Source organism: Rhinopithecus roxellana, chromosome 9, assembly GCF_007565055.1.
Source record: "Rhinopithecus roxellana isolate Shanxi Qingling chromosome 9, ASM756505v1, whole genome shotgun sequence".
Lineage (NCBI taxonomy): Eukaryota > Metazoa > Chordata > Mammalia > Primates > Cercopithecidae > Rhinopithecus > Rhinopithecus roxellana.
In genome coordinates, this window is record NC_044557.1 from 66,839,611 (window position 1) to 66,911,699 (window position 72,089).

Consider the following 72,089-nt stretch of genomic DNA (forward strand, 5'->3'; position numbering starts at 1 on the left):
AGTGGCCTGAGTGGCAGAGACAGCAGTTGAAACTACTGATATAGTCCAGGCAGGACGTGGGAGGGTGGAGCTTGCCAGGCTCTAGAAGCAGGCATGGGCTCTGCCCACCTTAGGTACAGACTCTGGCCAGGCCATTTGTGCTTTGTCATCAGACTGAGGCTGAGAGAGGGGAAGGCGAGAACTGGGTGATGGGCCTCTGGTTGTTGTTTTCGGGCTGAGTTACGGGAGAAAGAAATTAAGATGTTGAGGAAAAAAGGGTCATTCTAATTAAAGAAATCTCATGCCTTCAGGCCCTTGGCTGGGCCGGAAGCCTGGACCCTGGGCTCACCTTCTGCTAGAGGAGAGGCCGCTGGAGGGTTGCAAAACAGCCACATCCCTTTGGAAGGGCCAGGCTCCTAAGTCATGGTGCAGCTGTCCCCAAGGGCTTACCTGAGGGCGAAGTGACTTCAGAGGCCAGGAAGACACCTGGCTCCCGCAATATCTGAAGGCTACAGGCTATATTATTAGAAAGGGAAAGGCGTAAAAGAATTGTAAGTGCGGAGGAAAAATGCTGGCAGTCAGCATTAACAATAAACTCAGGCTTTTTGGCTGGGCACTGGCTTACGCCTGTAATCCCAGTACTTTGGGAGGCTAAGGCGGGTGGATCACCTGAGGTCAGGAGTTCAAGAGCAGCCTGGCCAACATGGCAAAAACCCCATCGCTACTAAAAATATGAGAATTAGCTGGATGTGGTGGTAGGTGACTGTAATCTCAGCTACTAAGGAGGCTGAGGCAGGAGAATCGCTTGAACCTGGCAGGTGGAGTTTGCAGTGAGCAGAGATCATGCCACAGCACTCCAGTCTGGGCAACACAGTAAGACTCTGTCTCAAAAAAATAATAAAATAAACTCAGACTTTTCCTGGTTTGGGGAGAGGAGAAAAGGGGGCTGCAATGACAATAAAAATAGGGAGGTGTCTAGAAGGCAGTGCCACACAATATTAAGGCAGGAGTCTGTTAGAAAGCTGTCAGGGGATTTTTTAAAATAGCTTTTATATACTTTTCTCTATTGCTGGAATTTTGATCATTTAAAAGATTTTATAATGGGAAAAAACAATGATCTAACTTTATAGGGAAAAAAGGAAGACAAAAGAGAGCAGGAACACAATGGGAGCTTGAAAATGAGAGGAGAGTTCGAGACCAGCCTGGGAAACATAGCAAGACCCCATCTCTACAGAAAAAAAAAAGTTTTTAAATTGGCCAGGTGTGGTTCTGCACACCTATGGTCCTAGCTACTCAGGAGGCTGAGGTGGGAAGATTGCTTAAACATGGGAGGTCGATACTGCAGTGAGCTGTGATTATGCCACTATCCTCCAGCCTGGGTGACAGAGCAAGACTCCATCTCAAAAAGAAAGGAAGGAAGGGAGGGAGGGAGGGAGTGGAAGGGAAAGGAACAGTGACTGAGAAGGACGAGGAGTGGACGTGCAGGGGCTAGTTAGGGGTCAGGGGTCAAGGGTCAATACAGTGCTCCTGTTCCAAATGACCAAACACACTTGTTATGGGCTGTGTCCCCATCAAAATTCATACACTGAAATCGCAACCACCAGTACATCAGAATATGAACTTATTTGGAAATAGGGTCATTGAGATGTAATTAGTTCGATTAACATGAGATCATTAAGATGAGACCAAGTCCAGTATAACCAGTGTCATAAAAAGGGAAAATTTGGAGAGACTCATATACAGTGTGCAGGGAGAAAAGCATGTGAACATGAAGATGGCCACCTACAATCCAAGGAGGCCAGGAACGGAGGCTTCCCTCAAAGCCCTAGAGAGAAGCAACCCTGCTGACCATTTGGACTTCTGGTCTCCAGAGCTGTGAGACATATTTCTGATGTTTAAGCCACCCACTTTATAGTTTGTGTATTGTTTGGGCAGCCCTAACAAGCTAGTACATACGTCAGCAGAAACTGTGGTTCTGACCTTCTTAAGCAGACAACATGGCATAGGCTTTTCAAAATTTTTACCTTTTTTTCGAGACAGGTCTTCCTCTGTAGCCCAGGTTGTAGTGCAGTGGTGCCATCATAGCTCACTGCAGCCTTGAACTCCTGGGCTCACGTGTTCCTCCCACCTCAGCCTCTAAAAGTGCTAGGATTATGGGCACCCGGCCCCCTAGCTTTTTTAATGATTGGAAAATGGCACCAGTTGCCTGTGCAGGGCCTATGTACCCATTCCCCTGCTACCAGCACTGTCAGCTGCTGTGGACTCGCAGTTGTAGCTCATGGCTGCATTCTTCACTGGAAATCAGCACATAACTGTGTCCATCACTGGGAACTAGACTCTGCCACAGGGACGGCTTGCCCAAGGTTATGCCTCCTTGAAAGGAGTGGCCTGTAGCCAATGACTGGCTAATGCTGGGATAAAGTCCCAGCTGTCCTGTCTCAGTTTGGCTCAACTCCAGCTCCAGGACTCCCATACAAACCCTCGATGGTGCCAATAGTTCTTGCGGAAGTGGTAAAAATGACAGCTTCAGTAGTTACACGTACAATACTACATGATTAATGATAACTCTGGAGTTGATCACTCTTTTCAGGTTTGTAGGATTTTTAAATTTGAAAATAACAGTGAACAAAAATTTTAAAAATACTAAAGAAACACAGCTTCACAGAATGTTTTGTGTTTGGCTTTTCTATCTGAATGGAACTTCCTGTAGGCAATTCAAAATGTGGGTGAAATCTGAGTGACGTACTGTAGGATCATCGGAAAGAGACCAGATCCAGAGCCAGCCTGCTGGGCTACAATCCTAACTCTATGACTTATTCCTGGCTATCTATATGAACTTCTTTAAAAAACAATTTTAAATTTCATTTTAAAATATTTTAGGCCAGGCATGGTGGCTCATACCTGTAATCCCAGCATTTTGGAAGGCCGAGGCGGGTGGATCACCTGAGGTCAGGAATTCGAGACCAGCCTGGCCAATATGGTGAAATCTCGTCTCTACTAAAAATACAAACATTAGCCGGACGTGGTGGTGGCACACACCTGTAATCCCAGCTACTCGGGAGGCTGAGGCAAGAGAGCAGCTTGAATCCGGGAGGCAGAGGTTGCAGTGAACTGAGAGCACATCATTGCACCCCAGCCTGGGCAACAAGAGTGAAACTCCATCTCCAGAAACAAAAATCAAAACAATATATTAAATATTTTTATTTAACATAGAGATGGGTTTCACTATGTTGCCTAGGCTGCCTCAAATTCCTGGACTCAAGTGACCTGCCCACCTCGGCCTCCCAAAGTGCTGGGATTATAAGTTGTGAACCACCCCACCTGGCCTATATGACCTTCTTAAGGTCTGTAAAATGGGGCCATGAGTCTCTATCTCATAGGATGGCTCTGAAGATTGAGTTCATTTAGAAGACTAAATGGGTTACTATCCAAAGTCCTTGAATAGTGCCAGAAATAGTGTTGCAATGGCTGCATGATCCTGCGGTCCCCTAGCTGGGCAAGGGAACTTCCTTGCTGCTATTATTATACAATTTCAGGAATGTTGGTCTTCTCATTGGTGCCACAGTACAGCACAGGGCTTACAAGGAAATAGGAGTCCTCTGCTTTTTAAAGAGGTCAACATTGGTTCAGTTTTCTTATCACCCATTACTCATCCTGGGCCTATGGCCATAAGTGTAAGAACATAAAGATTTAAGGTCAAACCTTGATATATCTAAAAGATTTGGGTCATATAGATAAGGCATATCAAGAGATAATTATTATTTGACTCCCTGAAAGACTTGACATTGGTAACTTTGCCACACCTACTTTCTCACTCCTGTAATACCTTACCTTCAAGAAGGATCCTTGCTGCTTTTTCCTAAAAGATCTCTTCACTCTCAACTTAAAAGATGTATAGAAAGACCTGCTTTTTCCATGTCTTAGCTTGAGGTTATATACACAAGAAAATCCAACGATTAGTTTCTACCTTGAACGAATAAAGGCCTAGAACAGAGAGATTCAAAGCAAGGATTTTACTGAACAAGCACCAGCAACCCTATTCCCCTTATGAAATTTATAGGCGGAACTAAAGGTCAGAACTAAGTTATCAGTAGTATAACCCATTGTTACTCTGGGAAACTTAATCCCCAATGCAACAGTGTTGAGAGGTGGGCTCATTAAGGGGTGATTAGGTCATGAGGGCTCAGCCTCCTCAGATTAATGTCATTATCTCAGGAGTGGGTCAGTTATTGTGCGAGTGGGGTTGGTCCCTATCTTGCTCTCTTGCCCTTCTGCCTTCCACCATGGGATGACACAAGAGGGTCCTCACCAGATGTGGGTGGGCCCATCAGCCTCGGACTTCTCAGCCTCCAGAACTGTAAGAAATAAGTTCCTTTATATACATTACCCAGTCTGTGGTATTGTGTTATAGCAACACAAAATGAACAAAGACACCCTACCGTCTGACAATTCACAAGCTGCAACCCTTCCACTTCCTCAAACTGTGGGTCTTCTTCAAGGTAAAGTGCTACATTGATTGTAATATTTGTGTATTTCTTTACCATTTAACGTGTGCAAACTGTACTCCATTTTTAATTAGTTTCTATCAGTTTTGTAATGTTGCACTGACAAAGTTTGAGTGCTGTGCCTGAACCCCATTTTTTCTGCTGTACAATTTCACATAGTGATTTTTAGGAAAGCATATGTCAAGTTATAGCAATACATAAAGGGAGGGAGTGGTAGCATCATGCCAATTGGAAAGGAGAGCACCATTTTCCTCCTCAATGTGAACTTCTCATAAGCTCTGCACTACTGTTCCTTACCTCCTATACATTGGTCCCAAATCCTCAGTCATTTGGGGCAATATGCAGCTAATGTTACCTAAACCCTTTTTTAACATTTAAAAATGTTGTCTGCTGGGTGCAGTGGCTCACGCCTGTAATCCCAGCACTTTGGGAGGCCAAGGCGGGCAGATCACCTGAGGTCAGGAGTTCGAGACCAGCCTGACCAATACGGAGAAACCCTGTCTCTACTAAAAACACATTAGTCGGGCATGGTGGCACATGCCTGTAATCCCACCTACTTGGGAGGCTGAGGCAAGAGAATTACTTGAACCTGGCAGGCGGAGGTTACAGTGAGCTGAGATCACTCCATTGCACTCCAGCCTGGGCAACAAGAGCAAAACTCCATCTCTAAATAAATAAATACACATATACATACAGTCTTTCTTTGGGGATCACTGAAGTTCTCTTCCCTCCTCTAGCAAGCTTTTAAAGTGTTTACATTCTTGCCTCCAGCAGAATCATAGAATTAGGAAAAGAGAAAACCAAACTTTGAAAATGCTCTCACTTCATTTCTGTTGAGAATCTAACAATATGGAAGGTTAGGTTTAAATCATGAAGTAATTAAATCTGAAAGGCATTACTGGGCACTAAAACAGAGAAAATGCCTTGAGTGTATTTTCAACAAACCTGTCTCAAGGTATGTTGTGACATAAAAACACCACAGAGTATGCTGGGCACGGTGGCTTACGCTTGTAATCACTTGAGGCCAGGAGCTCAAGATCAGCCTGGCCAAACATGGCAAAACTGCTTCTCTACTAAAAAAAAAAAAAAAAAAAAAAAAAAAAAAAAAAAATAGAAAAATTAGCTGGGCATGGTGGCGCACCCCTGTAATTCCAGCTATTCAGGAGGCTGAGACAGGAGAATTGCTTGAACCCAGGAGGCAAATGTTGCAGTGAACAGAGATGGTGCCACTGCCCCCCAGCCTAGTGATAGAAACTGTTTAAATAAAAATAAAAATTAAAAAAGCACAGAGTATATATGTTTCAAAGACTATTACCTAAGTTACAAGTTAAAAGCATCCCAACTCATTAAGTTTAAAAAACAACTTAAGATAGGCTGGGCGCCGTGGCTCACACCTATAATCACAGCACTTTGGGAGGCCGAGGTGGGCGGATCACGAGGTCAGGAGATTGAGACCATCCTGGCTAATACAGTGAAACCACATCTCTACAAAAAATACAAAAAATTAGCCAGGCGTGGTGGCGGGCGCCTGTGGTACCAGCTACTCGGGAGGCTGAGGCAGGAGAATGGTGTGAACCCAGGAGGCAGAGCTTGCAGTGAGCCAAGATCGCGCCACTGCACTCCAGCCTGGGCGACAGAGCAAGACTCCGTCTCACAAAAAAAAAAAAACCCAAAAACCAAAAAAACCAAAACCACGTAAATGAGCAAGACTCCGTCTCACAAAAAAAAAAAAAAAAAAAAAAAAAACCCAAAAAACAAAAAAACTAAAACCACGTAAATGCAGAAATTAAAACTCTATTTCTGCATATCACTGTGGTAAAGGGTTGTTGGTTCCCCGTACCATCAATCCACAAAAGGTATAAAACTTCATGTATTATTATTGTAACCTTGTGCGGATACCAGAGTACCTTTAAAATTCCTCCCAAATTTAGTTCCAAGAGGCAGATGGAGAGTTTGGACTGTCACCCAAAATCTAAAAGGGCCCTTGTTTTGACAATTAGGTTTACGCATGTGGTACATATTGAGGGGCACATAATCACTGGTAGATTGGAAATGCATACCTATCCTTGTTCCTTCCCTAACTAAAAAAGCATTTAAAAGGAGTGAAACTCACCAGGATGGAGAAATCGAGATTAAAAAAAAAATGAAAGCTGGAAAATGGACAGATTAGTTTATAATTTAGCAGCTTCAGGAAATGGAATCCCAAGGCCAACAGAACGGACAACAAAAAACTCAGAAATTCAAAAAACAAAACAAAAAAGCAGGAGTTGGCAGCAGTCCAAATCCCTGGAGGTGGGGGCAAAATAAGGATTGTTTAACCACTCAAATCCCAGATCCTTTTCTCAACACTGCACAGTTGGGCAAGAGTCCGCTCTCATTTGTTCATTCTCTAGAAAAGGTAGCCCAGTCTCTGGGATGGCAGGGGTGTGTTACACTGAAAGCAGAGGCCCAACCCTTACCCTGCTGGGTTCTAGAATGCTGGTAGACAGTCTATCATCCTTCAGGCACGAGATACAAATTGACTGAGAATCAGCTAAGACTTTGACATAATGGCATAAGAAGTTCCCTAACTAATCAGCTGGGACAGATCATTTTTTCAGTCGACAAACTGCACTCATGCACTTGGAGCTGCCTAGTGGCTGTTTAGTCCCCATCCAGATACAGGGAATGCTTGGAATCTTAAGAGTTACAGATTATAAAACAAGACAATTTAGGCAGGGCACAGTGGCTCACGTCTGTAATCTCAGCACTTTCAGAGGGCGAGGCAGGCGGATCATCTGAGGTCAGGAGTTTGAGACCAGCCTGGTCAACATGGTGAAACCCTGTTTCTAATAAAAACACAAAAATCAGACGGGCATAGTGGTGGTGCACTTGTAATCCCAGCTACTCCGGAGGCTGAGGCACGAGAATCGCTTGAACCTGAGAGGCCTCCAGAGGTTACACTGAGCCGAGAGTGACACCCTGTCTCGAAACAAAAACAAAAACCAGACAATTTAGAATGTCCAGAGCTGGAGGAAAGAGGACCGAGGTGATGAGGGAAAAAGTAACATTCTTAGTGAGAAAACATTGCTGCAACCTTAGCTCGGAAGTTTAAAATTGCCTAAGTGGAAGACAGAAGGCTTAGAATAGGGCTGAGAACCCTCCACCCCGCCATAGCTGCTGAAAGTAGAGCAATTTGAGAAACATAAAATAGAAAATAGATGGGAGAAAACCAATAAACTCACATAACTAAAATTCTTTTTTTTTTTTTTTTTTTTGAGACGGATTCTCGCTCTGTCGTCCAGGCTGGAGCGCAGTGGCGCGATATCAGCTCACTGCAAGCTCCGCCTCCCGGGTTCACGCCATTCTCCTGCCTCAGCCTCCCGAGTAGCTGGGACTACAGGCGCCCGCCACCACGCCCGGCTAATTTTTTTATATTTTTAGTAGAGACGGGGTTTCACTGTGTTAGCCGGGATGGTCTCGATTTCCTGACCTCGTGATCCGCCCATCTCTGCCTCCCAAAGTGCTGGGATTACAGGCATGAGCCACCATGCCTGGCCTAGAAGTAAAATTCTTAAAACTTCAGCCAAGCGTCCCCTCCTCTGCATACTGCTGCTAAAAACAATGGGGACAAAGTTGTAGGCACAGGTGCACACCAGATGAAGTTGGGCACCATTATTTACAAATAAAGGTTAGCTGGACTCTGGGGTTAAAAGTAATCTAAATAAGATATTGCGATATCTTTAAAGTATCTACACAACCCTATTTAACTCTTTAATTGCTCATACCTGATCCAGTGCTAATCTTCTCAGGCCATCGACAAATCAACTGCAAAGGGTTGACAGACGTAAGCAGTATCATCATAGAATCAGGGTTTGAAAGATCACTTAACAATGGAATTGCTTTTAAAGCTGATGACAATTGCATATATAGGTTAAAGAATTCAAGGGTATGCAAGATGTTCTTTTTCTCTCCATTTAGTACCCCAAGACCACAACATGGAGCATGTTGTATAGATTAAGCTTTCTACAAATTGCCATTTAAAAAAAACTTTTTATAGTCTATTTCCAATAAATAAAACAAAATCTTCAGTTGTGTAACACTAAAGTCACATTGCCTTCTGAATCTAGGTGGTTTGTGTTCCTGTATCTATACTCCTTTCTGGGTGAAGACATGCACTATGATTTAAAAGATACGTGTAGTACAGGCCATCTGTATGCAAAGAGAAGTTTCTCGGGATGTCTGAGTAGGAACTGAGACTTTTCAGGTTAGCTTCAACTTAATGCAAATACTGAAGTATCTAGAAAAGGTTGTCCTGGAAACAAAGAACTAGTTCGTTTGTTGTTCCTAGGGCAGGTTTATCCTCATTATGAAAGCCTACTTCTGTAATTACTTGCACCACACCTTTTTCCTCTCAGGATGGATGTGATTCACAGGATTTACTCACAACTCAAATGTAGAAGACTAATTTTTGTTTTATATTTTGATTCCTGCCAATTTAAGTTTCTACTATTATGGTTTTTTTTTTTTTTTGAGATGGAGTCTCGGTCTGTCACCCAGGCTGGAGTGCAGTGGTGCAATCTCCACTCGCTACAACTTCTGCCTCCCAGGTTCAAGCAATTCTCCTGCCTCAGCCTCGAGTAGCTAGCACAGGTACGCGCCACCATGACTGGCTATTTTTTGTATTTTTAGTAGAGATGGCGTTTCACCATGTTGGTCAGGCTGGTCTCGAACTCCTGACCTCAGGTGATCCACCTGCCTCAGCCTCCCGAAGTGTTGGGATTACAGGTGTGAGCCATTGTGCCGGCCTGTGCTTTTAGATAATACTATAAGGTTACATTAAAATTAAATGAACTAAGTAACAGGCAGCAATACAAAACCTTCCTCTGACGCCCAACCAAAAGTCCAGCTTATAAAGACAAAGGAGAATGGTCAAGTATGTGCTAAAGAGATCTTAATACCAAGCTATCAACCACTGGCACTATCTGCCATTTGCATCCATGTGCCAGGCACTTTTTTTTTTTTTTGAGACGGAGTCTCGCTCTGTCGCCCAGGCTGGAGTGGAGTGCAGTGGCCGGATCTCAGCTCACTGCAAGCTCCGCCTCCCGGGTTCACACCATTCTCCTGCCTCAGCCTCCCGAGTAGCTGGGACTACAGGCGCCTGCCACCTCGCCTGGCTAGTTTTTTGTATTTTTTAGTAGAGACGGGGTTTCACCGTGTTAGCCAGGATGGTCTCGATCTCCTGACCTCGTGATCCGCCCGTCTCGGCCTCCCAAAGTGCTCGGATTACAGGCTTGAGCCACCGCGCCCGGCCGCCAGGCACTTTTAAGGCCTGGTAAGGTTAAGTTCTAGTGTCTTCATCCTACAGTCAGGAAACCAAGGCCCAGAGCAACTTGTCCAAATCAGTATCTAACAGGTAATAAGGGTTGTTTATTGAGCTCTGTGTGCCAGCCAGTTCTAAACACCTTACAACTGTTACATCCTTATAACCTTATGAAGCTGCTATTTTTATTACCATCCTTTTTTTTCTTTTCTTATTAGAGATAGGGTCTTACTTTGTTGCCCAGACTGGAGTGCAGTGGTGCGATCATGGCTCACTGCAGCCTCCACCTCCTGGGCCCAAGCAATCCTCCCACCTTGGCCTTTTGAGTAGCTGGGACTACAGGCACTTATCACACCCAGCTAATTAAAAATTTTTTGGGGGAGAGACAGGGGTCTCCCTACGTTGCCCAGGCTGGTCTCGAACTCCTGAGCTCAAGTAATCCTCTCACCTCGACCTTCCAAAGTGCTGGGATTTACAAGCATAAACCACTGTGCCTGGCCTTACCATGATTTTCCATCTGGAAAAACTGAAGTACAAAAGGGTTAAGTGACTAGCCTTTGTCCATACAGACAGTAAACGGCAGAGGCAGGATTTGAGTCAAGTAGACTGGGGCAATGTCTACACTTCTAACTACCACCCTATACTAGTGTATTGCCTGAATAATGAAGTAAATCTTTAAAGTTACTCCCCAAAATATTAAGTCACCCAGTTAACTAAAGTGTTCAAAGAACAAAGAGATGCTTGTCATTTCAGCAGAGTTCAGAAGACTTCTTAAGGCCAAGACAGGTTAGCACACTAAAATATATACTCTAAAAACAAGAAAAAAGGAATTAAGCAATGTGTGGCTTCTCTAACCCAGTATTTCCATTTAATGGTATTAATACCCATGTTTACTTGGGATAAATCTAGCTTAATTTGTCAATCTATTCATTTAGTCCAAGTTTAAAATTGTTAAGAGGCTAGTGAACTGAAGTATCTAGAAAAGGTTGTCCTGGAAACAGTGCTCACATATATACTGGACTTTGTCAAAATTTCATTGTTCTATATATAACTCCCAGCATTTTTTAGCAGAATCAATTTACTTTCTAATAAAGCAAGATTATTAATATACATAAAGCTAACATGTAAAATTTTACCTCTATTTCAGATAGAAGCCAAAGCAAAACATGAGGAATAAAAACATTTATCTATGTATTCAGAATCACACACAAGTTACCTTTACAGTTCAATTTACTATATAGAAATCATTGGGTTTTATATTTTCAGTTAACTTTTGAACTGAGATTACAATATTATAACAAAAAAATTTACATTAATTCAGAACTTTTTAGCATACCAAATTGAAATACATAGGTTCAAATTTCAGATTTATGGCAAACAGTCTTCAAATACAATACAGACATTTCTTAAAAGTTACCGTATCATTCACATGTGATATTTGCAACTCTGAACTGTTTCATATAGAACAGCTCTCCTGCAGATATGGCAAAGTTGATATGCCATGAAGTTCAAGGCCTGTATAGTCAAGCCAAGGACTCAAAGTTGCACCATCTTTAAAAGGTTTGGCATTTCTGGACCACAACAATGCACAACATGTAAAGAAGGTAGGAAGCAGTTCCCCCTCCTTGTTAAACGGTTAAAAAAAAGTTACATGGTAGCTTGGAATTTTGCATAAAACCCCATAATATACTTTGGAAAAGTCCAAGGGCAATTGGATGGCAATGGATTGGGGTCCTATATATATATATATTTTTAATAGAACCCATGAGAGTCAAATGGGCATTAATCAAATCAAAAAAAATATTAAGCACCTACTGGTTTAAGAGATTTAAATTTATTAGAGATTCATGATCAATTTCTTTCCACCTCGAAATCAAGGTGTAAAAACCAGCTATTAAGTGCATTCCAAACTTCTCCTATGTAGCACAGGTAGAATATTCTGTCCATTGGCACCAAAGTGAAGTCACATTTCCTCTTGGGAGACAGAAATTCCACACCTGAACATAGAGTAAGTTAGGAAAAAATGACCCCTGTTGTTTATTACTATTGTGATTCTGAGATCTAGGATTTCTAATATACTAGCAGTAAACAAAGCAAATTCCTGGCAACAACTGTCAGGTTAGTGATGCTAACTCCCTTCGCCCAACCACCATAAAGTTTTAGTAAGAAAAGAATTAAAAGTAATGACTAAGCAGAACAAATTGGAAATAACAAGAAACTAAGGGGAAAGTTCAAACCAACAACAAAAAATCCTAAATTTGAAATAACTGCAACTGAAGATAGTAAGTGTGCTTCACCCCAACCCCCACCCCAACTCTGAATTTAAACATTCCGTGCAAAAGAGCATCAGGTTTCTGGATAAAGATGTAGCCCTTCTTAAGTTTTAGTGCTCTGCAGTTTTCTGCAATTTTATTTCCCTCCCCCCAAGTTTATTCAAAGTATTTAACAGAATCTTCCATTTCAGCCAAAAGATTGTGATTCAAAGATTTACTAAGGTACTCTACGCATTCTATCTATACAGAAACACCTATTTATTATTACAATTGATTTATGCAGGATTAACATTTTTGGTGTTAAAATTGTTAAACATCATGCTTACTGCACATCAACTCTCCATAATGAATCTGAACTTCACAATGATTTACCAAACACTTTACTTAAATTACTAATTAAATAACTGAAAAATGCACTGAGCCAAACAAAACTTAACTGGGCTATAAAGAAAAAAACCCTTCAAAACAGTCCATATACACATCTATTTCAAAACTACCTTTGCTAGCTAGCCCCCTTCCCAAAGTTTTAGCCTGAAAAAACAGTAAAATCTACACAAAATTTTATTGCAATCATACAAGGGTTACATTAGGTCAACAAATACTATGATGCAATTTTACATTTATTAAACTACAGTTCAAAGCACAAATTTACACATTCTAAATACACTAAACGTTATCTAATGAAGTCACACTGGTCTTCCGCTAACATTTGATATATCTGGGTGAAAGACACGAACTTTACAAGACTTTAAACACAAATCCTTAGTATAAAAACTGTGTTCTTGTATGTAAACGATTTAATGGGGAACCCAATTAATGGGCTTCCATCTCCACTAAGTCATCCATTTTGTTGCATATTTTATTTTAAACGCTTAAGGGGTAGGACAAACTGGTAGGTTTAAATCTGGACACATTATCTAAATCTCCCATTATCCCCAATGAATTATAGATGAAAGCTGTTTTTGTCTGGTCCCAAATAGCTATTACTAATAGTTTTTGTTGCCAAAAGAATTAAGAGAATAAGATTGTTTAAATTATTTTTCCACACTGGAATGTTGACCAGACAAGCTTAACCTGCAACTTCAGATCTAAAGAAGCGTTAATGCCTGTTTAAGCTTCAGCGGAAAAGCTATCTTCTTGGCTCAGCTGAATGCAAGAAGGCACAAAGAAGAAGTTCTTCATCATTGAGTCTGAAGTAATTCCAGCATCTTGCATCTCATACCTAAATAGAAAAAATTCCGTTAAATTCTGAATTTAAGCCCAAAGACGATGTAATCACCTAACAAATGGATAATAAAATAGGACTATAACTAGTCTTCCAAATACCTTCAAAAGATCATCATTTTTTCTATTATAGCCATGCACTGCAGAGTGATGTTTTGGTCAGACTACACATATGACTGTGGTATACCCGTAAGATTACAGTGAAGTTTAAAAATTCCTATCACCTTGTTACATTGCAACAATCATGTCATAGCACAATACAATGTATTATCCTTTCTGTGTTTTAAGTATCTTAAGATACACAAATGCCACTGCATTACAACTGCCAACAGTATTAAACAGAGTAACATGCTGTATAGGTTTGTAGCCTAGGAGCAATATACCACATAGCCTAGATTATGTAGTAGACTATGCCATCATAAAATCACCTAATGTTCCATTTGTCAGAACAAATTCCCATCATTAAGCAACTACACTGTACAGGCAATACATGACTGTACTTCTAAGTTTAGCATTCATCACAGAATTAAAACTTATTAGCAAGTCTACAAGGACAGTTCAAATATCCCACCTGCCTTAAAATAAAATCACCTTACCAATCACTGAATGACATCATGTAATAAATGGCTGGCCTCTGAAAATCATTAAAAGCAGAAGGTTCATGGAAAGAATCTGCTCCCATGTTATCAAAGATAAGCCAATCTCCCACATTCAGCTCAGGAAGAAGACAGCTTTCCACAATTTGATCAAGCTCATCACAGGATGGACCCCAAAGGCTGCTTGTAAACAGAGGCTCATCTTCCTTGTATTTCTGTAGGAAAAGTTTTACAATTTTTACTCATACTTATGTAGGTATTGAATTTGTAAGAAGATAAGTATTTTTCACTGTCTCAGATCCAATGTGTTCATGGAAAAAAGGCCTAGAGCCAAGGGCAGGGTGCTCCTTAAGCCTCAATGGTACCATTAACTCCACTTAAAGGCAACAAACTAAAAAAGGGACTCCACCAGAAGAATGCAAATCCTCAAAAGGGTCATTTTTCCCCATTCTAAAATGTTTTTCAAAAGATTGGGAAGCATCTTAAAAATAACAGCTCAGTTTATAAAATGCCAAATAGGTTTTAATATTTCTGATAAAACTTGCCTTGTGAACCTCTGGAATGGTATTTAAGTCCTCAGACAGTTTACTTGCAAAAGAACCATAAACACCATCATTCATATAATACATGAAGGCTGGTTCATCACTTCCGGTTTTTTCTACTGGAATAACACAGGAAAGGGGAAAATGAATTTTTATTAAAATGGCTCATATAAAACAAATAAATGTAATTTTCACATTTCTCAAACTATTTAAACTTAAAAAGACACAGAGTACTCATTTCACAAAGGAAGATAACCAATGAGCACAAGAAAAAAGTGCTCTAGGGCTGGATGCGACGGCTCATGCCTGTAAAATTCTAGCATTTTGTGAGGCTGAGGTGGGCAGATCAATTGAGGTCAGGAGTTCAAGATCAGCCTGAACCATCTTACTAAAAATAGAAAAATTAGCCAGGTGTGGTGGTGCATGCCTGTAATCACAGCTACTGGGGAGGCTGGGGCACTAGAATCCCTTGAATCCAGGAGGCAGAGGTTACAGTGAGACAGTGAGCCAAGACTGCGCTACTGCACTCCAGCCTGGGTGACTGAATGAGACCCTGTCTCAAAAAAAAAAAAAGTATTAAGATTCTTGAAGCCTTTCTGATAGTTGCTGTTTCAAAAAAAGAGGAAAAAGATCAAGCAGCAAGGAAAAACACCTTTTAGTTTCTTTTCAAATCAGCAAGAGGAAGACAATATATGCACAAGTAATTAAATATGTGTTTGAATGTGGAATTAAAAATAAAAGTTGAGATTGTGCCACTCACTCCAGCCTGGATGACAGGGCAAAAACCCTGTCTCAAAAAAAAAAAAAAAAAAGAAAGAAAAAGAAAAAGAAAACAGTGCTCTATATCATTAGTCATCAGGTAAATGCAAATTAAAACCACAATGGGATACCATTACCACCAACCTACTGACTGGATCAACTTCACCAACCTACTGACTGGATCAACTTAAAGACTGACAATACAAAATATCAAAGAGCATGAGGAGCAACCAGAGTTCACACGTATACACTGCTAGTGGGAATCTCTGTGTGTGTGTGTGTGTGTATTGAGACAGGGTCTCACTGTTACTCAGGCTAGAGTGCAGTGGTGTGATCACAGCTCACCGCAGGTTTGAGCTTCAGGATCAATAGATCCTCTCACCTCACTCTGAAACCTTTGAAAACGCCCATTCTACTCACAGCTACTCTACTCTTAGCACAACCAATACTCATTTTCAGCTTTATCACTCGCCACAAAAAACAAACCAAGGCTCCTTAGAGAAACAACTGATTACAGGACTGAGGCAGAAAAAGGTTAAAATGAGCCCGGAACATCTTGATATACCAAAAAAGAAGTGCTCAGAGAATAACGGAGACATGTCAAGGGAAAAATGAGAGTAATAGATTATATAAACCTATTGAATAAAGATCTATCAGTCTAAACTCAAACAGGAGGGAAGGAAAAGATATTAAGTAAAGGCTAATATAAACAATAATGAAGTTAGAAATTCATCAATAGATGCTAAAACTAATGGGGTGAAAATCTGGTTAGAAACAGGCAATTTATTTACAGTCTCTAATTAACTTGCCACTTCACAATGGAGAGAAACCTAACTGACACAACCTTAAATAAGTGCTCAAAACTAGCATTTAAATTAAAAAAAAAAAAAAAAAACAGCTGGGCGTGGTGGCATGCGCCTGTAATCCCAACTACTCGGGAGGCTGAGGCAGGAGAATCACTTGAGAAAGGCAGGAGGAGGTGGAGGTTGCAGTGAGCCAAGATCATGCCACTGCATTCCAGCCTGGGCAACAAGAGCAAAACTCTCTCTCAAAAAAAAAAAAAAAAAAATCACCACAAGGCCAGGTGTATTGACTCAAGCTTGTAATCTCAGCAATTTGGGAGGTTGAGACAGGTGGATCACTTGAGTTCAGGGGTTTGAGACCAGCCTGGGAAACACGACGAAACCCTCTACAAAATAAAAATAGAAAAAAACCTAGCCAGGCATGGTGGCATAGGCCTGTAGTCCCAGCTATGCAACAGGCTGAAGGTGGGAGGACTGCTTAAGCCAGGAGGTTGAGACTGCAATGAGCCCTGATGGAGCCACTGTACTCCAGCCTGGGCGACAAAACAAGAAAAAACACCTAGCATTATCAATATTAGAACAGACCACTATCATGTGCCTCCTAACATGATGAAGTGAGAATAATAGACCAACACTTCAGTGGACTTCATGCCCCAAATGTATAGCCTAAAAAATATAATCACGGCTGGGCGCGGTGGCTCACGCCTGTAATCCCAGCACTTTGGGAGACCGAGGCGGGTGGATCACGAAGTCAGGAGATCGAGACCATACTGGCTAACGGTAAAACCCTGTCTCTACTAAAAATACAAAAAAATTAGCCAGGGATGGTGGCAGGTGCCTGTAGTCCCAGCCACTCGGGAGACTGAGGCAGGAGAATGGCGTGAACCCAGGAGGCGGAGCTTGCAATGAGCCGAGATCGTGCCACTGCACTCCAGCCTGGGACACAGAGCGAGACTCCATCTCAAAAAAAAAAATATATATATATATATATAATCATGAAGAATCATCAAACAAACCCAAACTAAGGATCAGCTATGAAATTTCTACTCTTCGAAAATGTCAAAGTTAAAAAATACAAAGTAATGAGCTGAGAAGCTATCCAGATTCAAGGAGAAATGACAAATTCAATGTGGTCCTGGACTGGATTCTAAACAAGGAAAAACAAAGCTGTAAAATAAGATAATATTGGGGAAATGGACAATTTTCCTATGGGATGTGGATTAGTCCACAGAAAAAAAAAAAAAAAAAAAAAAAAGGCTTGTTAATGTAAAACAGTATTTCCTACAATAATATTTATTAGCCAATGAGATGGGACTGTCTAGTGCCTTTTTGTTGGTTTGACTTGAGTTAGATTATAAGGACGCTTTGTGGCCCTTAAGTAAGAAAGTACGAAAACAGAGCCTCCCTGTGATCCATGTGAGAAAAGGAGAACAGAAGAGAATAATGGATGAGAATTAATCATCTGGTAGACATTTATAAAAAACACACATATCTAAACATCAGTACCAAGAAAGTTGGATTTGGAAGTCTTATGGAATGGGACCTTGGCTTTAAGATTTTTTTTTTTTTTTTTTTTTTTTTGAGACAGTCTCTCGCTCTTGTCGCCCAGGCTGGAGTCCAGTGGTATGATCTTGGGTGACTGCAACCTCCGCCTCCCGGATTCAAGTGATTCTTCTGCCTCAGCCTCCTGAGTAGCCGGGATTACAGGTGTGCGCCACCACGCCCAGCTAAGTTTTGTATCTTTAGTAGAGACGGGGTTTCCACCATACTGGCCAGGCTGGTCTCGAACTTCTGACCTCGTGATCCACACGGCTCGGCCTCCCAAAGTGCTGGGATTATAGACATGAGCCACCATGCCCGGCCAGCTTTAAGATTTTTAAAAGCTGAAAACCACCTACAACTTCATGACCATCTGTTCATTTCCAGACTAACTGCAATTATCTACCAACAAAAATAAAACCATAAACTTCATAACTTACCTCCAGAGGGAAATTTATCATTTTCAACAACTTTCTTTGCTATGATATTAACTGCAAGTGTAAATGCAGAAGACACATAGTAGCTTCCGGGTTCTGAAATTATCTTAACACCAGATCCTTCAGGAAAGTAGATATCCAACAGAGGGCTGATAACATGATTTACCTGTGGATTTTAAATGCCACATTATGATTTCAATATTGGATCAGATAATTCGTAACATTCAGAAACTGATATTAACAAAATCTTCTAGGAAAATGGAGCAGTTCCAATCACAGACTATGAACCTTAGCAACTTCGTAATTATCTCCAAGCAATTAATTAGGCATGCTTTCAAGTCAGTTTATTTTGTAACTATCAGAATGGCATTAATTTTAAAAACAGATAGTTCTAATAACAAATACTTACTGGTATTTGTTTTTGTTTTTTAAGTCATTTTTCTATACCTGATCACTAAAAACAGAAGCAAAATTTTCAAATCATAGTTTCTAGATATTAAAGAAGGAAGGAAGGAGGGCAGAGCAGGAAGGTGAGAAAACAGGTGTGACGTGCATCTGGCCTAAGTGCTAAAGTTGGCTGGGAGTGGTGGCTCATGCCTGTAACCCCAAAACTTTGGGAGGCTGGGGCAAGAGGATCACTTGAGGCCAGGAGTTCCAAGACCAGCTTGGACAATACAGAAAGACTTTTTTTTTTTTTTTTTTTTTTTAAGTCCCAGCTGCTTGGGAGGCTGAGGCGGGAGGATCACTTGAGCCCAGGAGTTGGAGGCTGCAGTGAGCTATAATTGTACAACTCCATTCCAGCGTGGGCAACACAGGAAGACCCTTTTTAAAACAAAACAAAAAAGGTAGTAGTGAAGTTTTCTAAGTATTAAATCATTTGTGCCATTAAGTATAGAAACACAACTGAAATAGAAAATGTTCCATGATAATGTTCAAAGAATTCTATCAAACTTTTCAAAGTTAGCTAGGTCTACTAACTACCATTAAGTATCCATATTTTCTAAGAATAAAATTTTAAAGAGACGTTACAGGGTTTACTTTCTGCCATTGTAAAAATCCTGCTCTACACATCCACCACTTAAGTAGCAAAGAAAGCAATTATTCTGTTATGTCATCTACTGAAAAGTTTACCTCTTCCAATTGAAATTCAGTTCCTGTGAATCCTCCACCAATGTCTAACATGTTCATCGTAAAGCCAATTTCTCCCTACAGATGGAAAAAAAATTATTTAAATGCTTTTCCAAATTGTAATGGATATGAGAACATTTTAAAAACCCCCCTAAGTATCTGTTCTGATCTTTAGTACAGCAAGTTCTTGGTTTTTTACTGATAGAAACAGATTGATTCAATGTTAGGTATGCTCTTTGATTTTATTTGTACTCTCTTCTAGACTTATGCAAGTTAATTACTATTTCACTCCTTTACCCGCTTAAAAGGTGTGACTGTATAGAGCTCTGAATGCTTATGTAATAAAAATGAGGTGTGTGACGTTGAATGTAGTCAGAGTAATTCACACAGGCAGAAAACAATACTTAGTCTTTAAGTTAACATCCTGGCTAAAATATCAAAATAATTTAAAGAAAGCACTTACAGCCATGTCAAACACACATCGAGCATCAGATAGAGCATGTACGTATACTTGAGATTCTTTGCAAGCACTCGAAACATGAAATCTGAAACACACAGAATAATAACCTTAAAGGAGCAGAAAGTTTTAGAGACATCTCCTGTAATTCCTTTCAACTGTCATTCATCATATTCATACCATTAAGTATCCACATTAACTTTACCAAATACTTAAACCATTAGAAGCATCAGCCTCTAATTAACCAAAGTTACAGTACCAGCTTTTTAGAAAAGGCAATGCCAAGATAAAACTGTAATTCTATAAACAAAAATTCTTAACAATAAGTCAATTATCAGTACTGTTGTAGTTATACAATAAGGTGTGCTTTTATGTATATGTGGTGCTTTTATGTTTATATAGTGAAGTAACAAGCGTACAAAATCGTATCACGTTCAGTTGAGCATAAAATTGAACATTCAGTTTTACCCAACCAAATACAAAAATGTGTCTGTTGTGAAACAAATATAAATGAACATTAATCAAGCTGAGTAACAGTATTACTATTATTCACTACTATTACTAGTGATAAAGTTTCGGAATAGAATACTTCCTGATTGTGGCAGTGGTTACACAAGTACTAAAATCCATAGAACTGTACACCATAAAGCCAATTTTTCTTTTCCCTTTATCTACTCGAGATAGTACTTCATTAATTTTTATGTCAACTTAAATTAAAACTTAGTTGAAATATGAACAAAACTCTCAAATGTGTCAATATTGTCACCTAAGCAGAATTCAAACTAGACTGACGTGGAATGTTATCTATTGTGTAGGGCACAGCACGATCCAATTCTTCGTTTAAAAGACTACCACCTATTTATGTACAAAGTAGAATAGAAAGATACACAGTAAGGTCAGGCACAGAGGCTCACACCTGTAATCCCAGCATTTTGGGAGGCCAAGGCGGGAAGACTGCTTGAGCCAGGAGTTTGAGGTTGCAGTGAGCCGTGATCATGCCACTGAACTCCAGCATGGGAGATAGAATGAGATACTATCTCAAAAACTAAATAATAAAATTAAAGATACACAATAAACTATTAACAGTGGGGACTCTACACATCTTTGTGAGTGTTTGAAAAAGCAAGACCTGGCCGGGCGCGGTGGCTCAAGCCTGTAATCCCAGCACTTTGGGAGGCCGAGACGGGCGGATCACGAGGTCAGGAGATCAAGACCATCCTGGCTAACATGGTGAAACCCCGTCTCTACTAAAAATACAAAAAACTAGCCGGGCGACCTGGCGGGCGCCTGTAATCCCAGCTACTAGGGAGGCTGAGGCAGGAGAATGGCGTGAACCCGGGAGGCGGAGCTTGCAGTGAGCTGAGATCCGGCCACTGCACTCCAGCCTGGGTGACAGAGCGAGACTCCGTCTCAAAAAAACAAAACAAAACAAAACAAAACAAAAAAAAAAAAAAGCAAGACCTTTTTACTTTAGTAAGAATAGCAATGGACTGGCAAACAACATCTAGGGCTTAGTGTTACTATGCCTGTAATTAGTTCTGAGGATATAATCAAGTCTTTGAACCTCTTGGAGTCTTGGTTTCCTCACATATAAAATTAAAAGGCTAAAAAAGCAAAGTCTAATTTATTGAAATTCCCCAGAGGAATTAAAAGGAGGAAAAGGCCTGACACTTTTATTTTCCTTAAGAATTCTAGCAAATCCCCTCCCATCCAATTTAAAAGGTGGCGATTTAAGTTACTCTGCACTAACCCGAATCAAAATATTATTTGCTATTCTTTTTATTGTGGGGAAGAAGATACAGTTGCAAAACAGTATGAAAAGGGACAAGGCATACTTGTTTTGCCTAAACTAAGAAGAAAACACATACATACGTTAAAAGACTAGAAAAAAATTGCGTCTTAGATTTCATGCAAATAAAGTCTTAAATCAATAACCAGAAAGACAGGCTATCACCGTAAAATGTTCACAGTTTTAAAAGTTTAAAACAAATACTCACTTAACCCCAATTATTTGGACATCAAGTTCCTTAGCACATTCCAAGAGATGCCTACAGTTCTTCAGGGTAGTGCCAAACTTCATGTTACCCTCTTCACCTCCAATATTATCTTCTGTTGCAATATGTAGTAAGACCCTAAGAGAAGGGGAGATGATTGGGGCAGAGTTGGTTTACATCATCATCAGCACATGTGAAGCCTGAAGATTGTAGGAAGTGTGTTGATTATGTTGCCAGTGCTCCCAAATCCAGCGACGGATGAATCAAGTGAACCTAATGAAAAACAATCCTGTATAGAGAAAAAACTAGCAATTAGGGCCTAAAGCATGAAGCTTACAAGGATGGGATTTTGGAAAATGCAGCAAGTTAAGACTCTGTTGTAGCATCAATAGTTGGTTGGGCTCTGTAATGAAAGACGACATTACTTTCAAATGAAGTCCATCAGTCCATAAATCCACCTAGGAAGACTAAATTGAATAGCAATGCCATCATTGTCTTTCAATAAAAATATCAGGGCTTTAAATGGCTTCAAATTTCTTTGATTGTGCTAACTAGCTAAACCTCCCTGCTTACTGCAAACATTCTTCCTACTAACATAGTTACATGCCAGCAGGTTTCTAACTGGAAAAAAATTGGTGTCTTTTTTGTCTGAGATGGAGTCTCACTCTGTCGCCCAGGCTGGAGTGCAGTGGTGCAATTTTGGCTCACTGCAACCTCTGCCTCGTGAGAGTGCCTCCTGAGTTCAAGCAATTCTCCTGCCTCAGCCTCCCAAAGTAGCTGGAAATACAAGAGTGCACCACCACGCCCAGCTAATTTTTTTTTACTTTTAGTGGAGACGGGGTTTCACCATGTTGACCAGGCTGGTCTCCTGACTTCAAGTGATCCACCCGCCTCGGCCTCCCAAAGTGCTGGGATTACAGGCATGAGCCACTGCGCCCAACCTAGAAAGCTTTTTAAAAAAATTATTTTATGTATTTAAACAGCAGCCTTCTAGTCTACTGATTCAAATCTATTTGGTATTTTCTTCCAAACCATGACAATCAAGACAGTATGACCAAGACTGATTACATTTCTTTAATTTCAGGAGCTGAGTAATGACAAACTGCTAGAAGTTGCAAATATACAAATTCTTTTTGTATAACTCTTTTCCTATGGATGTATTAATTACATAAACTAAGAAGGTTAATAATGTGGCCATGAAAATATAGCTATGGCTCTCATCTGGTAATTAGAGGACAAGACTGATAAAAGCAAAAATTATTCTAAGGTTAGAATTAGCTCCATCAAGAAGGTGCCAGTCCACAATCTAACATACATCACAAATCACAGCTTGTCTTCACAGGATCACAGAACAAGATTTTTCAGAAAAACAAGTGGTTCCCTAAAATTTTCCCAACAAGGTTTTCATCCACACAAAGATTTATCAGAGTAATCAATGCTGTCAGGATATCTTAAGTACACCATTAAAGTCAGTATGAAAATTATGTACATACAAAGAAAACACAGATACAGTACATTTTCAGAAACATACGTAACTCATTAAAAAAGTAAGCCAACAACTGCATAATTCAATATGCTTTTAGTATATTCTTAAGCCCTCTTGATATACCAGTTTGTGAAAACCTAAATATTTGCCTTAAATCTTTTTGCTTTTGGCCGGGCGCGGTGGCTCAAGCCTGTAATCCCAGCACTTTGGGAGGCCGAGACGGGCGGATCACGAGGTCAGGAGATCGAGACCATCCTGGCTAACACGGTGAAACTCCGTCTCTACTAAAAAAAAATACAAAAAAACTAGCCGAGCGATGTGGCGGGCGCCTGTAGCCCCAGTTACTTGGGAGGCTGAGGCAGGAGAATGGCGTAAACCTGGGAGGCAGAGCTTGCAGTGAGCCGGGATCGCGCCACTGTACTCCAGCCTGGGCGACAGGACGAGACTCCGTCTCAAAAAAAAAAAAAAAAACTTTTTGCTTTTAAAAAGGCAAACCTTATCAGGGAGTCTTGCTCTGTTGCCCAGGCTGGAGTGCAGTGGCACAATCTTGACTTACTGCAGCCTCCGGCTCCTGGGTTCAAGGGATTCTCTTGCCTCAGCTTCCCAAGTAGCTCGGATTACAGGCGCAGGCCACCCTGACCTTAAATGATCCACTGGCCTCGGCCTCCTAAAGTGCTGAAATTACAGGTGTGAGCCACTGCGCCCAGCCTTAAAAAAGGTAAACTTTCTAATAAAAAAAAAAAAAAAAGAATTCCTCTGGATGCATGAAGGTGCAAGTAAAAAATTTAAACTTCATGTTCAAAAAGAAAAGTATTAGCCTTAAAAACAAAACTCCCCAAATCTACGGACTAGGCTTCGAAGACACTGTCAGTAAAGACCATTTAAGAACTATGGCCTGGGGTAGATTAAACCCTCAGCTAAACAGGAAGCTGACCACAGTATATCCTGTTCCTAACATTACAAAACTCAGTTACAGAAATAATGAAAATATAGCCATGGCCCTAATTTGATTATCACACCAACTATCAAGGATTCCTTGAAGATTACAAAATTATATCCCCAAACTGCCCTTAATTTTTTTAATCCCAATTCCACACGAAGGATCAAAGGTAGAGAGCCAATAAAATGCTACTAGTGTTTCCCATAGAGGACCTTTAAATAAGTTGTAATTATGATACACATCATTGCCCTACCACAAATGCTCCTTCTTCCCAGCTAAAAGACAAACCCAACCCTCTAAGTGGTAAGTAATATTTTCAAGTACTTAGTTTTTATACTTACTTGGCATTTGGGTGATTACGCGCAATTTTCTTCAATTCAATTTCATTGTCACATGTCATGATATTTACTCCAACTTTTGCTGCATACTTTATCTGAGACACTTGCTTGCAAGGACTTATGTAAATAATGTTTTCTGGAGATACACCCAACTCTTGCACTAAAGCCATTTCATTCTGTGAAAATGAGGTTAAATTAAGAACACATAATGTCACAGTTCATATTCTGATAATGCTTCCTCTACTACTATTACCCCCACCCCTTTTAAAACCAGGGTCTTACTCTTTGTATTCCAGGCTCAAGTGCAGTGGCACAATCATAGCTCAATGCAGCCTCCATCTCTGGGGCTGCTCAAGTGATCCTGCTGCCTCAGCCTCCTAAAGTGCTACGAGTACAGGTGTGAGTAACTGTGCCTAGTCAAACCAGTATTTTTATTTAAAAACATAAATAAATAAAAAGTGAGATGAGGTCTCACTATGTTGCCCAGGCTGGTCCTAAACTCCTGGCTCAAGCAACTCTTGCCTCAGCCTCTCAAAGTGGTGGGATTACAGGTGTTAGCCATTGCTCCTGGCCTAAACATTGTTAAAAAGAAGCACCAGGCCGGGCGCGGTGGCTCAAGCCTGTAATCCCAGCACTTTGGGAGGCCGAGACGGGCGGATCACGAGGTCAGGAGATCGAGACCATCCTGGCTAACACGGTGAAACCCCATCTCTACCAAAAATACAAAAACTAGCCGGGCGAGGTGGCGGGCGCCTGTAGTCCCAGCTACTCGGGAGGCTGAGGCAGGAGAATGGCGTAAACCCAGGAGGCGGAGCTTGTAGTGAGCTGAGATCTGGCCACTGCACTCCAGTCCGGGCGACAGAGCGAGACTCCGCCTCAAAAAAAAAAAAAAAAAAAGAAGCACCAAAGAAATCTCAGACCTTAGATATGTGCTATAGTTTGGCCTAGAAGTAGCTCTAGCCTAAGAATGAGGAACAAATTAAAGTTTTCAATTAATAAAGATAAAACGTTTCAAAGGCTCATCACACTGAAAACTTCCCTTTCATTGGTGCACTTTAAAAGCTTGTAATTTTCTGGCCGGGCGCGGTGGCTCACGCCTATAATCCCAGCACTTTGGGAGGCCAAGGCAGGTGGATCCTGAGGTCAGGAGATCGAGACATCCTGGCTAATACAGTGAAAACCCGTCTCTACTAAAAATACAAAAAATTAGCTGGGTGTGATGGCGGGCGCCTGTAGTCCCAGCTACCCAGGAGGCTGAGGCAGGAGAAGGGTGTGAACCCAGGAGACGGAGGTTGCAGTGAGCCGAGATCATGCCACTGCACTCCAGCCTGGGCGACAGAGCGAGACTCCATCTCAAAAAAATAAAAGAAAAGCAAAGCTTGTAATTTTCCAACATAGGGCTGCAGATTTAAACAATTATTTCAAAACTCCATCCAAAAATCTAGCTTCCTTGCATCTGTTCTCTAACCACTGTAACTACATTAAGTTAAATTATTAAATGGTTCAGTTTAGTTAAAAGATGAAAAATACTTACTTTACTGGAACAAGCAAATCCAGTTCCAAGAGCTGCCAAAATCTCAAGTACAGCTGGAGCAGAGTTGCACTTCACTGTGTAGAATGGCTTTATCTGAGCCACTACATTCTGCCATTGACTGTGTTTCTTCACAATCTTTCCAAGATCTCCCACAAAAAATGCATTTTTCCCTGTCTATCATGGTTATGAAAAAAAGACAAATATGAACAAAAAACCATTAAAAATCAAGTATCAAAATAGGAAGAACATCTTTCCTCCACAAATATATGGGCCAAGACATATATTTACATACAGTAGTACATTTAAAGCTTGTTAACTGATTAAGTAAACATTTAAAAAGACTGAATACATTTGTTCTTTCTTCCATTTATTTTGCTGTGCTGTATACATAAGCATATAAAATATTTTCCCCTTTGAGATTAAAAAAAACTATTTTCAATTACAGTGACAAAAGTCAAAATGAAACTCCCTTGATTTTACTTTTTGGCAGTTGAAGAAAGGAAACCTATTTTCTCCCATGCTTCCCCCACTGTTTAAAATACTTTGGCAGCTCAGGATATAATTTCCTAATACAGTAAGAAGAAATGCTAAACAAAAGCTATATATCAACATTAAAAGTGCACCTTAAGATAACATGGTAAAATAAGAGACCATCTTCACTGGGAAACCTCTTATTTTATTACTTTTTTCAGAGTTGAGGTCTTGCTCTGTAGCAGACTGGACGGCAGTGGTGCAATCATAGCTTACTACAGCCTCCAACTCCTGGAGCTCAAGAGATCCTCCCATTAGGCCTCCCAAAGTGCTGGGATTACAGGTATGAGCCACCGTGCCCGACCAGGAAACCATTTTAAAAAAGACAAGGTTGTTAGTCTGCACATGGAGACGTCAAAATTAGATTTTAAAAGTACGTAAGTCTACCAAATATCAGATAAGCCTGAATAAGAATAATCTTCCTTAAAGTTGTGGCTATTCTAGAACTAGAAAGATGACTTATGCTTGTTGGACAGAACATATATTCCTCAATGTTAGATAGCAGGCAAAAAAATCTTATTTAGGACGTACAACATCCAAATACTGTTTGAGAATCCATGAAGACAATGTTACTGTTTTGACCTCTTTAATTCACAGTATTTGAAAATGTCCATTAGAATATAGTGCCCAACTGATATAAATGCAAAATGCACATTATATGCAGCAGAATTTTAACAGTTGTATTAAGTTATCCATCCTCCCAAGTTATGGAATCTATAGTATTCTGGAGACAAAAAGTTTATATTTAATTTGATTGGGAAAAAATAAGATATTTATGGGTACCACCAAGAGAAATGGGATGAAACAACAAGGTATTCAGCTTCCTTCCTTATCTTAGGCATGATGTGAGTCTAGAAAATTCTCAGTAGGCAACGAAACACAAATTTAGGGAGCAGGGAAGCCTTGTATTTAATGAATATTCAACAAAATTAAGCAGGCTTAGGCAAACAATAGGAAAATGAAAAGTGAGATAAGTTAGAAAGTCACTATAATGACATGTGCAAAGACGAATAGATAGTGGGAATGGAGGAGGAGATGAATACAAAGATGTGATGGAGGCAAGACCAAGGTTAAAAGCACAAACAACAGGTGGACTGAATGACTCAGAGAACACAGAAGTGTCACCCCAGAACCAGCAGAGAACAGGGTTGAGGACTAATCCTCATTGAATGCTACTAAATGTGGGATAATTTAGATGTGGGATGAAAGGAATATTTCAAAGATTATATCTGACCCCCAAAAAATGTTGCAAAAAGAAGAATAAAGTTAAGTGATTAAGAACGATCATCAAAATTTGACTAGGAGCTAGTGGCAACTGACTGAAGGATGACTTGGCAGAAATTGGTTGACCAATATGACAAGTTTCATGACCAATATGTCAAGTTTTCAGCAGTTGAATGGCAGAGGAAGACAAAGCGATTTTTGCTAGGATGAAGGGAAGATGAACACGTCTGTAGACTTAAGGTCAAGAGAAGGAGAGAATTTTGGATATTCGATTACTGAACACCAGTAACATGAAAAACAATTCTCTAACAAGTTTGGTGGAATATAGGAAATTTTCTCCAATAAAGAAAGATTGTATCATTTAAGTCTAATATGAAAAAAAATTCAGTTCAACTCATCAGATCTCTTTCACACCATATAGCAGAGACTCAAAAGTTGAGGATGTTTTTATTTTTACCAAGTTTACCAGGCTGGGTGCAGTGGCTCACACCTATAATCCCAGCACTTTGAGAGGCCGAGGTGGGTGGATCACCTGAAGTCAGGAGTTTGAGACCAGACTGTCAACATGGTGAAACTCTGTCTCTACTACAAATATAAAAATCAGCTGGGCCTGGTGCTGGGCGCCTGTAATCCCAGCTACTTGGGAGGCTAAGGCAGGAGAATCGCTTGAACCAGGGAGGCCAAGGTTGCAGTGAGCTGAGATCGCACCACTGCGCTCCGGTCTGGGCAACAAGAGCGAAACTTCATCTCAAAGAGAAAAAAAAAAAAAAAAATCACCTTAAGTAGCAGTGAGTATATGATTCTGTAGAAGTTGACTCCTGGAGCAGTAGAGAGTAAGCATTCAGGATAAATTATCAAATTCTCAATGAACATACACAACCAAGATTATCTGAAAGTAAATTAATATCCACTGAAGAATACAACTGAGACCAGGCGCGGTGGCTCACACTTGTAATCCCAACACTCTGGGAGGCCCAGGCAGGCAGATCACATGTTGGTCAGGCGTTCAAGACCAGCCTGGCCAACATGACGAAACCCCATCTACTAAAAATACAAAAACTGAGGCCGGGCGCAGTGGCTCATGCCTGTAATCCCAGCACTTTGGGAGGCCGAGGCGGGTGGATCACCTGAGGTCAGGAGTTCGAGACCAGCCTGTCCAACATGGTGAAACCCCATCTCTACTAAAAATACAAAAAATTAGCTGGGCATGGTGGCGGGCACCTGTAATCCCAGCTACTCGGGAGGCCGAGGCTGGAGAATTGCTTGAACCTGGGAGGCCGAGGTTGCAGTGAGCTGAGATCGTGCCACTGCACTCCAGCCTGGGCTACAAAGGGAGACTCCATCAAAAAAAAAAAAACTTAGCTGGGCATGGTGGCACACATCTGTAATCACAGCTACTCAGGAGGCTGAGGCATAAGGATCCTATATCAATTGCTTGAACCCAGGAGGCAGAAGTCACAGTGAGCCGAGATCATGCCACTCAACTCCAGCCTGGGCAACAGTGTAAGAATCCATCTCGCCGGGCGCGGTGGCTCAAGCCTGTAATCCCAGCACTTTGGGAGGCCGAGACGGGCGGATCACGAGGTCAGGAGATCGAGACCATCCTGGCTAACACGGTGAAACCCTGTCTCTACTAAAAAATACAAAAAACTAGCCGGGCGAGGTGTTGGCGCCTGTAGTCCCAGCTACCCGGGAGGCTGAGGCAGGAGAATGGCGTGAACCCGGGAGGCGGAGCTTGCAGTGAGCTGAGATCCGGCCACAGCACTCCAGCCTGGGTGACAGAGCAAGACTCTGTCTCAAAAAAAAAAAGAATCCATCTCAAACAAACAAGCAAAAAAAAAAAAAAAAAAAAAAAAAAAAAAAGAACTGAGGCCAGGCACGGTAGCTCGTGCCTATAATCCCAGCACTTTGGGAGGCTGAGGTAGGTAGATCACCTGAGGTCAGGAGTTCAAGACCAGCACGGCTGACACAGTGAAACCTCGTCTCTACTAAAATACAAAAATTAGCCAGGCGTGGTGGTGTGCGCCTGTAATTCTAGCTACTTCAGGAGGCTGAGGGAGGAGAAATGCTTGAGCCCAGGAGGCGAGGGCTGCACATGAGCCAAGATCGCACCACTGCACTCCAGTCTGGGTGACAGAGTGACACTCGTCTCCAAAAAAAAAGAAAAAAGAAAAAAAGAAAATTGAGAAAAATGAGTAAGAAGCCATGTACTGATTAGAAGGTTGGCTGGCATCACATCAACAGAATAAACAGAACATAACTGGGTGCCAGATGCTAAAAGGCATAGCAGGGTAGCAGGGAAAAGGGGGCATAGGGAGGATTTTTAAATAATGTGGATGGGAAAAAAAAAAATGGATCACTACTCAAAGGAAATGGGTGTGGGGGGTGAAGGTCAAGTTAAATCAGATAACATCTGAACCAAGTACTTTTAATCAGATTACCATCTTGGAAATTAAAAAGCATTCATGTTTCAGAGCTTGGAAAATGACAAACACTGTATTTGAGAAGTGGCACTTACCAGGGTATGTTCATAAACATAGTTATCAATAACATTTCCAAGGTTTGTTCCTTCATCCAAAAGGCCAACGGAGTAGTTTGCATCATCAATAAATCCTTTCATCTCAGCCGTATTCCACAAAGCCGAAAGTCATAAACCAGGAAAGACAAGAGACGGGCCACCAAGCCTATGTCTGGGTCCTTAGAATATGCAACAAACTGTCAAAATATAAGTTATATAAGTCTGTATTATTCCTATAGACATAATGTACGAGTCAATGAAAGTGTGCTAAGTGCCTAATTTAGTGAGGAATGTATGCAATCATTTTACAATTTCAGAAACATCAGATTATTAATTTCCTTTAACGCCTATTTAAAAAAGCAAATACATGAATTAAAATACATTTACCCAAAAAGGTCAATATAATTTGAAGAGGTAACTCACATACATACACAATATATTACAAGCCTATATGGTCCCCTTATTTACAGAGTTGAAGACCCAATCTGTATTATTATCTTGTTTTGTGCGCCTGTAACACACTTAATTTTACCCATTTTAAGAGTAAAGAAACCTAGTAAAGTAAGTATCTGCAGCCAAGAAATCAAAATACCAGTCTCAACTTCCAATATACTGTCAGCCACATAATAATACTGCCAGGTAATTGCAGATAAATGTCTCATAAATAAATAAAAGTCCTGGCCAGGCATGGTGGCCCAGCACTTTGGGAAATTTTTAATTTTCTTTAATTTCTTTAATTTCTTTGGGAAAATTTTAGTTTTCCCAGCACTTTGGGAGGCCCAGGCCGGTGGACTGCTTGAGCCTAGGAGTTTGAGACCAGCCTGGACAACATAGCAAGACTCCGTCTCTCCTAAAAAAAAAAAAAAAAATTCCCAAGTAGGTGAAAGTAATAAAAATGGGTGAGGGTGGACGGTGGCTTGAGGGAACAATCTGAAGCTTTGATACAGACTGCCTAGGCCTTATCTCAAGCTAAAACAGTACTAGCTACATCAAGTTAGCAATGTTATGAGGTGAGTTGCTTTGGTGAAATCACTGGACTAGGAGTCAGAAGACCTGGTCCTGGTTGTATCATTTAGGAGAATCTACATCAATTTCTCTAAACCTCAGTTAACTATCTTAGTTATTTATTCAATAGGTTGTTTAAAAAAAAAATCATAAAGCATACAAATTAAAAACATCTGTTTCAGTGCTGGCTAGACTAGAGCTAGATTGTCAATTACCAGAAATGCAAAAACAACATAATTAGAAACTACATTTGTAAGTTAGGTATCTGTACATCCTGAACCAGTTACTAAGAAATCTGATTTTTAAAATGGCTTTAGGCTAAATCCTACCCCTCTCCAATCAAATCAATAAAATAAACCTGCCCACTCCACCCGAGCACTCATTGTCCTGAGGCAGCACATACTGACATATAGGTTTATCTTCTTTGTTGAACTTCACTGGTCCTTAGGTTACTTTAGGAAATAACTTCAACATAAATGAGATAAAACAGGTCCACCAGACAGGATACTACTTAATAGCTGGTACTAATTTCTGGCTGCCACATTAATAATGGCACTGACCAGCTGTCTTGTAGACTATTTTAAAACCTGCACAGCCTTTCCTGTGTCCTTGATTCCTCCCGCCACCCTCCCCAGTGCCCCAAACTAGAGTTCACCCTTGGGTGATGGCCACTCTCCTGAAAGTGTAATCCATTCCAATGGTTCTTAAAAGTGTCAGCATTTTGGCTTCACCAAAACAGTCCTTAATAAGCTGTATTAGTCAAATTTCATGAAATACAAATACTCAGTTTTAATTTTTAAAACACTAACAGCTTCATTTCCAAGAAGCTAACTACATTCAATGCAACTCATCAGATCTCTTTCATGCCATATAGCACAGACTGAAAAGTTGATGTTTTTATTTTACCAGGTTAACTGAGGCCTGTCTGAATAGACCTAATACTTATGCAGTGAAGTTAAATCACAGCCTGCACATTCTCTAAAGGTTGTTATAATAGGACTGCTGTAAATCTGTGCCCAGAAAATAGGGATTTTAGGCTAAGAATACATGTTTATTTTACGCAATTTAAAGCACCAATTTTGGGGGGATATTCAACTGAGTACTAAGAACAATTAAAAAATAAAGGTCACGGCCGGGCGCGGTGGCTCAAGCCTGTAATCCCAGCACTTTGGGAGGCCGAGACGGGTGGATCACGAGGTCAGGAGATCGAGACCATCCTGGCTAACACGGTGAAACCCCGTCTCTACTTAAAAAAAAGAAAAAATACAAAAACTAGCTGGGCGAGGTGGTGGGCGCCTGTAGTCCCAGCTCCTCGGGAGGCTGAGGCAGGAGAATGGCGTAAACCCGGGAGGTGGAGCTTGCAGTGAGCTGAGATCCGGCCACTGCACTCCAGTCCGGGCGACAGAGTGAGACTCCGCCTCAAAAAAAATAAATAAATAAAATAAAAAAATAAAAAAATAAATAAAGGTCACTCATTTAAAAAGATCAATACAAGAAAATAAGGTAAAAACTTCCTGTTAAGTTTAGCATCACTAACCTTTTTGGCATAGCAGCCAGTTTTCATTTATCCTACTATTAATAAATGAAAAAATACGTAATCAAGACTTTTGGCCTAAATAAAATACTTTGAAATGAAAATACATAAATAAATAAATAGTGTCCTCACTTTATGTCAACAGCTTCTTGCAAACTGCATCTTTTAAGTAAAAGCGGTAAAACGAAACCATTTTTTTCTTACCATTATAATGAAATGTTATTTGAGGGCTTGCTGTACGTCTTTTTACTTAAATTCGCAGTTTCCAAGATCCTACTGATGATGTTCAGTGAGGACTTAATTGTATCTCAGTTGCTAAGTCTCTGATCATAGTCTAATACATACGTAGTATTTAGTATTTACTTGAAAACCTTTGGTTATTGATTATAGACCACAACACGCAACTGCTGCCAAATACAGAAGGCCTAGCTTTTAAGTCAGGATAAGATAAACCTCGATTTCCTACAACCATAGTATTCTTAGGAAGGGTAATTTTCCTTTAACAGTCAGGATCCTCAGTACTTATAAAAACATCAGGTCCACTGGATAAAGTCTTACTCACTGACTCCCTACATTCTTCAGAGCTTCTGCTAGAGTAGTATGATGATATGGATAAAGATATTTTTTCCCAAATATTTTCAAACCATGCAATTTCATAGGTTCAACTCTGACTGCCTGCTAAGCTAGCTTAAAGCTAACAGTAAACATGTTTATAGCAGTCTCCCAGCCTAAGTATTTCATCTATTCAATATTAATTCTCCTAACACTTAAAACCACGATGATGGTATTATCTCCATTTATATACTGAGGAATGGAATAATTAAGTAGGTTAGCTCTAGAGCTACTAATGATCAAACAATGTCAAAACATTTAAAACAATATGAAAACCCTGCTTCCCCAACACCCCATCTCTATAAAACACAGGACTTCTTTTTTTGGGGAAATCCAACACAGTTCTCTGTCTCTTTAAAAGAACTTTAACATATCCACATAATCAACTAACCCCTTTCAGACATATAAACACCCATACTTGTTGAAAAATGCTAAGTTTATTCACACTGGTATAAAAACATTATCACGCCTACTCGTAGCCTTTCTTCACATGATGTCCCTTTTGCAGCAAATCCCCAACTCCACCCCAGGCAACCACTGACCAACTTCTTGTCACTATAAATCAGACTTTTATAGAAGCTAAATAATTTTAAACATCAACTGAAGGCTAAACCAAAACAGCTGACATATAGTGGCATTATCAATATAAATAAAAATAGTGAAAAACATGACCTCCTCTAAAAGAAAGATAAAATGTTTGTGGAGTTCGCTATTCATCTTTGAAATGGAACTGTCACTTCAGAAGTAACAGCAGAGTTGTTAACCAAGTCCCAGCTGAGTGACAAAGTCATTCTGTTGGAAAAACGAAATAAAATTCATTTGCTATACTGGCAGTACTTGACAAAATGAATTAAGGATCACCTGAATCCACATACGCAGTACATTAACATTTGTTTTCTTTCGTTACACAGAGAACTACAATAAAGTAGTTGATTGAACCCAGTACTTTGGGAAGCTGAGGCAGGATTTTGTGAGGCCAGAAGTTTGAGATCAGCCTGAGCAACATAGGGGAGACCTCATCTCTTAAAAACAAACAAACAAACAAAAAAACCCAATAAAGCTCTAATGGAGGTTTATTTTCCTTGATGCTCTCTTGAAGGCTTTGAGATTGCTGTAAATTCCTAGCCCAGAGTAGGTACTCAGAAACAAATGGACAAAAGACTTCACAACAAAGAGTGAGGAGTTCTTAAACTTAGGGGTGGTGGTAATGAACCCCTGGAAGTGTATTGAAAAAGTAAGTACATTTTTCCTTTTTTTTTTTTTTTTTTGAGAAAAGGTCTCACTCTTGTCACCCAGACTGGAGTGCAGTGGCATGATCAAAGCTCACTGAAGCCTCAACCACTCAGGCGATCCTCCTACCGCAGCCTTCAATCCCACCTCCACTCAGTCAGTCCCTGTAGCTGGGACTACAGAACATGCCACCATGTCCAGCTAATTTTTTTTATTTTTTGTAGAGAACTCTTTGTTCATAGTGTCTCATTATGTTGCCCCAGACTGGTCTCAAGCTCCTGGTCTCAAGCAATCCTCCCTCCGTAGTCTCCCTAAGTGTTGTAATTACTGGCTTGAGTCACTCTGTCCAGCTCTTTCACATTCTTAAAAGAAGCCCATAACTTTGATATGCAAGCAATCCAGATATACAGTCATGCGTTGCATATGCATAACGTTTTTGACAAGGACAGATCAAATACATGAAGGTGGTCTCATAATACCACATTTTTACTATACCTTTTCTGTGTTTAGATACACAGATACTTACCACTGTGTTAAACTGTCAACAGTATCCAGTACCAATACACAGGATGGTAGCCTAGGAGCAGTAAGCTACACCATACAGCTTGGGTGTGTCGTAGGCTGTACTATCTAGGTTTCTATACGTACACTATGATGTTCAAACAACTTATGAAATGTCACCTAAAGACACATTTCTCAGAATGTATCTCTGTCATTAAGCTACCCATGCCTGTGAATGCAAAGCTCAACTATCAGCTACTGTTAAAGACCAAAAGGCCAAAAAAAAGCCAGTTCCTCAAAAGAATTTGTAAAACACAAACACCTCCAGCAACAAGTTTTCTTTTTTTGTTTGTCCTCTTTATGGTGAATGGGGTCTTACTACATTGGCCAGGCTAGTCTCTAATTCTTGGGCTCAAGCTATCCTCCCGTCTCTGCCTCTCTTAAGTGCTGATATTACCAGTGTGAGCCACTATGACTAGTCAAATTTTCTAATACATCTCGAGGCAACAAACAAAGTCTTTGTTCAAATGAAATGCCACTTGGAAACCCAATATTTCCAGCTGAAAAGGGATAAGCAGGTGGGTAAGGTAGGCTGCTTAAGTCTTCCCTATGTTGTGCCCCAATCTCACTGAAAGTCCTAAAAAAGCAGCTCAAATCATACCTCTGGGATCACTGCTTGCAGTTTTCTTAATACATTAGCAAAAATAGTTTACAGTTCCATTGTTACAAAAAGAAAGGTTTATGTTCTTACATTTATACCTTACTGAAAGCACTAAGAAATATTCTGCCAAAACATTTTCAGGAGGTATTAAAGTTAATTGGTGACAATGTTAAACCAAAAATCTTAGACACTGCATGTTCTAGGGAGCAAGCATGAAAATAAGTGTGCATGTGTTGGGGGTGAGCAATTTATACCTTATGCCAGGTTCACTAAGTTAATCTACCTCAAAACACCACAGGGGGCTGGGAGCAGAGTAATCCCAACACTTTGGGAGGCCAAGGCAGGCAGATCACGAGGTCCAGAGATCGAGACCATCCTGGCCAACATGGTGAAACCCATCTCTACTAAAAATATAAAAATTAGCTAGGCATGGTGGCACACACCTGTAGTCCCAGCTACTCGGGAGGATAAGGCAGGAGAATCGCTTGAACCCAGGAGGTGGAGGTTACAGTGAGCCGAGATTGTGCCAAGGCACTCCAGCCTAGCGACAGAGCGAGACTCCTTCTCAAAACAAAAACAAAAACACCCCCACAGGGACTCTTTCCAGGATGTCTCCATACTCTCCACTAAGAATGCAGACTCAAACCAAGGTGATACATCAAAGATCTCCCTGCAGTTCTGAGTGGAAATAATTCTCAAAAGAAACTGTACCACTTCTTCTGGCTTACATATCAGAAACAGGACTGATATTATCAATAGACACTAGAAAGTATTCTCTACTCACAAGCACTTTTAAGCTATTTTCAACCACCTTATTAACATAAGGTTGAGAAAGCTCAGGTTATTTTACACTAATACAGTAGCGTATAACCATAATACTACTTTTATTAATAATTTCCTCTTAGACTCATAACTGAGAAGAAAAAATATGTAACATTCCTTATTCACACCTTCATATTGGTGTTTTCTGTTAATACATTTTTCCATGAAGAGCTGCCAAAAGAAACAAAAGGCTCCAAAGAACCACACTGCTCCCTGGAGCCTTTCATGAGGCCGCTGAGTCCTCATGTTCATCGACAGGGTAGCTCCAAGAGTAGCGGCTGCAGCAGCTGGGCACTTGCCTTGTTACACACCTGCTACAAAGGCTTCTACAGTTGATTGTACTTCAGAAGAAACTGATACATCTCTCAAATAATCACAAGATAATTCTGGCAGCAACAGCCCACTTGACACCAAGCTGGATGAATATGAGTCTTGGATTTCTGAAGTGAAGACCTCCCTGGAAGTAGAACAGGGAGAGCTGAAAGGTTGAGAATACTGTTTCAGAGATACCTAAGCAGGAAACCCAACCTTAATACATCAACCATTTTTCTAAAAGGATTTTTACTCATTAAAAATGAGAAAAGATATTCTGAAATTTATACTATTACTGTTACTCTGAAGATGTCTAAGTGCATTTCTACTTTTATTTTTACATAGGCATTTGATGACTTAGCACCCAGCTCACAGCTTTAAAAATATACAATGTTGCTTAAGTCCCCTCTGCATTCTACCTACAACAAAAAATGTTACTTACCACATAGAATACCTTTAAAAGTAATTGACCAGAAGAGCACTAGAAGCTTCTAAAGAATGACTCTGGTACTATAGATGTGAGACCTCGAGTAGGTCTGAATCACTACAAAAGAATTCCAGGAAGCTACATACTGAAACTGGTAGGAAATCCTATAAACTGAGGGATCATAAGATCAGGTAAACTTCTGCCACCCTGGACCCCAAAATAAGTGATAGACAATAACAGCCTACATTGAGTACTCAGGATAAATCAGGACAAGGCTTGCTTCAATAAGAAAGCCAGTAATCACAATGCATACCCCTAAAAAATTATTTTTCAGGTGATGAGGTTGAAAAAAACCGAGTAACCCTAGAGAAAGAAAACTAAAGGTGACAAATAATTCTTTTAAAAGAGAGGAACAAGAATGAACTGGAAATAATCAAGGGGGCAAAAAATCCTAAAGGTTATAAGCCCAACAGGCTAAGTTTGAAGTGCCTGTATAAAGACTGCCCAATGAACTGCCTCACCATAAATATTAAAATGTAGCTTAATGAGAAAACGAAATACACAATTCTCACAGCAATATTATTTTTGCTTGTGGAATTAACACAATTAGACTCCCTTAAAAATGATGTCTTGACTATTCAATGTGAAGACTAAATTTGTTTTTCTGGAGAAAATGTGTGTTTACTAAAGTGTGTGTGTACCTGCACACGAGTGAAGTATTTACAACCCTTTGGGCAACTAAGATGTGATAACATTAAAGATGACTATTACAATACGACATGAAGTACACAATCATTTAATTTCAAGTTTTCTAGCTTTCCTGATTACAATTAAGCATAGGAAATAATCCTTTAAAGAGACACACTATTTTGGTAACCTTAAGGCAGAGCTCATTGCCGGCCTGTCCCCTACTCACCAAAGGAAAACATACAGAATACATGTGCAATACTGTAATTGTAACCAAGACCAAGTTAAGCAGGTTATTAAGAAATAAGATGCTGGCTGGGCATGGTGTCTCATGCCCATAATCCCAGCACTTACGGAGGCTGAGGCGGGTGGATCATGAGGTCAGGAGTTCGAGACCAGCCTGGCCAAGATGGTGAAACCCCATCTCTACTAAAAATACAAAAATTATTTGTAATTTTTGTATTTTGTAATTATTACAGGCGCAGTGGTGGGCACCTGTAATCCCTGATTCACCTGAGGCAGGAGAATCGCTTGAACCAGGGAGGCAGAGGTTGCAGTGAGCCAAGATTACACCACCACACTCTAGCCTGGATGACAGAGCAAGACTGTCTCAAAAAAAAAGAAGAAAAGCAAGAAATAAGATGCAATACTTCAGAGGCCCCTGTATATCTCCCCCAAGTGGTGGTGGGTACATCTCCCTTAGAATTTGTTTAGACCTTCTCTAACCATCATTCCTTTGTTACTTAATAGTTTTATTCTTCTATGCGACCCTAAAACAGTGTTGGGCAGTATGCTACTTTACATTCTGGTACTAGAGTCCTTATTCCACTGACTGGCAGTTTAAGTAGCACTGATCCAGGGACTACAGTCTATACCTGGGACTGGAACTGCTAAATTGTTAGTGGCAAACAGCTTTCAAGTCTTTTGCTCATTTTCTTGTTTTTGTCTTTTATTTATCCGAAGCAGCTCTTCATGAATTAAGGATAGCAAACCTCTCATTAGGAGGATTATTTTGAGGAGGACTGTTTTGTCGGAATTTCCATGTTGAACCTACCAGGATAACCCCATCCTACCTTTGGTCATGCCAAATATAACATGTTCATGCTGAACCTACATGCGCTAAGAAGATACCAAACTTGTTTGGGAGATCTTTGCAAACTGGGCATCAGAGGATCCATGCAGTAAAGAGCAAGAAGCAGATAAAAAGTGATCTGAAGTCAACATAAAGCTCATACTGCCAACCACAGTGGCTAACACCTGTAATCTCAGCACTTTGGGAGGCCGAGGAGGGCAGATCACCTGAGGTCAGGAGTTCGAGACCAGCCTGACCAACATGGAGAAACCTCGTCTCTACTAAAAATACAAAATTAGCTGGGCATGGTGGTGTGCGCCTGTAATCCCAGCTACTCACAAGGCTGAGGCGGGAGAATCGATGGAACCCGGGAGGTGGAGGTTGCAGTGCGCTGAAATTGCGCCACTGCACTCTAGCCTGGGCAACAAGAGCGAAACTCCATCTCAAAAAAGAAAGAAAAAACTGGTCTACGTTGCTTTCCAATCTTTTTGACCTTCCTAAAAAAAAAAAAAAAAAAAAAAAAATGCTATATTTGCTCAAAGCAAGAAATACCATGTCTCTAAAACTCTGTTTATCCATTAATATGCTAGTATTCACATTCTGCTTTTACAGAATATTTTTTTGCTACTTTACACAAGCAGACACACCACTAACTCTATGCATGCCAAGGGGATAAACAGACTGTATTTCAACGATAGTGGTTTCACTCATCTTTTTGGTCAAAGAGTATCAACTGCCATTAATGAATGTTAAGTTTGCTCGTATCACAGTATCCTTAAAGTACCAAATATCATCTGTGAGAAATTAAATGGGGCGGGGGGGAGAGAAGAAAAAAAAAGTACCAAATATCAAAACTAAAATTTTCCCCTTTCTCTGCAGTCAGGGTCAACAACCTCCCTTTTGAGACAGTCTTGCTCTGTCTCCTAGGCTGCAGGGCAGTAGTGCCATCTCGACTCATTGCAACCTCCGCCTCCCAGGTTCAAGCAGGCCTCAGCCTCCCTAGTAGCTGGGATTACAGTTGTGCACCACTATGCCCGACTAATTTTTGTATTTTTAGTAGAGACAGGATTTTGCCATGCTGGCCAGGCTGGTCTCAAACTCCTGACTTCAGATGATCCGTCGGCCTCGGCCTCCCAAAGTGCTGGGATTACAGGCGTGCAGCACCGCACCCAGAGATAACCTCCCTTTTCTACTGACAATTTACAGCGAAACATGAGGAAGGAGTACTAGCAAATTAATAAAGAACATCTTTCCAGCCAGGTGCAGTGGCTCATGCCTATAATCCCAGCACTTTCGGAGGCGAGGGGGGAGGGAGGAGGATCACCTAAGGTCTGGAGTTCAAGACCAGCCTGGCCACATGGTGAAACTCATCTCTACAAAAATACAAAATTTAGCCGGGCATAATGCATAATGGTGGGTCCCTGTAATCCCAGCTATTCTGGAGGCTGAGGTGGGAGAATCACTTGAACCAGGGAGGCGGAGGTTGCAGTGAGCCAAGATCGCACCACTGCACTCCAGCCTGGGCGACAGAGGCAGACTCCGTTTCAAAAAAAAAAAAAAACACCTTTCCTAGTTACAATAATCCTAATTAGGTAGGGAGCTCCTACTAAGGCATGTGTACACACTAGGAGACAAAATGTGAATATTTAAAATACTGATGTTCTTCTGAAGTTCCTACGTATAGAGTTGACTAATCACAACCAGGTAAAAAAAAATTTTTAGAGTCCATTTAAGCAAATCAATTAACTGAATCCCTTTTCCACACTGCACAACATTAAAGGGTATGTGACAATGGTTAATTCAATCTGACCTCATCACTGGATCCACTATGAGAAGCAAACTTAGCTTTCTACGTTTTAAAATATTTTCCATTAGGCTAATTCATTAATTATAATTGAACCTACAACCGAAATAAATAGAAGACTAGTCCACTGGAAAACCTTTACTCCAGCATCAAGACCTAGGGGATTCCCTCTTTTTTTTTTTTTTTTTTTTGAGACAGAGTTTTGTTCTTGTAGCCCAGGCTGAAGTGCAATGGCATGATCTCGGCTCAATGGAACCTCCACCTCCCTGATTCAAGCGACTCTCCTGCCTCAGCCTCCCAAGTAGTTGGGATTACAGGTGCCTGCCACGACGCTCGGCTAATTTTGTATTTTTTTAGTAGAGATGGGGTTTCACCATGTTGTCCAAGCTGGTCTTGAACTCCTGACCTCAGGTAATTCACCGCACCTAGCCTAGGGGATTTCTTAAAAGGCTCGCAAAAACTTTTTCACAATTAGGGGCCCATTAATCTTTGATATTGACCTTAAAATATTTTGTTAAGATATTTTTACAGTGTTCACATACTACATCATACACACATTCTAAGTTATGAAAGAAAAGGATTATAAGTAAGCAACTTCTAAAGTTTCCAGATACTTAATGGAATTAACTATCTCAAAATTCAGGTGGTTGATTTAAAACCTAACTCTGAAGCCAATTCTGGATCTCAGACTACCTGCACTGGAATCCTAGTGGACCAGTTCAAGTAGAGTTCATATAGCTACATGCTTTGCAATGCTATGGGCCAAGTAATTTCCATGAAGGCTGTTTTAACTCCTTTTAATGGTTTCCAAATAATATTGCTGATCTACAGAAAAGTAACGCCAGGATTTTGGTGTCCAATAGAGCAAACTGTTACTGATTTGTAAGGATAAACACATTCCTGGAATGCGGAATTTTCTCTTGCCAATTTTACAAATTCTAGTCAAGAAACTTTTGGGGCCAGGTTTCTTTGTGAATTCAGAATTCTCCAGATTTTTGAACAATAATGTAGTACACATACTTTACATATGTTATGTAATACTCTTCAGGAGAATGAGTCAGCACCCTGCAACCACAATATTTCTGCAGCAAAATTTAGGTATATTAACACTAAATGGGATAAGTAAAGATAAAAATAGCCTCAAATCAGCACAGATTCAGGTCAAGCTTTTTTTTTTTCCCCAAATCAGTTAAGGTCACATTAAGGAAGCTATAAAAAAAATTATTTTTAAGACGTTTTGGATTTCAGAATGCTATGAAAAAGGGATTGTGTACCTGTAGCTTTATAGCAAAGCATCATATATGAGACATGCAAAATTAGAAGATTACCTGTGAACATTTAAACAAGTTGTATTTGTTTGACATAATATACATTGTACCTGGACATAATAAAGTTAAAAGCCAGTTACTCTGGCTGCCAGAACCTGCAGAATAAATAATCTTTAGCTTCTATCTGCTCCCATTCCTCCTACCCAAAAAGGAGGAGACACTACAGACTTTCTGAATCCTACATTATTAATATAAAGACTACTTTTCCCTGATTTTGCAGAATCTTTCAGCTCACTGACAACAGTCTCTCAAGTTTCTAAGAGGAAACACCGGTAGAAATATTAAATATAATGCAAGGTAACTTTTCTTTAAAGCAAGAGACTTGAATTAAAAGAACGATTATCTTTTATTATGGTCTTCCTCAAAAGATGAAGCTTGTTCTTAAATTTCTGCCTTGGAACCGATTCACGACTATGATGGTAACTAACAGATCGCACCACCCAAAAAGGTTTTAAATCTCCAAGCCAACTTGGGAGAAAAACATCAGGTATGTTGCAAATAGAACAGATGGACTAACAAAAATTAGGCAACTGACTTAGTATTGAAATGGCGATGACCCCGCTTCTCTTTAATATGCACACAAGCCACCTAGATATAGACTCTGATTCAGGTTTGGGTGAGGTTGAGATTCTGTATTTCTGTTCTAGGTGAGGATGCTCATGCAATTCATCCAAAGACTACACTGCATAATCAAGGACAGCAATATACTCAAAAAAGAAATTGACAGTTTAAGACAAAAAGAACTGTTCCAATCCAACATTATGTTATAGCTGGGATTCAAAACACAGGCATTTGCTCAAATTTACACAGGTAGGAGAGAGCCAGTATGGGAAACCCTCTAGTCAACATTCTAAGTCAAAGCTTTCAAGAAATCTTACTATTTAAACTGTTTCCTTCTCTTTAGCCTTAAAAATCTGAGTTTAAAATTCTAATTTGTATTAACATCAAATGTTTGCTTTAACATACTCTAATTAGAGCAAACATTTTTATCCAATAGGGATCTGTTTAACAAGATCAAAGAAACACTAAAACTGATACCCTCAGCTTTCCTGAAAACTTACTCCAAGTCCCTGACCAAACCTAAAAACGCTTAAATTTTAATACCAAAATCCAAATTTCTGTAAAAGTCTATACACCACAAAATGTATGAACCCACACAAATCTAGCAGCCCAAATTTAGTTTACTGTGGAATTCCATTTTGCACAGGGGCTCAATTCTAAAGTAAAATCCACACATAGAAAAGCAAGTATAGTTAAAAACTATCCTTGAAAATCTTTTTCATGTTGGGAGACACGCCACCTTAAATAGATACATATAAATATATATATTTATATATATCTAAATACTTATTTTAATACCATATATATATATATATAAATTTAGATATATATGTAGCTCTATCATCTTTCAGCAAGTCCTCTAAAAACAATCAGTTTTTCCTACCAGCTGAGTAGCAAAAATCATTTCACTAAGTTAAATGGTTGAATGATGTGATAAACTACAACTTAAATCCCAAAAGCCCTCTTCAACTTATATTTTCTAAGTTATGCATTCAAGATAAAGTTTTAAACGATCCAGTCATTGATAAACAACGCACATAACTAAAGCAGTCAAGTCTGTAAACAGTAACTGTCATATCTCTATTTCAGAAATTTAAAAGTCACTACACTTTAAGAGGTAAATACAATTCCAAATTCTGAAAAATACTAAGCAAGGCAGCACTCTTCCTTAGATTTTAAAGACCTCCTCCCCCCCCTAACAAATGTGCAAATACTTACATGGACAAGTTGGGAGATGGAACCCCCCTATCATCAGCTAGGTTCCCAAGGTGGCTCAGCGTTGAAGTCGAACTGCTCTCTATACAGCACTTCTCCTAGGCCCTCTGGGTAGTTGTATACTTGGTCAGAAAGTTCGCCCTAAAAGAAGGAAATAGAAGTAGCAGAAGATAGTCCTATGTTTAAAAAAAAAAAGTTTAGGCTGACTTAAACATAAACTGTAGAATACATGCTCATTTTATAACAATGTTTCATTAAAGTCACATTACACAAATGATGTTTTCAAAGGGTTTACCACAGAACCAAGTACTTTATGTAGTAAACATTTCCAAGCTGCTGTACTATTAAAAATTAACAGAACTCGATGTCATGGCCATCTTACCAAGTTGTTTTATCTGCCAACTCATGAGTTACCAACCTTCATTTTTGAAAATGAAAACTTCATTTTTGCTTTTATTTGTCCTCTAAAACTCCACATTTTTAAGTGACCCAGAATTTAAAAAATTCCAAGTACCCCCACCAACCTAATGTATTTGCAAGACTTTATATGAATAATGCACTAGCATGATGTAATAGTTTGGAACCACCCGGAACACTCTTCTACTCCTCAAATAACTTCTTTGCCTTTTACATTTTAAGTGTAAAATTCCACCACAATACCAAAAGAAGATTTTAACTTAGCTAATGCATTGTATATGTATCTAAAGTAACTTTTGAGAAACACAAAATAACTTGAGAACTACCTTATAATATTAAGCAACTAATCTCTTAAGATTTATCTCCTCATATCTAACCTATTTAAGACATAATTCATTCTATTATCACCAGCAGCAAATAAATGTGATAAGTGCACACCACACTATACAACATGCTAGGTGAGTTTTAGACATTGTTACCACTCATCACCTCTAAGCTAAAATGATATACCTATGTTTCTATTTGTTAATTCAGTGGTTACTGTTTTAAAGTAATATAATCTGATGGTATTTGCTAGAAAGAGGTGGTAAGAAGGAAGCCAGAAAACCAGAAATTATAAAGTCAAGAGTTGGAGGGATTTCAGAAGCATTGAAGGCATACCTAAAGTGTATCTCACCAGGATCAAGGCACTCCGGGTGGAGGCAAAATGTTTCATCTATCTAGGAGGAGAAACTGATCACATGCTCAATGAATGACATTTATGGATAATGAGCAAAGAACTCCTACAAACATGTAATGATGATAATAATCTTACATTAGATTCCAAATAATGTACTACTCCATAACAAACATTCTGATTCTTTCAACACCGACATAATTTTTTTAAATAAATAAAAAGTTGAGTCATGATGGGGACAGATCATTCTCAATTATCCTAAGGAATAGGATCAGATACTCGGGGTAAGACATTATTCATCTTTTCCTAAATACATATATCCACAGCTATTTTGCTGCTTAATGCAACCCAAGAGCAATGATGTGAAACATTAAGGACGTTAAATGTCAGACATTCCAGAATGTTCCTCAGTGAGAACCCTACAACATTTCCATTTGACAAAAAGATACTAGTAAGGAATGAAGGCTCTAGAATTTGAAAGGAATTATTTAAATAGAAAAAATAAGGCTAGACGCAGTGGCTCCGAGCCAGCGGATCACTTGAGGCCAGAAGTTCAAGACCAGTCTGGTCAACATGGTGAAATCCCATTTTCTACTAAAAATACAAAAATCAGCTGGGCATGGTGGTGCACACTTGTAATCCCAGCTACTCAGGAGGCTGAGGCACGAGAACTGCTTGAACTCAAGTGGCGAAGGTTGCAGTGAGATCTTGCCACTGTACTCCAGCCCAGGCAACAGAGGGAGACCCTGTCTCCAAAAAAAGAAAACAAAAAAGAAAAGAAAAGACGAGTCAGGTGTGGCAGTATGCACCTATAGTCTCAGCTACTGAGGAGGCTAAGGCAGGAGGACTGCTTTGAGCCCAGGAGTTTGAGTCCAGCCTGGGCAACACAGCAAGACCCTGTCTATTGAAAAAGTGCATAGGATAAGCACATTAAGATAAACACACAGGATAGATAAGCCCTTCTTATAAGCACTTAACATATAGGATAGATAGAATGTTTATCCTGACAGGATAAAAAAGCATGAAGAAGGAGTTGTTAAATGGAAACGCAGAGAAAAGGCAGTATAGAAAAAAATTAATTATTTTCACTTAGAATGGTGTATGTAAACACTGCAAATTCTCCAACAACACGTTAGAGAATACCACAGAGAGGGCTCAGTTGGTCAGTAAGATACAAAAAGCATTTTATGTAATTTTTAAAAATTTTCTTAAAAAATAGAGACGGGGTCTCACCATGTTACTCAAGTTGATCTTGAATTCCTGAGCTCAAGTGATCCACCGCATCAGCCTTCCGAAGTGCTGGGATTACAGGTGCAAACCACCGTGCCCAACAGCAAAAACTTCCTATCACTTTGACAGTAACTATTCCAAACTTAGTATCTTAAATCAGTATGTCTCTGAAAACCAATGCCTTTACCAATGATTTTTAAAATTGTTCTATGGTATTCTTTATAAAAACCCCAAACCCCAGTTTAATCATGAGAAAAACATCAGGTAAACTCCAAGTTTAGGGGAGGGGAGTATTCTACCAGATATCTGACAGTGCTTTTCTAGACTGTGATAGTAATGAAAAACAAGGGAAGACTGAGAAACTGTCACAGACCAAAGGAAACTGAGGAAGACCTGACAACTAAATAAAATGTGGTAACCTGGATTCTGGAACAGAAAAAAAAGACATTAAAGAAAAACTGGCGAAATCCAAATAAAAATCTCGAAAGTAGTTAATACGGCCAAAGTCAGTTTCTTAGTTTTAACAAAAGTACTGTAATAATGTAAGATGTTTCTAATAACTGGGTGGTAAGTATGCAGAAACTGTATCTTTGCGACTTTGCTGGGCGACTAAAATACTCCAAAATCAAGTTTATTTTATTTTTTTTTGAGATGAAGTCTCTCTCCTGTCCCCCAGGCTGGAGTGCAGTGGCGCAATCTCAACTCACTGCAACCTCCGCCTCCCAGGTTCAAGCGATTCTCCTGCCTCAGCTTCCCGAGGAGCTGGGATTCCCGTCGCCTGCCACCACGGCTGGCTAATTTTTGTATTTTCAGTAGAGACGGGGTTTCAGCATGTTGGCCAGGCTGGTCTCGAACTCCTGACCTCAGGACTCCTGACCTCGATCCATGCACCTGGGCCTCCCAAAGTGCTGGGATTACAGGCGTGAGCCACTGCGCCCAGCCTAATAAAGATTATTTTAAAAAAACCAACCAAGGGATAGTCACCCAATGGGCTACTACTCAGCAACACAAATAATCTACAGATAAAGACAACAGGGATGAATATTAAAAATGTGCTGAGTTAAAAGAAGCCTTTTACACCAAAGAATGCATACTGCATGATTCCATTCAAGCAGAAATTCTAGAAGAAAATAATCTATGGGTTAAAAAAAAAAAAAATCAAGATCGGCCGGGCGCGGTGGTTCACGCTTGTAATCCCAGCATTTCGGGAGGCCGAGGTGGGCGGATCATGAGGTCAGGAGTTCGAGACCAGCCTGGCCAACACAGTGAAATACAAAAATACAAAAAGTAGTTGGGCGTGGTGGTGGGCGCCTGTAATCCCAGCTACTCGGGAGGCTGAGGCAGGAGAATCGCTTGAACCTGGGAGGCAGAGGTTGCAGCGGGCTGAGATTGTGCCACTGCACTCCAGTCTGGGTGACAGAGCTAGACTCCATCTCAAAAAAAAAAAAAAGATCATGGTTGGCTCTGTGGTGAGTGGGAGAGGATTTGAAAGGACAAGAAAAAACTTTTTTTTTTTTTTTTTTTTTTTTTTTTTTTTTTTTTTTGAGACGGAGTCTCGCTCTATCGCCCAGGCTGGAGTGCAGTGGCCGGATCTCAGCTCACTGCAAGCTCTGCCTCCGGGGTTTACACCATTCTGCCTCAGCCTCCCGAGTAGCTGGGACTACAGGCGCCCGCCACCTCGCCCGGCTAGTTTTTTGTATTTTTTAGTAGAGACGGGGTTTCACGGTGTTAGCCAGGATGGTCTCGATCTCCTGACCTCGTGATCCGCCCATCTCGGCCTCCCAAAGTGCTGGGATTACAGGCTTGAGCCACCGCGCCCGGCCAAGAAAAAACTTTTAAGGGTGACGGCGATATTCCACATCTTGATAAAAGGTTTAGGTTACACATCTGTATTTTTGTCAAAGTTCATCAAATTGCATACTTAACACTTGTGGGTTTATACTGATGTGAATTTTACCCTCTAAAATTTAAAAAATAGTAAGCTGTACTGAGCTCTATTTAATATGCATATACTAAAGTTGGAGGGGTGAAGTGTTCTGCTGTCTCCAGCTTAGTTTGAAATGCATCAACAAATAAGGCAAAATGTTAATTGCAGAATCTAGGTGGAAACATAACTCTTTCACCTTCTGTTTGAAAGTGTATGTAATAAAACCTTGGGGGAGAAAGGCACTGACTACTCGACCTCACTTATCACCACTGATAATCAATTTCTTTTGGAGTCTTTCCTACTTAAACTCCTCGGGGCTTATTTCTCTTCATGATCAGCATCTGCATGCTCTAATTTATGTAAAAGAAATTAATCAATAATGAGGGCCTTTCTAGACAATCATGAGCCATATTTCTGCCAACCCCTGCTATATTTGATGTGCTCTGATGTACTTCTACTTTGTGCTTTGATGTATCTCTACGTCAACCTTTGCTGAGCGCAAGGCAATTCCCCCTCCTTTGAGTCCTTAGATTCCCACCCAGTCTGGGAATTCACGATAGAAACATGACGGGACACAGAACTAATACAACCAAGATGCCACCACAAAATCCAGTTAAATGTGCTGAAACATGGGGCGGTAAACTGTGTCCTCGACTGTTTCGGGTTTCTGAACCAGTAGCTTAGTCTATGAAACACACCTTCAGGATAGATACCGTGTAAGTGTTAGAACACGTCACCAGCAACAACCGTTGGCAGTCAAGACAGTAGCTGATAAGCCACCCGTCTACCAATCTGCCTCTTTCTGCCCAGGAACCGTGGCGCGGACGGAAAAACGAAGCCAGGCTGACTAATCCTCGGGCTCCAGGAGGTGACTGGGGTGAGTGAAGGCGACTTGACCCAATCAGGAGCGCCGCAGGGGCGGAGCAGCAGCCCCGAGGCTTCCAGAAGGGGCCAAAGGCCTCTCGCTCGCTACCTGACACCGGGGCTTCCCCGCCGCCAGGCCCCAAGTGGTGTCAACTTTCCTCCACCAGAGGGGGACCGCGCTCCTCGCGCCCCCCAGGAATCCGACTTCCTCCGCAGCTGTCACCAGAGGCCGGCGCGGGGCCCGCCCCGCTCCATTCATAACCAGGACCCCAGCCGTTGCAGCCCACAGCGCCGCCCGCCCGCCGGGCTTCTGGAGGCGAAGGTGGCGGCGGCGCGGCGCGGGGTAGGGGCTGCGGGACCCCGGCCCCTCAGGGTTGCGGCCAGGCCCCCTCCCCGGAAACAGCAATGCACCACGGGAGAGGGGTGGGGGCCGCACGCCGCCAGAGGGGACGATAACCCCCGGCGGCGAGACCCCCGCGCGCGCCCCCACTCGCACACGCCCCCTCGCCCCAACCACTGCGGCTCCGGCTCCGCCGAGCGTCCAGCAGCCGCCCGAAGGTCCCGAGGCGCGGCCCGCCGCCCAGGCCCGCCGCAGCCGGCGGGGGCACAGACAGCCGCCACACACGCCGCCGCCGCCGCCGCCATGTTCGAGACGGCCGGCTGCGGGGACGCCTAAGGGTGGCGGGGCCCAGCCGGAGCCCCCCGGCTGACCCCCGAGGCCAGCCCCGCGTCCTGGCCCCTCCCGCGCTCCTCGGCTCGGTACTCACGTGAGATAACGGCCCAAAGAGTCGGGTAAAGCGTCTTCTCTTTTTCGGCGGAATTTTTAAAGAGGGATGTGGTTACCTTGAGCAGAAATACCCAAGGCGGCCTGGGCCATAGGCTGCGGGATCGACGTGGGGGTAAAAGCGCGGCACCGACACCAGCTGTGCAGCAGTGGCGGCGGCGGCCGAAGGAGAAATAGAACAGCGCAGGCAAAAGAAGAAAGGCGCGGTCTGGGTGGGAAGAGGATTCGGACTCGTAACACCGCAGAGCAGCAGAGTGAGAAAGGATGAGACGAGGCAGAGAAGGCGACGGCAGGAGAAAAAAGGAAAAAAGGAAACGCTGCGGCCGCGATCAGAGCCTGAGAGTGTGAGAAGGCGGTGCCAGCGACGCCAGTATTTATATTAGGGGGCGTGGCCTGGTGACATCACAGCCGGCCGGGCAGCCGCGCGAGGGGGGCGGAGCGCGGCTGCCGCCCGGAGAAAAGGGAGGGGGGCGGAAGAGGAAGGAGGACTGAGCCCGGGAGAGAGAGGGGAGGGGGTGCGCACGACCGGGTCATGCAGGTGCAGACTGGCCGGTAGCTTCCCGCCCTCCCGCCACCCGCAGATCCCCGGCAGGCTGAGGGCGGCTGCGTGGGTGTGGGCTGGGAGAAGGTGACGGCTCGGCCGGAGCGCGCCGTCCGCCCGCCCCCCGCCGTCTCTCGAACGCCTGCGCTCACGCTGCGGGGCCCAGCGCATTGTGAGCCCGGTCGGGCTCCACGCTGGCAGCGTATGAGACCTGTCCTGGGCCGGAGGTGGCGCGACCCCTGTGCGGCCTAGAGTGGGCCTGGGGTAAGCCTGTGTGGGCGCCGCTGCCGAGCCTTCCCGTCGAGGTCCCTCCGCTTTGTGAGGCCTGTAGTCCACCCTGGGGACTGTCTTCCCTGGCTGAGGCGCCCGCCCTCGGGGATGCGGTACTCCTTTAGGAAAGCGAGTTCCTCGTGGCCAGAAAGGACCGGCCCAGTGTCCGGGTGTTAAAAAGGGTTGTGACCGCGTGAAAATGTCCTCAGTGTTCGTACATTGCAATACGGTGCAGTGGAAATTTTTTAAAGGAATATGGCTTTTATGTCTTCATTTTTAAAAGGATTGGTGCAGTCAGTCCCAAGCAGGACCTGCTTTGGAGAGGGGATTACTGATGTTACAAGTGCACCTTACTTCAATCCCCTAGGTCTCATTTTCGCGGTCGTTTTAATTTTTCTACTTCGCAACAGACTTTTTTTAATTGTGGGTTCTAAGATGATCTATATAGCTTTTAATTTATTTCCATCTTTTTTAGATGCCTTAGCACTAATGATCGTGATGAGACCCCGAGTTCTTTCGCGCTACTACGCTTTGCAACCCAGACACATAGCACAAATGGAATATGTATTGACACACCCCTCTGAAGTTAAGATCTTTGATATTAAGACCCTGACTTTTCCCCCTTTCATTCTTCCGAACCCTTTGTGTACTTTGAGCAGCACTGTGGTTGATTAATAAATCATCAAATGGGAAAGAAGAAAGCGACCTTCGTAAGTGGAAAAGTAGGATATCTTGCGAGGCTGAATGAAAGAGTATTCGGTAGAATCAGGATCTGTGGATGCATTCCTGATTTTGTTTTTCCTTATTTTGCTCGGCTATATCTTGGCTCTTTCATTTCTTGAAAGTTCTGTTCCATTCAGAACATTTAAAAGCACAGCCAATCACTAGACCCTCTCTGGTGGAGGAAGAAAAACCAGAGATGAATACAACATTTGAAACCTTGCTTACAATCTACCAGGGGAAATAAGACAGTGATACAAAATAAATTGCTGACTGATACAAATAAAATGCTGCAAGGACCTAGTGGAAGGAAGAGATGATTGCAGCGAAGTGAGAGAAAGGCTGCTGGGGAAAGGTACAGAGTGATTTTGAGAAAAGCGGTTCTAGACAAAGGTGCTTCCTTTTTCACCAAACTCACCTGTTTGGTGATTTTGAGAGTAGATGTTCCAGTGTTCCAGGCAAGGGAAACATGAGAGAAGGCCCAGAAGTGGGTGGGTTTAGAGAATTGTGAGTAGCCTTTCTGGTTCCAGCACAGGGGCATGGTTGGTTGCAAATGAGATTGAAAGAGTATATTAGGGAGACATCAAGACATTGGAGGCGGGGCGCGGTGGCTCACACCTGTAATCCCAACACTTTGGTAGGCCGAGGAGGGCGGATTACCTGAGGTCAGGAATTCGAGACCAGCCTGACCAACGTGGAGAAACCCCGTCTCTACTAAAACTACAAAATTAGCTGGGCGTGGTGGCACATGCCTGTAATCCAGCTACTCAGGAGGCTGAGGCAGGAGAATCGCTAGAACCCGGGAGGCGGAGGTTGCAGTCAGCCGAGATCACACCATTGCACTCTCCAGCCTGGGCAACAAGAGTGAAACTGTCTCAAAAAATAAATAAATAAATAAATTGGAACTTGGACTTTATTCTGGAACTTTATTCTGGAAGCATAAACAGGAACATGATATGGTCAAAAATATGTTTTTTAAAAGATTACTCCAGCACCAGTGGATGGGATTGAAAAGAGGTAGAAAATTTGGAAGTGAAGGAAACTCTTATAGCAGTTTTGTGGCATGTGTTTGTTTTTTTTTTTTAATACTAAGGGGGCCGGGCGTGGTTGCTCACTTAGTGGCCGAGTGATGGTGTGGTGGCGTAGCACTTTGGGAGGCTGAGGCAGACAGATCACTTGAGGCCAGTAGTTTGAAACCAGCCTGCCCAACGTAGCAAAACCCTGTCTGTACTAAAACTACAAAAATTAGCCAGGTGTGCTGGCATGTAGTCCCAGCTACACGGGAGGCAGAGGTTGCAGTGAGCTGAGATCGCACTACTGCACTCCAGCCTGGGCAACGGAGATGGACTCTGTCTCAAATAATAATAATAATAATAATAATAATAATAATAATAATGGGATTCAGAATGGATGGGAGGGAAAAGGCACAGAGAGTAGAGATAATCTTGACTTTCAAATGAGATGAGAAGGTGTCAAATGATTTGGGGATATTAAACTTATCAACAGGGAGAATTCTGGAGCCATGAACAGAGATAGAAATAGAAGGACCCGGCCAAGCGCAGTGGCTCACGCCTGTAATCCCAACACTTTGGGAGGCTGAGGCGGGCGGGTCACGAAGTCAAGAGATCGAGACCATCCTGGCCAACATGAAGAAACCCTGTCTCTACTAAAAATACAAAAATTAGCTGGGCGTTGTGGTGGGTGCCTGTAGTTCCAGCTACTTGGGAGGCTGAGGCAGGAGAATGGCGTGAACCCAGGAGGCGGGGCTTGCCGTAAGCGGAGATCACGCCACTGCACTCAAGCCTGGGCAACAGAGTGAGACTCCATCTCAAAAAAAAAAAAAGAAGGACCCAGTTTGGAGGGAGTAAGATGAGGCTGGGATTTTTTGCTTTGTGTGTGTGTGCGTGTGCGACAGTGTGTCACTCTGTCACTCAGGCTGAAGTGGAGAGGCACAGTCTCACTGCAGCCTCCACCTCCTGGGACCAAATGATCATCCCACCTCAGCCTCTGAGTAGCTGGAACTACTGGTGCACCATCAAGCCTGGCTAATTTTTTGTGAAGACAGGTCTTGCCATGTTGCCCAGGTTGGTTTTGACCTCCTGGACTCAAGTGAGCCACATACTTCGGTCTCGCAAAATGCTGGGATTATAGGCATGAGCCACCACACCAGGTCTGAGGCTGCTCTGATATAGAGTTTGAGCTGTTGAAGAAATAGCCAGGTAAAAATGATCCAGAGGCCTCTGAAAATGGGGAGATCTAGAACCCTTTGGGTGTGAATTTGGGAGCCTTTCCTACAGATGATACCTAAGGAATTATTGAGGTATACAAGAAAAGGGTATAAGCACAGGATCTGTAGAATGCCAGAGAGAAAAGACAGCAGCAGAGAAGACCAAGAAGCCAGAGAAAATCACAATAGTGCAATGCTGTGCTATTCAAGGAGGAGGGTGCTTATTGCAAAATGGGATGATCAGGGTTGTCATATACTCAGGTTGCAAAGGGGATTCTGATTTTGCCAAATGGCAAATCATTGGTAAACTCCAATCTCATATTAAAAAATTTGGGTTTATCCATGCTATAGGAACTATATGCCATAGGAGCCTAACTTTTATTTAAATCAACTTGTCTCTGGCAAAATTGGTTTTGTTATGCAATACGTGGTTTGACTTAAAGTTACAGTTTCCAAGAACCTATGGATGACATCAAGTGAGGATGTACTGTGTTAAGTACTATTGTATATAGTAGATTACGGCATTGTAGCATTATAGTATATTATTGCAGTCTTAACAGTTGGGAGTATAATGTGTTTTAGTTCCCTGCCAGCCCACAGAATTATTCAGACGAACAAATAAAATTTTGTTTTGAAATTCAAGGCGCATCTCACTTTCTTTTTTTTTTTTTCTCCTAAGAGACTCTCACTCTGTTTCCCAGGCTAGAGTGCAGTGGCATGATTATAGCTCACTGCAGCCTCCACCTCCTGGGCTCAAGCGATTCTCTCACTTCAACCTCTCGAATAGCTGGGATGACAGGTGTGCACCACCATGCCTATTTTTTTTTTTAATTTTTTGTAGACACGGGGTTTCACTATGTTGTCAGAGCTAATCTCGAACTCTTGGGCTCAAGCAGTCCTCCCACTTCAGCCTCCCAAGGTGTTGGGATTACAGGTGTGAGCCACCACACCCAGCCTATCTCACCTTCTTGGTACTACAAAACCTTCCTCAGTCCCCCTGTTTGTTCTCTTTGCTCCCAAGTGCAATCCCTGTGTGGGCCTGCATAGGTTACACTACTTTCCTCCTCTTGTCTGAGGGAATTTGTGACTAATAAACTGTTGTCGATCTTTAAAGAAAAAAAAAGTTTGGGTTTATATTCCAAAGGCATTGGAAAAGGCTTTATTCATGGAAATGATTTGCATTTTAGAAAAGGTAAGAAAGTGGGGCTGAGAAGGTAAAACACTCTTAAGTTTATGGCAGGCAGAACATATGAGAAGCCATTGTAGTCATTCATGGAGAATAGTCTTTTCTCTATAACCTTTAACAGAGTAATATCAGTAGAGTAGGAGAAACAGGAAGTTGTAAAGGGTTGAGTGAGGAGCTGTTGCAGTCAGTGAATGTTGACTTCTTTTTAGGTAGATGATGCTGGACCAGGGCCTATGCCAACATAATTTACTCCATGAAGCAACACAACAACATTTATTATGAAAACTATGTGCCCACATGATTAGTATTTGTGTATTCAGATTTAAAGAATAATCCTAGCTTTACATAAATACAATGGAGCCTTGAAAACTATACTACAGTAGGCCAGGCACAATGGCTCATGCCTGTAATCCCAGAACTTTGGGAGGCAGAGGCGTTCAAGACCAACCTGACCAACATGGAGAAACCCCGTCTCTACTAAAAATACAAAATTAGCCAGGCGTGGTGGCTTATGCCTGTAATCCCAGCTACTCGGGAGGCTGAGACAGGAGTATCACTTGAACCCGGGAGGCAGAGGTTGCAGTGAGCTGAGATGGCGCCATTGCATTCCACCCTAGGCAACAAGAGTGATACTTCATCTCAAAAAAAAAAAAAAAAAAAAAAAGCGAAAAAGAAAAGAAAGAAAAAAGAAAACAAAGAAAACTATACTACATTGGAATAGACAACTTAGTATAACTTTAATGGAAGGATAGCTATCTAATGAGAATGGCATATTTAACTGTGTTTGGGGTTTTGGTTATTTTGCCAAGTCAGGTTACTCATACACAAATACGCAGGTAGTGCCAACAAAAATATTATCATTAAATACAGCCCTAAGACAAAATGATATAATACTGTTCCTACTTAGATCACCTTGGTCCATTGATTCAAACTTATATGCTATTGTGCCAATAGATATGAAAGATTGAATGAATTAGATGATTGATAAGGGTAAGTCACTCAAAATAATAGTTAAGGCTGGGCATGGTGGGTCACGCCTGGAGTCTCAGCACGTTGGAAGGCTAAGGTGGGGGAATCCCTTGAGCCTAATAATTCAAGACCAGCCTGGGCAACATGGTGAAATGCTGTTTGTACAAAAATTATAAAAAGCCAGGCATGGTGGCATGCACCTGTAGTCCTAGCTCCTTGGGAGGCTAAGGCAGGAGAATCACGTGAGCCCAGGAGGTCAAGGCTGCAATGAGCTGGGATCGTGCTACTGCACTCCAGCCTAAGTGACAGAGCAAGACCCAGGCTCAAAAAAAAAAAAAGAAAGAAAAAAAAAGGTAAACTTAAAAATCATCACCCTATAATAGAAGTCTCATGTAACCACATATATAAAAGTAAAGAGTCTACTGGTAATACAGAATAAAAATCCCAGTTTATTGAATGCTATGGTTTGAATGTGTACCTCAAAATGCCTGTGTTGGAAGCTTAATCCCCAGTGCAATGTTGTTGGGAGGTGGGGCATCATGCAAGGTGATTAGGTCATGAGGGTAGAGTTAATAGATTAATGCCAGAGGGGGTTCCTTAAAAGAAGGGGAGTTCAATCTTCTTACTCTCTTTCTCTGTTGTCCTCTCTTTGCTCTTCCACTATGGGATGACCCAGCAAGAAGGACTTCAGCAGATGCTGGCCACTTGATCTTGGACTTCCCAGCCTTCAGAACAGTGAGCCAATAAATTTCTGTGCATTATAAATTAGCCAGTCTGTGGTATTCTGTTACATCAGCACGAAATGGACTAAGACAATGGGAATGTTTAAAGATAGCTTCCTATACATTTTTATTGCTAAGGTAAATTCCTAGAGTACTCATTATCCTGTAGAAAACCAAAATATACAGGTATTGAATAGTTAAAACATTCACATTTTAAAACATGATATTTTAGCCATCTACTACATCTTTTTGTGCTCCAGTAACCTTTCTATTTTTTTTTTTTATTTTTATTTTTTTTTTTTTTTTGAGGCGGAGTCTCGCTCTGTCGCCCAGGCTGGAGTGCAGTGGCCGGATCTCAGCTCACTGCAAACTCCGCCTCCCGGGTTCACACCATTCTCCTGCCTCAACCTCCCAAGTAGCTGGGACCACAGGCGCCACCACCTCGCCTGGCTAGTTTTTTATATTTTTTGGTAGAGACGGGGTTTCACCGTGTTAGCCAGGATGGTCTCGATCTCCTGACCTCCTGACCTCGTGATCCGCCCGTCTCGGCCTCCCAAAGTGCAGGGATTACAGGCTTGAGCCACCGCGCCCGGCCGTAACCTTTCTAAAAAGCCAACTTGCTTACCAAGAATCTAATGCTGTGGTATTTATGGTCTAGTAAAAATGTTTCAAATTACATTGCTCGGTACAGAGTTTAGATTATATACTATTCTCTCTTTTAACTAAATAGATGTAAAAAGCCTAACAGATGCTCCTTTATTTGCTGAGTATCTGTTATTAAAATCCTGACCGGGTGCAGTGGCTCACGCCTGTAATCCCAGCACTTTGGGAGGCCAAGGTGGGTGGATCATTTGAGGCCAGGAGTTTGAGAGCAGCCTGGCCAATATGGTGAAACCTCGTCTCTACTAAAAACACACACACCAAAAATAAAAAAATTAGCTGTAGTCCCAGCTACTTGGGAGGCTGAGGCACGAGAATCACTTGAAACCCAGAGGCAGAGGTTGCAGTGAGCCAAGACTGTATCACTGCACTCCAGCCTGAGTGACACAGTGAGACTCTGTCAAAAAAACAAACAAACAAACCACAAATCCTTGAAGTAAATTTTTTTCCTTTTAAAAATTATTTTGGAGGCAGAGTCTTGTGCCTCAGCCTCCTGAGTTGCTAGGATTAGAGGCATGTGCCACCATGCCTGGTTAATTTTTATATTTTTATAGAGATGAGGTTTCACCATGTTGACCAGGCTGGTCTTGAACTCCTGACCTCAAGTGATCCGCTCGCCTTGGCCTCCCAAAGTGTTGGGATTACAAGCATGAGCCACTGTGCCAGGCTAGACTTGTAATTTCTTTACCTGGGTTGGGTTTTACCTCAGATGACAAATCATTTTATTTATTGTATTGTTATGTTTAATTCTTTTCACAAAATATAGCACTTAGGTCAGTAGGGTTCTGTGCCATTCCAGTCTAGAGGTGCCCTGTGTCTCACGTGTCCATGTGAAGAGACTACCAAACAGGCTTTGTGTGAGCAACATGGCTGTTTATTTCACCTGGGTACAGGTGGACTGAGTCTGAAAAGAGAGTCAGCAAAGGGTGGTGGATAATCATTAGTTCTTATAGGTTTTGGGATAGGTGGTGGAGTTAGGAGCAATGTTTTACCGGCAGGGGGTAGATCTCACAAAGTACATTCTCAAGGGTGGGGAGAATTACAAAGAACCTTCTTAAGGGTAGGGGAGATTACAAAGTACATTGATCAGTTAGGGTGGGGCAGAAACAAATTACAATGGTGGAATGTCATCAGTTAAAGCTATTTTCACTTCTTTTGTGGATTTTCAGTTGCTTCAGGCCATCTGGATGTATATGTGCAGGTTACTGGGGATATGATGGCTTAGTTTGGGCTCAGAGGCCTGACAGTCCTGTCTTCTTATATTAATAAGAAAAATAAAACAAAATAGTGGTAAAGTGTTAGGGGGGCGAAAATTTTGGGGGATGGTATGGAGAGATAATGGAAGATGTTTCTCAGGGCTGCTTCAAGCGGGATTAGGGGCGGCGTGGGAACCTACAGTGGGAGAGATTCAACTGAAGAAAGATTTTAGGGTAAGGGGTGATATTGTGGGGTTGTTAGAAGGAGCATTTGTCGTATAGAATTATTGGTGATGGCCTGGATGCGGTTTTGTATGAATTGAGAAACTAAACAAAAGACACAAGGTCGGAATAAAAGAAGGAGAAAAAGAGGTATTAAAGGACTAAGAATTGGGAGTACCCAGGATGTCCAATTAGAGAGTGCCCAAGGGGGTTCAATGTTGTTGTTTGCTTGGTTGGCGAGTTTTTGGGCTCTATCCTTGAGTTTTTTTTTTTATATTGTCATATACCAGGCCAGATTGATTTAGGTAAAAACAACACTCTTCATGTAAAAATATTCAAAGTCCTTTTTTTTTTTTTTTTTTTTTTTTTTTTTTTTTTTTTTTTTTTAGCAGTGTGTAAGTCAGGGCCTTGGCAATTTTGGAGGAAAGAGAAATGCAAAGCCAGCAACTGTTTGTTAAGGAAGGATTAGAAACGGCTAGGAGGGAGTGAGATTGATAGTGTGGTGGAGAAAGCTGAGGAGAAGTAGAGGGTGGCATAAGAACGGGAACCAGAATAAAAGTGAGTATAAAAGTAAAGAATAGGACTTCATCAGGGTTAAAGTAATGGGGGTACCTTGCCACTGAAGATCTTCTATCCACTTCAAGAGAGACTTAAGGGTGGCAATTTGAGGTAAACCCAGGAGCCACTAAATACCAAGAGCCTGAGAAACTGAGGTGGGAAGGCCAAACCAAGGAATTATGTCTGACAGAAGGGAAGAAATGACCACGGTGGCCTTCTCAGACCCTGTGGGAAAGGCCTCTACCTATCCAGTGAAAGTGTCTACCCAGACCAAGAGGTATTTTAGTTTCTTGACTCGGGGCATGTGAGTAAAGTCAATTTGCCAGTCCTGGGCAGGGGCAAATCCCTGAACTTGATGTGTAGGGAAAGGAGGGGGCCTGAACAATCCCTGAGAAGTAGTAGAATAGCAAATGGAACACTGAGAAGTGATTCCCTTAAGGATAGATTTCCAGAATGGAAAGGAAATGAGAGGTTCTAAGAGGCAGGTTAGCAGCTTATAACCTACATGGAAGAGGTTATGAAATGACAATAGAATAGAATGGGCCTGTGAGGCTGGAAGGAGATATTTTCCTTGGTCCAAGAACCATTTGCCTTGTGTGGGAAGAGATTGATAGGTGGAAGTTTCAGTGGGACAGTAGGCTGGAGTGACCAAATGAGAAGGAGAAAAACTGCCATGAGTGACAGAAGTTGGAATGCTAGCTGCTTTTTTTTGCTGTCTTATCAATATAAGCATTGTCCTGAGGGATGGGATCTGATGCCTTTTGATGGCCCTTGCAGTGAATGGCTCCGGCTTCCTTTGGAAGTAAAGTGGCCTGGAGAAGAGTTTTTATTAAAGAGGCATTAATGATGGAGGACCTCTGCGTAGTGAGGAAACCTCTTTTTGCCTATGTAACAGCATGGTGGTGCAGGATATGGAAGGCATATTTAGAGTCAGTATAAATATTGGCATGTAATTCCTTTGCAAGAGTGAGGGCTTAAGTTAAGGCAATGAGTTTGGCTTGCTGAGAGGTAGTGGAGGAGGGCAGAGCAGTAGCCTCAATGATAGATGTGGAAGATACTATAGCATAGTCTGCCTTTGCTAGTGAGTGGGGATTAGGCCTGGTGGAACTGCCGTCAATAAATCAAATGTGATCAGGGTGAGGAACAGGAAAGAAGGAAATATGGGGAAATGGGGTGAATGTCAGGTGGATTAGAGAGATACAGTCATGGGGGTCAGGTGTGGTATCTGGAATAATGTGAAATCCAGGCCAGGAACAATTGTGGGAGACTCAACAAAGAGTGAGTGTAGCTGAAGGAGCCAGGGAGCAGAAAGTATATGCATCAGGTGTGAGGAAGAAAATAGATTTTGGAAGTTATGAGAGCTGTAGAGAGTGAGTTGAGCATAGTTTGTGATTTTCAGGGCCTCTAAAAGTATTAGGGCAGTGGCAGCCACTGCATGGAGACATGATGGCCAGCCTAAAACAGTAGGGTCAAGTTGTTTGGACAAAAAGGCTACAGGGTGTGGTCCCAGTCCTTGTGTAAGAATTCCGTACTGCACAGCCCTGCACTTCAGCTGTATGTAATGAAAAGGGTTGGAATGAGTCAAGGAGAACTAGTGTGAGGGCAGTCTCTAAAGCTGTCAAAGGAGTGGGGAAAGGATTTAGGATCTATGGGATCAGCTAAGTTTCCTTTTGTGAGTTTATATAATGGTTTTGTTAGGATGGCAAAACCAGGTATCCAAAGGCGGAAGTATCCAACCATTCCTAGGAAGAAAAGGAGTTGTTGTTTTGTAGAAGGCGTTGGGGTTTGAGAGGTCAGTCGGACTCGATTGGCAGGGAGAGCACGTGTGTTTTCATGAAGAATTATGTCAAGATAGGTAACAGATGAGGTAGATATTTGGGCTTGAATGAAGTAATGGGGACTGTCCGTGAAGTCTTGCAGCAGTACAGCCCAGGTAATTTGCTGAGCCTGATGGGTGTCAGAGTCAGTCCAAGTGAAAGTGAAGAGATGCTGGGATGAAGGGTGCAAGGAATAGCAAAGAAAGCATGTTTGAGATCCAGAACAGAATAATGGGTTGTGGAGGGAGGTATTGAGGATAGGAGAGTACATGAGTTTGGCACCACAGGGTGGATAGGCAAGACAGTTTGGTTGATAAGGTGCAGATCCTGAACTAACCTGTAAGACTTGTCTGGTTTTTGGACAGGTAAAATGGGGGAATTGTAAGAAGAGTTTTTAGGCTTTAAAAGGCCATGCTGTAACAGGCGGGTGATAACAGGCTTTAATCCTTTTAAAGCGTGCTGTGGGATGGGATATTGGCATTGAGCCGGGTAAGGGTGATTAAGTTTTTATGGGATGGTAAGGAGTGCATGATCGGTCGCCAAGAAGGGAGTAGAGGTGTCCTATACTTGTAAATTAAGGTACAAGGGGAGGATGTGAAGGAGGCTTTGAACTGGGGAAAAGGGCAGCAATGAGGTGTGGCTGTAGCCTAGGAATAGTCAGGGAAGCAGATAATTTAGTTAAAATGTCTCAACCTAATAAGGGAGCTGAGCAGGTGGGGATAACTAAAAAAGAGTGCATAAAAGAACGTTGTCCAAGTTGGCACCAGAGTGGGGGAGTTTTAAGAGGTTTAGAAGCCTGGCCGTCAATACCTACAACAGTTATGGGGGCAAAGGAAACCAGCCCTTGAAAAGAAGGTAATGTGGAGTGGGTAGCCTCCGTATCGATAAACAGGGGATGGACTTACCCTCTACTGTAAGAGGAACCCAAAGCTCTGCGTCTGTGATGGTCCAGGGGGCTTCCGAAGTGATCGGGCAGCGTCAGTCTTCAGCCACTGAGCCGAGAAGATCTGGGAAGGAGTCGGCCAAGGAGCGTTGGATTTGGGCTCCAGGGGCTTTAGGAGCGGTGGCAACGTGAATCAGACAGCCTGACCTCCAGTGGGGGCCCGCACAGACAGGGTATGGCTTAGGAGGAATCCCGTGCTGCGGGCATTCCTTGGCCCAGTGGCCAGATTTCCGGTCCTTGAAGCAAGATCCTGGGGGAGGAAGTCCTGAAGGAACGCCTGACTGCTGTGGCTTAAGCGTTTTGAAGTTTTTGTGTGCTGGAAATACGGCTGGGGTTTCTCTCAGAGCAGAGGCAAGTAATTGCAACTCTTCTCTATTATTGTACACCTTGAAGGTGAGGTTAATTAAGTCCTATTGTGGGGTTTTAGGGCTGGAATTTAATTTTTGGAGCTTTTTCTGATGTCGGGAGTTGACTGGGTGATAAAATGCATATTAAGAAAAAGGTGGCCTTCTGGCCCTTCTGGCTCTAGGGTGGTAAAGCGTCTAAGGGTTGCTGCCGAACGGGCCATGAACTGGGCTGGGTTTTCATCTTTACCTTGGGTAGTTTCTTTAAGTTTGTCATAATTAAAAGCTTTGTAAACTGCCTTTTTAAGCCCTTCAACTAGGCAGGAAACCATGTAATCTTGCCTAGCTATACCTGGGGAATCTGCCTGATGGTTCCATTGCGGATCTCAGGGAACTGCACTAATGCCTTCCTGGAGGTCTGGCTCATGAAGCCTGTGGTTATCAGCGTGAGATTGGGCTAGAGAAAAAACTCTCCTGTTCATCTGGGGAGAGGCTAGAAGTTGGGATGACATAAGTCACTCCAGGTTAAATTGTAGGACAGAGTTAGATATCAGAATTCCTGTGTATATTTAGTGGGGTGTGATGAGAAAGAGCCTAAACCCTGACTGATCTGAGAGAGGTCTGAGAGAAAAAGGCACATGTACCTGACTATGCCTTCAGCTCCAGTCACCTCTCTAAGAGGAAATTGTTGGGCAGGTGGGGGAGAGCTAGTCAAGGAATGAAACTGTAAGCCAGACCGGGTGTGAGGAGGGGAGGTGATAGAAGAATTATAAGGTGGGGGAGCAGAGGCTGAGGAAAAATTAGAACCTAGCTTGGGCCGGCGAGGAGCAGCCTGGGGAGGAGGGGAGAGGTCAGATGGGTCCGTAGAAAAGGAAGATTCAAAAGACTCGGAGACGCTTGGGGTAGGGACTGAAGGAACAGACAGGAGAGAAAGAAGAAAGATTTGGGACGAGTCTCATTGGGAGTAGAAACTAGGGAAGGACCAATGTGTAAAAGAATGCCTGGACGTCAGGCACCTCAGACCATTTGCCCATTTTTTGACAAAAATTATCTAGATCTTGTAGGATAGACAAATCACAAGTGCCATTCTCTGGTCACTTGGAACTACTGTTGAGTTTGTACTGGGGCCAAGCGGTATTGCAGAAGAAAGTAAGATGCTTGGATTTTAGGTCAGGTGAGAGTTGAAGAGTTTTCAAGTTCTTGAGAACACAGGCTAAGGCAGAAGGAGGAGGAATGGAGGGTGGAAGGTTGCCCATAGTGAAGGAGGCAAGTTTAAAGAGAAGGGTAGAGACACGGAGAAGGGGGTAGGGAGCAGCCCTGGGCTGCAACATGTGTGATCAGCCAAAGCATGCATCCCCGCAATTGACTTGCCACCAAGGGAATGTGGGTGAATGACCAAGGCAGGCGTCCCCGCAGAGATCAGACACCAATGGGACATGGGTGAATAATCAGAGAGGCGTCCCTGCAATGATTAAACACCAAGGGAAGGCTGACTTCCCGAGTGCGTGACCAGCGCTGGAATTTTGGGTCCATGGATAAAATGTGTCTCCTTTGTCTTTACCAGAAAATGAAAGGAATTGAAAGTAAGACAAGGGAGAGATTGAAGGGTGGCACCAAGATTGAAAGGAGAAAGAGGTTGGAGGATAGTGAGAGGTTGGAGAAGAGAGTGAAAAGAGGCCGCTTACCTGATTTAAAATTGGTGAGATGTTCCTTGGGCTGGTTGGTCTGAGGACCTGAGGTTGAGGTCGTAGGTGGATCTCTTCATGGAGTGAGGGTGAGGACAGGGGACTGGTCTCCCAAAGGAGTCCCGCTGACCCGGGTCTTCAGCACCAAATGTCTCACGTGTCCGTGTGAAGACATCCCCAAACAGGCTTTGTGTGAGCAACATGGTTGTTTATTTCACCTGGGTGCAGGTGGGCTGAGTCTGAAAAGAGTCAGCAAAAGGTGGTGGATTATCATTAGTTCTTATAGGTTTTGGGATAGGCGGTGGAGTTAGGAGCAATGTTTTGCAGGCAGGGGATGGATCTTACAAAGTACAGTCTCAAGGGTGGGGAGAATTACAAAGAACCCTTAGGGTGGGGGAGATTACAAAGCACATTGATCAGTTAGGGTGGGGCAGAAACAAATTACAATGGAGGAATGTCATCAGTTAAAGCTATTTTCACTTCTTTTGTGGATCATCAGTTGCTTCAGGCCATCTGGATGTCTACTGCAGGTCACTGGGGATATGATGGCTTAGCTTGGGCTCAGAGGCCTGACACCCTGCATCCTAGCACTGGCTCATTTCCCATCACCTATATCTTTGTTCACAGGATAATTTAACCTATGGAATGGTGTGCATGGCAAACAAAGAGTGATAGAGTCCAGATTAAAATTCACCTGTAAGAGAAAAGAAAAACATTTTTCCTATTTTCATTTCAATGGCTATGTATGTCAGTAGATGGGGGTCAGCATTTTCCCATATCTGAGTGACCTGGAAGGTTTCTGCAATAAACAAGTCATAAGCATACACTGACATCTTTTATTACTTCCAGAAACAACACATTACTCACTGTTAATTTAAGAGGGCTGCTTTAGAAACCTCTGTAAGAGGCCAAAGGAATAATCCAGTTTTACAAGTTAAATGTAACTTAGGTGATGTGTAGGGAAAACTCTCTCTATGATTTTTCTCTACTCTGACACCACAACAACAATCAACAACATAAGAAGACTTCTGTGACCAAACGTGGGGGTTTTTTTCCCCCATGCACCAAGCAGCGGACACCAGCTGGGTGTCCTCTAATTCAGTTCCGATACTATCTACCTGAAGATACTGTCAGAACCCACAGGTTGAGGGCTCAGTCCCCAAGACTGCCCACCCCCAACTCCAGTGATTAAGTCCAGGCCTCCAGAACTTCTGACCTACAGGCTTTAAGTTGGGGTTCCCATGACCTCCTCTTTGGGTTCAATTAATTTGCTAGCCGGCTCACAGAACTCTGGGAAACACATACCTATATTTACTGGTTTATTATAAAGGATATTGCAAAGGATACAATTGAAGAGACACAAAAGGCAAGATATAGGGGAAGAGACGTGAAACTTCCATGCCCTCCCTGGGCCTGCCACTCTCCAGGAACCTCCATGTGTTCAGCTGTCTGGAAGCCCTGTGAACCCAGTTCTCTTGGGTTTTTATGGAGGCTTCCTGACATCAGCATTCCTTCTCCCAGGGTATAGGGCAGATTCTTTCTGGGAAAAGTCTTAAAACCCACAATTAGAAAGATAGAAGATTAGAGTCCTGCCTTGGGGCAAGTGAAAGGAGGGCAGGAGAAGGTCAGAGGCCTGCTCCTGGGGCTTAACACACCTCACATTATGACAAAAGACTGTAACAAGGGCTATAGGAGTTATAAGCCGGGAACTGTGGATAAAAACCAATGTATATCATAACACGACAGATGATTAGAATAAACAATGGACAGATCCATGAGCTTCCTTTGGAAGTTAAGTAAATCCTTGTAAAGTTAAGTAAATCCTTGTAAAGTTTATTTCATTTTCACTTTGCTACCAGGCATTTTCTGATGACAAATATATTGTTTATTGCATAATATATTCTAAGATAGGCTTGTATCTCTCTATCTCAAAATAGCCACCTGGTGGCTAGCCTAACATTTTTGCTTGAGGGCTTAGAAAATGGGAGCTCTGAGGTTGAGTCTTGTTGGGTTTGAATTGTGGTTTACTCTATATTCTTTAATAATGTAGCCTGGGTGCTGTCACATGAGCTTATTCTGCTTCCTAAATGATTGTTAATAATGGTAACTGCAGGCTACATTTTATTGAATGAGACTTTTAAGATTACTCTGTCATTCAATTTGGTATTTTGCAGGTTTTCTTGTTAATCTTTTTATCGATCTATATTTGTCTTTTCTGTAACTGGAAGGAGAAAAGTTCATGCAATAAAGACAATAAAATATTAGTTCTTTATCAAAATAGGAAGAAGAAACATAAACAAATTTCTTTCACAAAAATAATGCTTTTGTATCTGACTCAAAAGGATTATCAGGCCAGGCTTGGTGGCTCACACCTATAATCCTAGCACTGTGGGAGGCTGAAATGGGCAGATCACCTGAGGTCAGGAGTTCAAGACCAGCCTGGTCTATATGGTGAAACTCCATCTTTACCAAAAAAATACAAAAAAAAAAATTAGCTGGGCGTGGTGGTGTGCACCTGTAATCCCACCTACTTGGAGGCTGAGGCACCAGAATTGCTTAAACCCAGGAGGTGGAGGTTGCAGTGAGCCGAGATCTTGCCATTGCACCCCAGCCTGGTGGACAGGGTGAGTGTCATTAGTTCTTATAGGTTTTTTTGTCTCAAAAAAAAAAAAAAAAAAAAAAAAGATTATCCAGTGACCTATAATAGTAGTTAAAAGACTTCAGTCAGTCCTAGCTCTACTTGGCTAAGTGACTTAACTGTAAACTATCTCCATTTCTTTCAGAAAATGTGTTTTCTATTCCTTTGGAAGTACTTTTCCCTTGCTATTCCCTGAGTTCTGTTGTGAGCTGTCATCATAACCTGGGCCTCCCTGGCTAAGTAATTGGTGTAAGGACTGACAACTTCTTGCCCAATCTTGGGAGTTGGTGCAGCTCAATAATGATTGGCACATGTTTGACTTAGGCCATTCTTTCCCTGGGATTTTTCTATTAATAAATGGTTGCAGGAAGGAGGACTTGAAGAGAAAATCATTTCATTTCTGTCTCAAGTTATGACAATATGAGTCAAGATCTGCCTGTAACTGGGGTCCCAGAAGAAACCTATGTGAGAAGATGAAGCCACCGTTTGTCATCATAGGGGTGGGTCAGCATTCCAGTTGTCCCATTTTTCTTGCTCTTCAGTTATACAAATAAAGAAATTTTTCATTCTTATCTAAGGTAGGTCCGGCTAGCTTTCTGTCACTTGCAACCAAAAGTCCAGGCTTATACAAGAGAGAGAAACAAAAAGATACTTAGGTTCAAAAAATCAGTTGCACAAGTACAAGACAGGAGAAGCCTGCCTGATTGTTCACAGTTTACATAGTACCTAGAAATGTTAGTTAACCACAAGCCTGCCACGAACCAACGAAGGCTTGAATTGCTTAAAACAAAACAAGACAAAACTTGAGTGCAATTTGGATTGCAATAGTAAAAGTATAGGTCAGAAGGGAGGTAGCAGTTTGGTTTACTATGTTTGGTCAGATCCTGACTGTAGCTTTTGTGTTTTGGGGAAAAGTGGTATTGTTGTAAAGTTCTAGATAGCACATTGTACAGGAGAATGAAAACTAGATGGTATAGAGGAGGATAGCCATAAAAGTGAGGAGATTTAGAAAAAAAATTTATTATTAGTAATGATTAAAATTCTAGAGAAAAGTTGGTGAAAAATAACAAGGGAAATGGAAAAAAGTAGAAGCAAAAGCTACCATCTTTAAACACCAAGTACCAGGCACTATGCTCACGCACTTTATGTTGTTATTAAATCCTTCAGTAAGCTTCTCAGGTAGATAGGTCTTACTATGCCCATTTTACAAATGAGAAAACAGAAGTACAGTGAAGTTATGTAATTTGTTCAAAGTCACCTGGCTAAACAGAGAGGGTCCACATTCATATCCAAACATGTCTAATACCCAACGCCAAACTCTAGCTATAATACCGCTTTGGACAACTTTCACTGAATAATATGTCAAGCTCTGACAGGTAAATGAAATAAATTAGCATCAGTACAGGCAGTTAGGAGGATCAGTGGTTCCCTCAGCCAGACAGGCTATCTTGTCTCTCCCTCTGAGTATCCATGAGGTTTGGTTTGTGCCTTTCTAATGCCCTTTGAATTTCTTGTCTGATGTTGTTGTATTATTGTCTGAACTCTGTGAACAAGATACTAAGTTTCTTTAGGGCAAAAAACTTTGTTTTGTTTGTTTGTTTGTTTTAATCTCACAGAACACTCAATTCGGTGCCTAGTGCACAGACTTCTAGTGACTTCCTAACCATGGGGTAACTGACAATGGAATGGGATGTCTCATAGAGCAGGAAGCTATTATATCACTGGATTTGTTCAGAGACACAGAGTGAATGTCTGCATTGGATGTTGGACCAGAGGAACTCCTTAGACACTTTACTTCCTTAGCCCCAGTGTTCATTACATACTACATTTTTCAAAATGAAATTAGCTTTAACTTTAAATATGATGATTGCATATTAACATATAAAGAAGTTATATTTCTTTATAATTCTTTGTTTATCCATACTAAAATTAGGATACTTATTTTTTTTTAAGATGGAGTTTTGCTCTTGTCGTCCAGGCTGGAGTGCAGTGCCACCATCTCTGCTCACCAAAACCTCCGCCTCCCAGGCTCAAGCGATTCTCCTGCCTCAGCCTCCCAAGTAGCTGGGACTACAGGCGTGTGCCACCACATCCAGCTAATTTTTGTATTTTTAGTGGAGACAGGGTTTCACCATCTTCGCCAGGCTGGTCTCGAACTCCTGACCTCGTGATCCACCCGCCTTGGTCTCCCAAAGTGCTGGGATTATAGGCATGAGCCACTGCGCCCGGCAAAATTAGGATACTTTTTAATCAGTGTTGGCCATTTTATTGATTTCTCCTCCTCCCAAGGGAAATCAGCAGCCTACAATAGAAAAAAAAAATGTCTATGGCTGGGCGCAGTGACTCACACCTGTAATCCCAGCACTTTGGGAGGCCAAGGTGTGTGGATCACTTGAGGCCAGGAGTTCAAGACCAGCCTGGCCAACATGGTGAAACCCTGTCTCTACTTTACAAATACAAAAATTGCCAGGCACAGTGGCTCATGCCTGTAAATCCCAGCACTTTGGGAAGCCAAGGCAGTTGAATCACCTGAGGTCAGTTTTTTTTTTTTTTTTTTTTTTTTTTTTTTGAGACGGAGTCTCGCTCTGTCGCCCAGGCTGGAGTGCAGTGGCCGGATCTCAGCTCACTGCAAGCTCTCCCTCTCGGGTTCACGCCATTCTCCTGCCTCAGCCTCCCAAGTAGCTGGGACTACAGGCGCCCACCACCTCACCCGGCTAATTTTTTGTTTTTTTTTAGTAGAGACGGGGTTTCACTGTGTTAGCCAGGATGGTCTTGATCTCCTGACCTCGTGATCCGCCCGTCTCGGCCTCCCAAAGTGCTGGGATTACAGGCTTGAGCCACCGCACCCGGCCTCTGAGGTCAGTTTTAAGATCAGCCTGGCCAACATGATGAAACCCCGTCTCTACAAAATACAAAAAAATTAGCTGGGCATGGTGGTGTGTGCCTGTAGTCCCAGCTACTCCGGAGGCTGAGGCAGGAGAATCACTTGAACCTGGGAGGCAGAGGTTGCAGTGAACCAAGATCGTGCCACTGAACTCCATCCTGGGTGACAGAGTGAGACTCCATCTCAAAAAAAAAGAAGAAAAAAATGCCCGTGTCAACTGGGCACAATGGCTCATGCCTGTAGTCTTAGCACTTTGAGAGGTCGAGGCAGATGGAGAGCTTGAGCTCAGGAGTTCAAGACCAGCTTGGGCAGCATGACGAAACCCTGTCTCTACCAAAAATACAAAAATTAGCTGGGTGTGGTCTGGTATGCCTGTGGTCCCAGCTACTTGGGAGGCTGAGGTGGGAGGATCACTTAAGCCCAGGAGATCAAGGCTACAATGAGCTATAATCGTGCCATTGCATTCCAGCCTGGGTGACACAGTGAGACCTGTCTCAAAAAAAAAAAAAAAAAAAAAAAAAAAAAAAAAAAAAAAAAAAAAAAATCCTGTGCCTACTTTGAGAGAAATTTATAAATTTTAAGTTTTTAGTCAGGAAAGTGGAAATGAACTGTCATAAAATGGGATGTTTTATATTTATTTTTGTTCCTAGTTACTAAGACAAGAATGCTATTCAAAGAAAGTGAATGAATAGAAAATGGGAGACACTATAATAGTATAACATCAAGAATGCTTAAAAAAACAGTCTCAGAATTGTTCTTTGTACACAAAAACAATGGTGCTTAACAATATATTGGTTCCTAAATCAAATTTCCAGCTGCCAGCAGCCACTCTTGAGTAGGAAGTGATTTAGTGCGAGCAAGTTGGTTGCAGCATGCCTCCTGCTTCCCAGGCGCTGAACCCACTGGCAGCAGAACTACAGGACTGTTGAGCACTTGGATCCAATATCCTACTGCTCATAGTGCTGTAAAACCATGAACTAAACCTTTTAATTGTTAGAGGACGATGGTCAGTAAAGCAAAATTGATATTCTTCCAGATGGCATTACTTGGGGCCTCCACTGCTGCTTGTTTCTGCCCTCTGGTTGCTTAGATCTTGGGGAGCCTCGTTAGATAGGTCAAAGCTTGCATGATCTGACAGCCTCAGTGAGCAGGCCAGAATTGCAGGGGAGAATATGGGACAACAAATTCTACAGTGATGGTCTTACTATTAGGTAAGAAGCCCTTGGGAAATTTACTTCATGCTCTGTCATTTTTGCCATTTTGGGTAACTGCCAAACCTGCTTATTTGAAGTTCATCCATATTCTTCTTCATCCCAAGCACCCAGAATACCAAATCAAAATGTGAGGAAAGCAGGAAGGTACTAGAATGAGGGGGCAAATATGGGGGCCTTCAAAGCTCATAGAATGAATCAAATCAACAATAAAAAATACAACTAGAATTTCAGTTTTATCATAAGGGCCATGAAAATGGGAGAATAGCCTTTGTGTTTTTCCTAGATGCATTCTAAATTGTACTGTTAAAGAAATTTCTGAACTTTTACGTACAAGGTTTTAGTTGGTCATTGTGCTCATAAAAATACTTTTAGAAAACAAGTGAAACTTAGGAGTGGTAATTTAGTAAAATGGCTGTCAAGATCTGGCAGACCGCCGGATGTCATGGCTCATGCCTGTAATCCCAGCTTTTTGGGAGGCCAAGGATTGCTTGCTTAATTAAGCCCAGGAGTTCGAGATCAGCTTGGATGACATAGTGAGACCTCCATCTCCACAAAATATAAAAAATTAGCTGGGCGTGTTGGCACACACCTGTAGTCCCAGCTACTTGGGAGGCTGAAGTAGGAGGATCAATCGAGCCCAGGAGGTTGAGACTGCAGTGAGTTGTGATCACACCACTGCACTCCAGCCTGGGTGACAGAGTGAGACCCCTCTTTCAAAAAAAAAAATAATAATAATAATCTGGTAGACTGAGTTAGATTATTAGGATTTCTAAAGATATATTTGAAATCAAATCATAAAATCCTATGAGTTGCTCAATATTTTACATTTTAATAAGATTGGAGTTTTTCAAATTATGAAATATTTTCTTCATGTCTGTGATATTTTCACTCAGCCTTAAAATCAGTACAGAAGAACTCCAGTCCAAATTAAAATCATTGGATAACCTTAAACTTTCCCATCTTGTCTCCTGATAACCTCCTGTTTATGCTTTAAAAATCAGTATAAGCATCATTTTCCTCTATGGAAATTTTAATGAATTTTTCCTGTAGGTAAAGTTATTTTTGCCTTCCTTAATGCCCAAATTCTGTCTGTCCTAGCTCAATGGATTCAATATTTATTGAATTGCCCAACATGGGTGAACCAATTACAAAAAGAAAGACATGGGTATTGCTATGGTTTGAATGTCCTCTTCAAAACTCATGCTGAAACTTAAGTATTGAGAGGTAGGGACTTTAAGAGGATTAATAAATTCATTGATTAATGGATTAATGGCTTCATGGATTAATAGGTTATAATGGGAGAGAAACTAATGGTTTTATAACAAGAGGAAAAGAGACCTAGCTAGCATGTGAGCACACTCACCCCCTTCACCATGTGATGCCCTGCACCACCTCAGGACACTGCAGAGTCCCCACCACCATTAAGAAGACTGTCACCAGATTCGGCCCCTCAACCATAGACTTCCCAGCCTCCACAACTGTGAGAACTGAATTTCATTTCTTAAAAATTATCCA

At 41.8% G+C, this 72,089-nt stretch overlaps 1 protein-coding gene across 8 annotated transcripts; it reads right to left on the bottom strand.

Annotated features, from left to right (window-relative positions):
- Window positions 1-10,998: 10,998 nt before the first annotated feature.
- Window positions 10,999-50,161, bottom strand: AZIN1 (antizyme inhibitor 1). 8 transcript variants are annotated; one of them, XM_030937310.1, is made up of 13 exons: window positions 49,762-50,161; window positions 43,884-44,021; window positions 36,786-36,931; window positions 30,110-30,306; window positions 25,837-26,010; window positions 24,306-24,478; window positions 21,542-21,676; window positions 19,551-19,632; window positions 19,091-19,165; window positions 17,963-18,125; window positions 14,425-14,537; window positions 13,880-14,094; window positions 10,999-13,281 (listed from the first exon to the last, which is right to left on the bottom strand). In XM_030937310.1, the coding sequence occupies exons 4-13, from the start codon at window positions 30,209-30,211 to the stop codon at window positions 13,170-13,172; spliced, it is 1,344 nt and encodes a 447-aa protein (XP_030793170.1). In that variant the 5' UTR covers window positions 30,212-30,306; window positions 36,786-36,931; window positions 43,884-44,021; window positions 49,762-50,161; the 3' UTR covers window positions 10,999-13,169. The 8 variants fall into 8 exon arrangements, with proteins under 8 accessions (XP_030793170.1, XP_010352832.1, XP_030793173.1 ...); XM_010354530.2 differs by having other exon boundaries at window positions 14,425-14,540; XM_030937313.1 differs by having other exon boundaries at window positions 14,425-14,540; window positions 21,542-21,827.
- Window positions 50,162-72,089: the final 21,928 nt, after the last annotated feature.

Bases quoted from the DNA above. Each gene is read 5' to 3' on its own strand.
- AZIN1 (XM_010354530.2), bottom strand. From the start codon at position 30,211: ATGAAAGGATTTATTGATGATGCAAACTACTCCGTTGGCCTTTTGGAT. The intron at 24,479-25,836 runs GTAAGTATTTTT...TCATTTTCACAG, and splicing joins GATTTGCTTGTTCCAGTAAA to AATGAAATGGCTTTAGTGCA. The intron at 14,541-17,962 runs GTAAGTTATGAA...GTGTTATTCCAG, and splicing joins TGATAAATTTCCCTCTGGAG to TAGAAAAAACCGGAAGTGAT.